The following is a 72,089-nucleotide window of genomic DNA, read 5'->3' as shown; positions in this document are numbered from 1 at the left end:
AGAGGATGTACAGAGAGCAAGAGAACAGTCACCTGAGGTGGGCTGACCATACAAGCAGGCCATGTGGCTTCAGGGGGGCAGTGGAGAGAGTGGCCCAAGATGCGGGGGGTTGGAGGCTGGCGGGGGCTACATCATACAGGGCCTCAGAGTTCTTTTAATTTTAAGGCTGCAGTCACCATCCACAGTAATTTTGGAGCCCAGGAAAATATATGTGGATTCTAAGAAAAAAAAAGAAGGTACAAATGAACTTATTTACAAAAGAGAAATAGACTCACAGACAGAAAACAAGTTTATGGTTCCCAAAGGGGAAGTGGGGGGAGGGATAAGTTAGGAGTTTGGCGTTAAAATATACACGCAACTCTATATAAAATAATCAACAAGGACCTACTGTATAGCACAGGGAACTACATTCAATATCTTACAAAAACTGATAATAGAAGAGAATGTAAAAAAAAGAATTTCTAAATGTAGTTTTATATACGTATAACTGAATCACTTTGCTGTACATATGAAATTAACACAAATAAAGTATATCAACAAAAATTGAAAACAAAAGGAGTAAATGATGTCAGCTTTACACATACAAATTTATACTGCAGTGGCACCAAGACTTGTAAAATGTAGTAATCACAGTACACCGACTCGTAAACTAATCTTCTTTTTGAGCTTGAGCATGTTTAAGTGTGAACAGAATTCTGAAAACAAAGATTCCGGTGGGTTGATTAGGGGTGAAAGTTTCATGGGGGAATGAAGTCTCTGAAGGAAGTCAAAGCTCAGAAGGATAGACGGGAAGAGCCAGAGGCCCTCCCAAGGACCAGCAACCAGAAGGCCACAGATTCTGTTTGGAGAGTTGCAATGTAGAGTGGACAGGAAGGCAGTGCAGACTCCCTGGCTGGAGGTTAGTGGAGGGGATGGGAATTATCAGCAGTATCATCAGAGCTTTGATGTTTTGCATATTACAAAGTGCTTTCTTTGATTTATTTCACTCAGTTCTCATTGTAGAATCGATAAGACAACAAACAGTATTGTTCCCTTATTTTATCAACTGAAGATGGGGGATTTAAACGGTGATGTTTATATTCTTCTCTTTTCACAATCCTGCTGAGGTAGGATTAAGATCAGTGGTTTGGGTGTATATTCTGTTTAGGGGAAAAGAGGGTCATGAATGAAAAAAGACTATAATGATTTCATTTAAAATTGATTCACTTTGCTGTAGAACAGAAACTAACACAATATTGTAAAGCGACTATACTCTGATACAAATTAATTTAAAAAATAGAATATGGGAGGGAGGGGACATATGTATACTTCTAGCTGATTCATGTTCTTATATGGCAGAAACCAACACAGCATTGTAAATCAACTATCCTCCAATGAAAAATAAATTTAAAAAGATAAGAATCATCAATCAATATTTTGTCTAAATAAAATTTTATCAATTATAGCCCTTTAAAAAATATGGCAAAAAAGATGAAAGCCATATCAGGTTGGGCTTGAGGATTTGTATCATGTTGACTTTCAGAATCCGTGGTTGGGTGTGCTCAGTGGGAGCCTGACTCATTGTGACCCCAGGGACTGTAGCCCACCAGCCTCTTCTGTCCATGGGATTTCCCAGGCCAGAATACTGGAGTGAGTTGCCATTTCCTTCTCCAGGGAATCTTCCTGACCCAGAGATTTAACCCAAGAATCCTGCATTTCCTGCATTGGCAGGCAGATTCTTTACCACTGAACCACCATGGAAGCCGGGACTTTCAGAACCTTAGGGGATATGCCATTTTCCCTCTAGCACAATTTGGTTGCATAGAAGCCAGAGGCTAGAGTTTCTAAATTAAGAAGGCTTTAACAGTTACTCCCATCCTGACCCAGTGCTTTAAGTTACTTACAAAACTACTACTGAGGAAATAAAACAAATCTTCCCATGGAGACTTGCTTCTGAATGACCTGCATGACTTGATACCATTAAAAAAGCCACTGGTTATGTTTAACTTCAGTAGACTTCACCAGAATGACTAAATGGCTCACCCATGATTTATACATGACTTCCTGATTAGCTCAATTCTCTCCTCTGAACAACATGGTAGTTTTCATACAGGTTTTGAAAGCATTTTTCAGATAGGAGTCTTTTCAAGAAGATAGTGGTTAAAAATCAAATTTTAGAAGACTGAAGATACACTTTATGTGGTAACTTCATGGTTCTGCTAGATTTGAATCTGTAATTTTTCTGTGGACTCTTAGTGTATGGATATCAATATTTGTTTATAATTCTGAATTTCTTAATTTACTATAAAACACTGTTGTGCATAACATATGTGTGCATGTGTGTATCTATGCACACAAGAATCATGCTTATTTCTTTTATTTTTAAAATTTTATGTTATTTTTAGGTTGTGCCATGGAGCATGAAGCTCCTGGAGTTGGTGATGGACAGGGAAGCCTGGCATGCTGCAGTCCATGGGGTTTTAAAGAGTTGGACATGACTGAGCGACTGAACTGAACTGAACTGATGCAGCATGCAGGATCTTAATTCCCTGACCAGGGATTGAACCTATGCCACCCTGCACTGGAAGCTCGGTTTCCTGACTATCAGACCTCCCCAATACTTGCTTCTTTTTAAATTCAACAAACATTTATTAAAGAATCACTAGGAACAAGCCCTATAAGTATGGACACAAAGTTCTTAACCTAACACAGGATGTGATGAATATATTAGACTGGCCAAAAAAATTGTTTGGGTTTTTCCATAAGCTGGTATGCTGCAGTCCATTGGGTTGCAAAGAGTTGGTTACAAATGACTGACTGACTTCCATAAGATGTAATGGAAAAACCCAAATGAACTTTTTGGCCAACCCAATAGTAAGCATATATTAATAGTAAGCACGAGAGATAGAGAGCTATGGAAAATTGAAGAGATAAGGAAACCCCTGTGGGTGAAATGAAATACTTTACACATTCAAGCAGCACCTAGAAGAACGGATAGGTTCTGCCAGGTAGAGATGGAGATAGAGCAGTGGAGACTAAGGCCCAGAAGGGAGAAAGGGATGAAAGTATTCAGAAAACCAGGAATAGTAAAAAGTTACAGATTCTTTGGGGGCAGGCTGGATGGTGAAAGGAAATATTGAAAACACGATTGTTGTTGTTTAGTCACTAAGTCATGTGTGACTCTTTGGCAACCCTATGGACTGTAGCCCATCAGGCTCCTCTGTCCATGGGATTTCCCAGGCAAGAATACTAGATCGGGTTGCCATTTCCTTCTCCAGGGCATCTTCCTGACCCAAGAATTGAACCTGCAATCTCCTGCTTGGCACGTGGATTCTTTACTACTAAGTCACCCGAGAAACCTGGAAACCTGATTAAGTCACATTAGAAAAAAAAAGTGAACTTAATTCAGCAGGTGATATGGAACCCCTGAAATATATGGAATAGTGGAGTTGACAAAAATCACAGTGGCTTTGATATACAGAAAGGACTGGAGCAGGAAAATCAATTGCCATGGGATTGACTAAGAGAGAACTCTTAAGAAGCCATGTTAGCAATAACAAGACCTGATGGAGGATAAAGGCAGCTAAGAGGGAAGGGGACTGGATGTGAGAGGTTATTTTTAATGACAGTGATGGATACCTGTGGCTCATGGTCAGCTAAGGATACTCCTGCCTCAAGCATGTTTAGTCAGGCATCTCTACCTTTCATCAGTGCAATGTGGTTTCTTCCTCAAGCGTGCTTTCCTAATCTGGCTGCCATCCTGTATGAGATCAAAGCTGTCAAGCTCTTTAAAAAGTACCTAGCATGTGCTAAGAATTTTATGCATACATTAAAAAAAATTGTTGTTGTTCAGCTGCTCAGTCATGTCCAACTCTTTGTGACCCCATGGACTGCAGCACACCAAGCTTCTTGTCTTTCACTATCTCCTGGAGTTTGCTCAAAGTCATGTCCATTAAGTCAGTGATGCCATCCAACCATCTCATCCTCTGTCGTCCCCTTCTCCTCCTGCCTTCAATCTTTCCCAGCATCAGGGTCTTTTCCAGTGAGTTGGCTCTTCACATCAGGTGGCTAAAGTATTGGAGCTTCAACTTCAACTTCAGCATCAGTCCTTCCAATGAATATTAAGGGTTGATTTCTTTTAGGATTGACTTGTTTGATCTCCTTGCAGTCCAAGGGACTCTAGAGAGTCTTTTCCAACACTGTAGTTTGAAAGCATCAATTCTTTGGTGCTCAGCCTTCTTTATGGTCCAGCTCTCACATCCATACATGACTACTGGAAAATCCATAGCTTTGATTGTATGGACTATTATGGGCAAAGGTGTCTCTGCTTTCTGATATGCTGTCTAGGTTTCTCATAGCTTATATAAATCTAATAAGTAAAATTGCCTTATTTTGTTGCCTATGACATTAAACTGTGGATTTTTGATCCTTTAAAAAATTATTTTATTGAAAGTCAAAAAGCTGTAGAGGCAAGACAACTTCAATATTTTCCTCTGCTCACTGGGCTAATTTTGTGAGCATTTGCTTCCCTTTCAACTTTTGAAGTTCTTCCGAAGATGGGGAAAGGGACAATAGTAACCAGAAATCCACCCCTTAATTATGATTATATAAATAGAGAGGATGAATTTGTATAAAAGTAAGGCCCTGAGGCCAGGGCAGAAAATTTTGATGAACATCATGAAATTATAGAGAAAGGCCCAGAAATCAATTTCAAGCATCAACCTCCCCCTCCTCTGCAAGTCTAGTGTCTCTAAACCCATCTCAAGACCCAGCACACCCTTTTTCTGATCCTCATGAGCCATTCAGACCAATCTGTGGTCCAGCATGGAGTCAACAGTCACCCAGTATGGATTCCAGCTCAGCCTGGCAACCTGCTCCCAGCTTGATGTTTATTTTCAAGGCCTTATTCTAGGAACTTTAAGTAACCCTCTTCCCTTTCCTGTGGCCCCAATCCCTGTCTTATTCTTGTCTGTTCTCTTGAGTCCCTGACTTTGAATGTGAGTCTGAGCGCCTGACACAGCACCTGATGGGTGGCCCACCTGGATAGCCAGTATCACCCATCCTGCTTTTCCTGAAACTTCTTTTGTCTCCTGCTTCTGATGCCCTGTTATTAGCCTCTCATTCTGCCTCTCCCGATGCTTGGACCATGACTAGAAGTGCCATATTCTCTAGGTCACCACGTGGGTACCTCTAGGCACACATGGTCGCTCTGTCTTCCATAGGGTGGATTTTCTCAAATCTGAGCCTCTCAAAGGACACCTCTGATCCTGTTGGCTTTGCCTGATGATTTCTTGTTTTAAGAAATTATTAATGTTTTCTTTAGTGCAGTTCAAGTTTCAGAGAAAAAACGAGGGAAAGTGAAGAGACTTCCCATATGCCTCCTCTCCCCACACAGGTAAGGTCTCCCCACTTATCTATAGCCCACACACACCAAAGGGGTACGTGTATTGTAGCTGATTAACCTGCACTGACACATCACGAACCCGAGTTCACACTTGGTGTTGTAGACTGTGTGGACTTGGAGTTTAATTTTTTAAATTAATTTTTATGGGAGTACGTTGCTTTACAATATTGGGTTAGTTTCTGTTGTATAGCACAATGATTCTGCTGTGCATATACATGTATCCCCTCTTCCTTGAATTTCCTTCCCATGTAGGTCTCCACAAAGCATTGAGTAGAGTTCCCTGAGCTCTACAGTAGGTTCTCATTAGTTATCTATTTTATACACAGTATCAGTAGCATATATACCTCAATCCCAATCTCCCACTTCATCCCACCCCATCTCCTGTTGGTGTCCACACATTTGCTCTCTACGTCTGTGTCCCTATTTCTGTTTTGCAAATAAGATCATCTGTACCACTTTTCTAGATCCCACAAACATGGGTTGATATATGCCTGATGATTCCCGAGTTGAAACAGAGAAAAGAAAATTTCAAGAAGTCAGGACAAGTGAGAAACTATGGCAGCGATGCAGTGCTATGTGAGAGAGAAGGGAACTAAGCCATCTTTGCCAGTTTTGTCATTTGTTCACTTTGCTTAACATTGGAAGCTCAACCTTCAACCAGTCCTCTAGATATGAGTGAGTTCCAAATAATTTTTGGTGTGTTTATTTTGCTTTATTAAAATAGAACAGGGGTGTATTTTCATAGTAATATAGTCTGTAGCCCAGTGTTCATTCTTAAGGGCTTCCCTGGTGGCGCAGACAGTAAAGAATCTGTGCAGTGCAGGAGACCTGGGTTCGATTCCTGGGTTGGGAAGATTAAATTCAATATATTTTCTGAACTTAGAACTGAAAAAAAAGAGATTGCTTCATTAGAATGATAGGGAGGGAGTAGTGAGTAGTGGAGGGTACCATTCATGGGGATGTGATGTGGTTATGAGTCTATGCATACCTGACTCCATTCTCCTCCAACAGACAGGTATGCAAGAGAATTCCATCACTGATACTCACTACTGTAAACTGTTTGCACTGTGTGTAAAGGTAATGGGGCTTCCCCGGTGGCTTGCTGGTAAAGAATCTACCTGCAATGCAGCAGACCCAGAGACAGGAGTGAGATCCTTGGGTTGGGAAGATTCCCTGGAGCAGGAAATGGCAACCCACTCCAGGATTCTTGCCTGAGAATCCCCTGGACAGAGGAGCCTGTTGTCCTACATTCCATGGGGTTGCAAAGAGTCGGACACGACTTGTGACTGAACCACGTAAAACTAATGACTGTGAGTGATATGTGTGTATGTGTGTGTGTGGACTACTGTTATTTTTGAGGAAAAGTATTTTAACTACTTGGGAGCAGACTGGTCGAATACTACTTGCCATCTTCTTCCTTTTCAAAGGAGGAAGAAACCATTTATTTCTAAGTATGGCACGGAATCAGATCATCTCTCAGATACTCTTCTAGTTAGATATTTTGATTTTCTCCAGAAACTGTCTAGGTGAAGATGTGTACATCTTGTCTTGTTTTTTTCTTTGAGGAATAATGTTGAAACCTAGCCATGTTTCTATTGTGGGAATCAAGAAGGACTTTTATGTGGTTGAAAAATAACTTGTTTCAAGGAAGCTAGATATCACTGAAATTCAAAGCTGCAAGTCTGAAAACACATGCAATAGTCTAGGAATTATTTATTTAGGACAGTATCTAAGAGGGAAAAAATCCTTGATCTTCAATAGGCAAAGTTATTAATATTAACAGTAGCAATGATTGTTATAACAAATATGGTAATTTCCCCCCCGGGTTATGATTTTAACAGATCTGAAAATGTTTAGAATTCTAATTAGAGATATTAATGTTAACATCACATCAACCATTATGTGAAGGACGGTGTACTACACTTAATTGTTACTCAATATTCCAAAATTGTTTATTCAGTACATGTTTATTGGGGCTTCCAATGGTGCTAGTGGTAAAGAACCCACCTGCCAATGCAGGAGATGTGGGTTCAGTCTCTGGGTTGGGAAGATCCCCTGGAGGAGGGCATGGCAACCCGCTCTAGGATTCTTGCCTGGAGAATCTCCATGGATAGAGAAGCCTGGTGGGCGACCGTCCATGGGGTTGCAAAGAGTTGGACACAACTGAAGCGACTGAGCACACACACACATTTATTGAGTATCTACTGTGTGTCAGGTATGATATTAGTTTTGGAGATGTACGTGTGTGTTCGTCGCTCAGTCGTGTCTGACTCTCTGTGGTCTCGTGGACTGTAGCCTACCAGGCTCCTCTGTCCATGGAATTTTCCAAGCAGCAATACTGGAATGGGTTGCCATTCCCTTCTCCAGGGGATCTTCCGAACCTAGGGATCGAACCTGAGTCTCCTGTGTTACAGACAGATTCTTCACTGCGTGAGTCACCAAGGGAGCCCGGCTCTGGGGACACAAGAATGAAAGACAAGTTCTCTTCTTTTGAATTTCCCTGCAATGACAGCAACCATGTAGGCACTTGTGGCTGTTAATCACCATGGAATAACCGTTGCAACAGAAATAAGCAAATGGGACCTAATTAGACTTAAAAGCTTTTGCACAGCAAAGGGAACGGTAAACAAAAGACAACTTACAGAACTGGAGAAAATATTTGCAAATAATCTGACTGACAAGGGATTAATTTGCATACAGCTCATACACCTCAATATTAAAAAAAACCCCAAACAACCCAATCAAAAAAATGGGCAGAAGATCTAAACAGACATTTCTCCAAAGAAAACATACACACATGGACAAAAGCACATGAAAAGATGCTCCATATTGCTAATTACTAGAAAAATGCAAATCAAAACTATAAAGAGGTACTACCTCATACTGCTTAGAACAGCCAAAATCAAAAAGTCTACAAATAATAAATGTTAGAGCAGGTGTGGAGAAAACACAGTCCTCCTATATTGTTGGTGGGGATGTAAATTGGTACAGTCACTATGGAGAATAGTATGAAAGTTTCTTAAAAAATAAAAATTGAGCTACCATATGATCTTGCAATCCTCCTCCTGGGCATCTATCCAGAGAAAAACAGAACTCAAAAAGATACGTACATCCCAGTGTTCACAGCAGCACTATTTACAATAGTCTATATATAGAAGCAACCTGAGTGTCTATCAACAGATGAATGGTTGTGGTATCCATATACAGTGGTATACATAGATGTGGTATACATGTACAGTGGAATATTAGCCATAAAAAACAATGAAATCATGCCATTTGCAGCAACATGAATAGACCTGGAGATTATCATACCGAGGGAAGTAAGCCAGGCAGGGAAAAACAAATATCAGTTGATATCACTTATATATGGAATCTTTAAAAATGATGCAAATGAATTTATTTATGAAACAGAAATAAGCTCACAGATGCAGAAAACAAATCTATGGTTACGAAAGGGTAAGTGTGGAGGGGATAAATTAGAAGTTTAGGATTAAAAGATATACACCACTACACATAAAGTAGATAACCAAGAAGCACCTAGTATACAGCACAGTAAATTATACTCAATGTCTTATAATAACCTATAGTGGAAGAGAATGTAAAAAAATAATATATTTATATATTCTTATATATATATATATATATGAATCACTTTGCTATACACCTGAAACTAACACACTGTAAAATTTCAATAAAAAATTTTAAAACATTAAAAAGTTTAAAAATTGAAAAAAGTCAAAAAGGAGTAATGTTACAAGAGCTTTATCTATTCATTGAGTAAACAAATGATTATTTTATTAACTCTTCTATTTTATATTGGAGCATAGCCAGCTAGCAATGTGGTGAGAGTTTCAGGAGCACAGCAGAGGGACCCAGCCATATATACCCTCATATCCACTTTCCCCCTGAGTCCCATCCAGGCTGCCACATAACATTGAGCAGAGTTCCCTGTGCTTGGCGTGTGTGCATGCTCAGTCGCTTCAGCTGTGACCCACTCTTTGCAACCCTATGGATTGTATGTAGCCCGCCAGGCTCCTCTGTTTATAGGACTCTCCAGCCAAGACTACTGGATGGGTTGCCATGCCCTCCTCCAGGGAATCTTCCCGACCCGGGGATCGAACCCTGTCTCCTGTGTCTCTTGGAGTGGCAGGCAGATTCTTTACCGCTGAGCCAACAGAGAAGCCCTGTCTGTGCTAAGTAAATGATTATCAATGGGCAGGCAGTATGCTGAGGACACAGCATGTACAGAATGAACACAGTCCCTGCCCTCGGGAAGCCCGTTCGTAGAGAGCGACGGGTGAATGGACTCAGCATGCGTTGTTGTATGTGTCACATGAGGAAGCACCTGGGGTGTGGGGGAACAGGAGGGTCCCCTAATCATGCCTTTAGGACTCCGCAAAGGTCTCCCAGAAAAAGAAAGGTTCAAGTTGAGAGCCAACTCCACCCCATCAAGTATACAGGGATTCGTCAGAGTTTGGGGTACAGAACACCTTGTGTAAAAAGGAAGGCCTGGAAACAAGATCATTGAAAGAAATGCATCACGACTAGTACAGAGAATGTTCGGGAAGCCCGCTAGGAGTGACCCGTGAGGCAGGAGTAGCTGGGCCACTGGGGCTTTGCAGGCCATTCTGAGGCACTGGACTGCATCCTACAGTATAATTGGAAACAATTGCTTTTTAAACATGGATGAGACATGATCAGAAACAGGTCTGTGTAAGGAATATACTTACATTCCCATTCTATCTCTGAAAGCTTTGTAACCCCAAAGTATGGTTTTTATGTATGTTTTAATTTGGCATGGGACTTGGGCTCAGATGTTTCAACTTATCTGAAGTCAAATGTCAATTTAAAATTACTGTTTACAGAGTAAGCTGCCTTTTTAGTTGGGATGTTTTTCCTTGCTGCCGTGCCCTAGGAAGCACCATAATCTCGGGTCTCTATTTAGACGTTCTGTAGCGGATGCCCTCCTGGTTAAGGATGTGAACACAGAGGTTCAAGTGATCCCACAAAAGGCAAATGCGCAGAATGTTTGTTCCTGTCACAAAATATATTCCAGAGATGTGCAATTTCTGTCCAAAAATGTTTCTTAATTCCTTCTGTTGACATCTGCATGAGATCCTCACAGAAATACCGTGAACTAAAATGCTGTCTGCCATATCACTAAACAAAAGAGGTTGCAGCTATGGAAGCATCACATTATAGCCACCCGGACGCTAAGCCCTGAAGGAGCTCAGGTTGGAGGCAGGATGCCCTCCACCTGGCAGTCACCCACTGTAGCCACCCCTGACGGTGCCCCTCAGGAGATGCAGCATGAAAATGCATCGCATACTGGCTCCGGAGAGCTGAGGTGCGTATCAAAGGAAAAATTTCAATGAACCCAAATTCTTGGATCTTTCCATACACGTGTGTGTGTTGGTTTATCAGTCGTGTCCTACTCTTTTGGGACCTCATGGACTGTAGCCCACCAGGCTCCTCTGTCCATGGGTTTTCCAGGGAAGAATGCTAGAGTGAGTTGCCATTTCCTTGTCCAGGGGATCTTCCTGACCCAGGGATGGAACCTGGGTCTCCTTAATTGCAGGAAGATTCTTAACCACCTGAGCCATCAGGGAAGCCATACATGGGAAATGCCCCCACATGGAAAAGTGATCAATTCCTTAACTTGAGATATCTTCTTGTCTTTTCATTAGCAGTAATCTTTTGATATTCTAAACTACCTGGTCTTTTGTTGCAAAAACTTCTGTATATCCTGGCTCCCTCTTGCCTCTTTGGAGAAGTCTCCCAGAATTATCTAAGTTGCTGTGTCCAAGTCTTAAGTCCTCAGATTTGTCCACTGAATAAAACATAACTCTCAGCTTTTAGGTGGTGCTTTTTTTTTTTCAGTTGACAATACTAACATGTCTATAACACTGCTGGTTCCCGTTTTGACAGAGAAGGTGGGCCTTAGACTCACTCTGTCTATAGGCAGCCCCTGAGGGGGAAGGGGAGCTTGGGGAGACTTCAGGAAGGGAATCCTGAACCAGCCAAACCGGGAAGTTACAAAATGAGGAACTCAGATCTTTAAAGTGATATTCACCACAAGGGAGTAAGAATCCCTTGTCTGTTCCCCTAGTGTCCTAAGGATTCAGTTCTCCCCTCTAGGTTTCTTGGTTAAAGTGATTTACGGCAGTGCCTCTGTGGGGAGAGAGAGTTTCTGGTTTTCCTGAAATACAAGATGAATATCTAGGCTCATCTACAATAAAGTCTTGTCTTGAGTGTGTTTGATGGATCCCTGGACATCCTGTATGTGATTTTGGTGTAGAATGATGTTTTATCTTCAGTGGTGTTTTATATCTGCCTTCATAAGAAATCTTTTAATGGCAGGAAAAGGTATCGTGTGTAAACCAAGACGGTACTAATGTGCCCTCCCCTGTTCCTTTTTCCTTTTCACAATGACCTAAAGACTGCTTCTCCAGGATGCAGAGCAGGGAGTCTGGGAGCTGACCCCAGGATCTGAATTGGAGGTGTTTTAAAATAGCAGTAGTCAGATTGATGCTTTTAAAGAGCAAACGTAAGTTTTTTCAGGATTATACTGCTGACATACAGCAATAATGGAAATTTTTAAAAACTGAAGCTTGAAGTACAGAACAAATGACAACAAGAGACACGTAAAGACAAAGCTGCAGTAATCTCTATCTACATCTCCAAGGCTGACAATATACTTGTGCATTGGTAAAGGTTTAGTTTCCAGAACATACTCTTTTTCTTTTAAATTTGGTCTTTTCAGAAACGTTAGATTTTAAAATTGAGTAATAAATGAACTTTTTCTTTTTTCCCCCCAAGTGACTACTCTGAGCCCAGCACGGCCATTAGAATAGGCCTTAACTGACACTTGTCTTTAGTCTAGTAAATTCCTCTGATGAGCTCACAGTTTAGGAGGGTTACAAGTTATACATACATGGAAAAGAAATACTAGGCCATAGTTGCACTATACAAATATATGAACTACCTGCCAAATATCAGGATCATTTGCAAAGGAAATTAATGTTTAAATGGCAACTATAGATTCTCTCCACTAATAGTATGAAGACGTTATTTCTTTTGTTTTTTCTTTTTTAAAATTATGACTTAATTGGAAGTTGATTACAATATTGTGTTGGCCTCTGCTATACATCAACATGAATCAGCCACAGGTCCGCCCTCTCCTGAACCCTCTTCCCAGCTCCCGCCCCATCCGACCCCTCCAGGTTGTCACAGAACACTGGTTGAGCTCTTGGTGTCACGCAGCAGATTCCCACTGGCTATCTCTTTTATGGGCTTCCCTCTGGCTCGGCTGGTAAAGAATCCTCTTGCAATGCGGGAAACCTGGGTTCAGTCCCTGGGTTGGGAAGACTCCCTGGAGAAGGGAAAGGCTGCCTACTCCAGTATTCTGGCCTGGGTATGGTAGTGTATATGTTTCCATGCAACTCTCCCAGTTCGTCCCACCGTCTCCTCCCGGCTCTGCATCCACAAGTCTGTCCTCTATGTCTGCGTCTGCCTTTCTGCCCTGCAAATAGGCTCATCAGTACCATCTTTCTAGATTCCATACACGTGCGTTAATATACAATATTTGTCTTTCTCTTTTTTACTTATTTCGCTCTGTATAATAGGCTCTAGGTTCATCCACCTCATTAGGACTGACTCGGATGTGTTCTTTTTAGAGTTGAGTAATATCCCATTGTGTATATGTACCACAATTTCTGTATCTGTTCATCTATTTATGGACATCTAGGTTGCTTCCATCTCCTAGCTATTGTAAAAAGTGCTGCCACAAACACTGGAGTCCATGTGTCTGTTTCAATTATGGTTCTCTCAGGGTATATACCCAGTAGTGGGGTTGTTGGGTCATAAATGAATATGCTGTTCCTATGTACACAGAATGCCCTCTGATTTTGGCAAAGATGCATAGATTATATGAGTTTATACAATAATTAAATATATATTTAAATCTATATATATCTTATGGATGGCTGTACATCCATCTTTGTGGATTCTAGCCAATGATGCACTGGTAAATGTAAAACACCTTGCTCTCCAAGAAAGGAAGAAAGACCGAGAAAGGGGGAGAGAGAAGGAGATGGTAAGGAGAAGAAAAAGAAGAAGAAGGAGGAGGAGGAGGAAGAGGAAGGCAGAGAGGGAAAAAGAGGGAAGAAGGAAGAGGAGGGAGGGAGGCAGGGAAAGAAGGAAGGAATAAAGGGAGGAAGGGGGAAGGAAAGGAAGAAAGAAAGAGAATGGAAGAGAACAAAGAGACGAGAAACAGAAGGTTCTGTCTTGCAATTGTTTGCCAGCTCCCATGGTATAAATGTTCCCAGTATCAGTGGTCTGTTTCAAACTATGTTTCAATGAGATATCATGGCATGCGGACCTGGGAGACAGATGTACACCACTGGCTCTTGCAAAAGTACAGTCTAGCTCCCAAATCCCACTGGCTGTAGTGATTTCTCAAGCTTCCAAATCCGGCTGGGTAGTTCAGTGTGACAGGCCTGGGTTTTGTATAAGTAAATATATTTGAAATAGTTTTAGAGAGTCTCTCTTTCTATCCCTCTCTCTCATGGAAAAATAGAAAAAGATAAAAGATTATGCTTATCTTACAGACTGGCATGCGATTAAGTGAGACAATACACATTTCATAAACAAGAGAACTAAGGCTTAGAGACATTTTTACAGATGACTGAGGTATCTCCATCTGTAGATGGTGGAGCTGGGCCTGGAATCCAGGTCTGTCTGGTTCCATAGTCCATGACATCAAGTACTTTGCCAAATTGGGAAGGAAATCTAGATAGGTAATTCTAACTCTAGGATGAAGGTATATAAAGTGAATATAGAGGACAAGGAATTTGAATGCTGTCTTGGAGGGTAATATACAGAAAACCAATAACCAAACTCTTGAAAATGACCAAAAAAATGAAATGTCCAAACATCATTTTCTTTCCTTTTATGATTGTTTTCTTTCAATTTTGAAGTATATTTATGATTAACTGGAATATAATGAATGCAGAGACTGTGTATTGAGAGGTCTGAGACCATGTCTAATTAGTTAGGTAAGTCTGTAGACAACTTTCAAAACTTGATGTTATTTTGACAGAAGAATGGATAAAGAAGAATGGAATACTGCTCAGCCATAAAAGAGAATGAAATAGTGCCATTTGCAGCAACATGGATAGATCTAAAGATTATTGTACTAAGTGAAAAATCAGAAAGAGAAAAACAAATACCATAGGATATCACTTATATGTTGAATCTAAAATATGATACAAATGAACTCATTTGCAGAACAGAAAGAGACTCACAGACATAGAAAACAAACAGGGTTATCAAAGGGCGAAGGGGTGTGGGAGGGATAAATTAGGGGTTTGGGATTAGCAGAGACAAGCTACTGTACATAAAATAGATAATCAACAAGGTCCTATTGTATAGAACAGGGAACTATATTAAATATTCTCCAATAAACCATAAATGGAAAGTATCTGAAAAAGAGTATATATATACATATGTATGTGTACGCATAAATGTATACATATATATGTGTGTATAAGAACATACATGTATTCTTATATGTGTGTATATATACAATATATATAATGGAATCACTTTGCTGTACACCAGAAACTAAAACTACATTGTCTTAATAAATAAATTATACTTCAATTAAAAAAAAACTTGATAATACTTAATCAGAAAACACACAAGGATAAGGCTTCAATACTGGGAATCTATGACTTCTTCAAAATATCCCTTGAACTGTATTTGTATAAAGTTAGTAAAACAGGTTGAAACAAATTGTCAAAGAACCATGCATTCCTTCCATCAGCTTGATACATATTGAGCATTAATTCCTAATTGTGTTGACAAGTTATTTGCCATTGCATAGAGAACTTTGGAGTGCCCAATGATTTTTGTAGAGACTTTTTTGTCCCCCTAATTAGGAAGCTTTTGATGCATAGAAGTCTGCAGAAGGAGAAAAATACACTTCTTTGGATAAAACAATATCCTGGCCTTTGGTCATTTTTCTCGGATAGTAAAGAAGAGAAGCTATTCAATTTTTTATGAGATTGTTCTGAAAATGAAAGATTGCTTATTTATGTAAAGAAAGTCTATGCTATTTAAAGATTAATACTTGGTATACAAACCATTAAACATATTGCCGAATAATCTTATATAATTAGAATCCCTATGAACACATTCAAAATGTAGAGAAAGTTTTATTTTCTTCCTGAAAGATAGTAAAAAGACAATAAAACTGCTTTGTAATTTATGGGCAGCGAAATTGGACAGTACCTTTGTGTTTTTGTTTTTAATATTTTTATTGAAGTATAATTGATTTGGCCACCTGATGAGAAGAACTGACTCATTTGAAAAGACCCTGATGCTGGGAAAGATAGAAGGAGGGAGGAGAAGGGGACAACAGAAGATGAGATGGTTGGATGGCATCACCAGCTCAATGGACATGAGTTTGAGTAAACTCTGGGAGTTGGTGATGGACAGGGAGGCCTGGCATGCTGTAGTCCATGGGGTCGCAAAGAGTTGGACACGACTGAGTGACTGAATTGAACAACTGATAGTTGATTTACAGTGTTTCAGGTATATAGCAAAATGATTCAGTTATAGCTCACCTCCTATTACAAGCACATCAAAATCACCACTATCTGCAGAACAACCATCGAAGAAAAAGACTGGAACCTACTGAATAGATCTTCTACAATAAAGACATAAAGAAGGAACCACAATGAGACAGGTGGGAGGGGTGAACTCATGATATAATCCAACCCCATATCCCCGAGTGGTGACCCACAAACTGAAAAATAATTACACTGTAGAGGTTCTCTCACGAGAATGAGAATTCTGAGCTCTATGTCAGGCTCCCCAGCCTGGGGGTGTCCATGATGAAGAGAATAAACCCCCAGAGAGTCTGGCTTTGAAGGCCAGCAGGACTTGATTGCAGGAGCCTCACAGGACTGGGGAAAATGGTGACTTCACTCTTAAAGGGCTACACAAACTTTCACACAAAAGCGGTTACTTGATAGGAGCCTGCTGGTCTTAGAAAGCCTCCCGGGGAGGCAGGGAGTGGCTGCAGCTCACCCTAGGGTCATAGACATGGGTGTCAGACATACTGGGGAACATGCAACCTCATGAACACTCCTATTGGCTGCCATCTTGATTATTAGCACTAATACCTGGCCCCATCCAAGAGTCTGCAGGCACCAGTGTTGGGACGCCACAGGCCAACAACTGACTGGGTGGGCATATAGCCTCTCAACACACCCTTTCACACGGTCCAACCCACCAGAGGGCCAAGGCCCAGCCCCACCCACCAGTGGACAGGCTCCTCCTGCCAGGAAGCCTGTACAAGTCTTTAGTCCAGTCTCTCCCATCAGGGGGTAGACACCATAAGCAAGAAAACTAAAGTCCTGCTACTCAGGCTAGACCCTAGCTTGGGACCAGCTAGACCCTGGCCCACTAGCAGGTGAACACAACCTTTGGAACACCCAGACCCCACACTCAACTGTGTCAGGATCCCCCTACCCCCACCATAAGATCTGAAATGAGCTCTGGGAATTCCGGGCTCCGCAGTCAGGCTCCAGAAACCAACTCTGCCTTCCAGCAGTCTGGCACTAACCCCAGGATATGGCCCCACCTGCCAATGCATGTGCAGTGGCCCCAGAGTCTTTGAGATCCTGACTCCATCCACCAGTGAACTTGTACTAGCCCCAGGGCCCCTTAGGATCCCACAGCCAGTCATCTCGTGACCAGACCCCACTAAACAACAGCCAGCAGCCCTTGCACACGGTAGGGCCTGGCAACCAACCAGACTAAGGGCCGAACAAGCCTCCCAGACTGCCCACATAGTCAGCCCATCCCTACAGAGGGACGACTCATGCAGCCCTCTTTGGGGGAAAGCCCTAGAGCATACGACTTGGGTGACGAGAGGGGAGTGCCCTGCTAGGACATACAGAACACCTCCTACAGAAGCCACTTCTCCGAGTTTGAGACACATAACTAATCTACCACAGATATAAAAATACAGGTGCTTTGGATTTTAAAGAAGTCTTCTAAGGTTCTGAAACCACTCGTTAGTTTGTGATCATCTTTACTAGGCTCTTCTTTCCTTTTCTCTGCATAGCATGGACGATGAAAAGGAATTTGCACTTTGCAATGAGTGCACAGAGCAAATATTACAAAAGCTTAAGATAATGCCTTTCTAGTCAGGTAAGTATAACAACTTTGGGTTGGAAGAATCATTGAAAGAAGCAAAGCACTACTGGTTACTAGAAAGACTTGAATTGTATGAAATCTATCCTTTGAGTCAATGGTTTTAAAGCTTTCTTTCATATGTTGTGGACCCATTTTGAGTTTAGATGGATGATATCTTCACATAGGTTCACAAGTTTTCATATAATTTTATAGGATATGCTAACTCTGAAATCCGTCTATGGGTCTTCTAGGGCCCAATCAGAATATGTTTACATGACATCATTTTGTAGCTAATTGATATCTATTATTTTAATATCTAATATCTATGTATATTTAATTTCTAATTTATACCAAAATAATTCAACCAGACTTCATATTAGTGCTTCAAATAAGTTTTTCTTTCTTTCACTCTAGGTTCTTGAAACACTCATTAAGAATGTTTAAAAATGTTTTCTACAGGATGAAAGTTTATAGAAACATGATTTCTTCATTGCTATTATCCCATAATTCATATTGACTGATTCTAGGCTTATTTGAAGTTTAATTTTAACTTTGAGCCATGTAAAAGTTTATAAGAGCTTCTAATTCATGGGAAAGAAATAATTGTTTTATTTTTATGTGTTTGGTTATCATGTTTCATGATCTTTCTTGTCACCTTTCCACTGGATCCTAGAAGAATGATGTGGGGCTGACGTTTGACAGAGTGTGAAACAGAAGGGAGACAAGGAAACCTTTAGAGTGGTATCCAGGTATTAAGGTTTAAAAAGCTGAACAATTAAAGGATTTTCTCCAAATGGATGTCCTAATCATAAAAGCCAATAGCTGCAAGCTCTAGGGCTTAAAACAAGCAAACAAAATCCCTTTTGATTATACTTGGCAGCCAGATTAGCTTTCGTAAAACAGCGTTACAATTGCAGCTCCTTTCGATTTACTTGTATTCATGTAATTTCAAAGGCACGGAACAAGCGTGCCTTTGATACGTGTCACCCAACGGCTACTCTGTGTGCTGTCCAAGGGTCCCGGACGTCCTGTGAATTTGTCATGTGTTCTGCTACCCAGTGTATGGGCTTCTCCATTCAATCGTCTGTAGGGACACCTGTAACTAACATAACATTGCTAATCGACTATACTTCAGTTACAAAAAAAGATCTGACCAGACACTTTCTAAGCAAAGATGTACAAATGACCACCAAGTACATCAAAAAGTGCATAACTACACAAGTCCACAGGAAAATGAGAATTTAAACCACATCAAGAGACCACTGCAAATCCATTAGCATGGCTAAAAGTTAAAAAAAAAAAAAACTACAGCAAGTAGAAATTTCAAACAATGTTGGTGGGCCAGTAAAATGGTGCAACGACTTTATATAACATTTTGGCAGATTCTCATAAAGTTAAACAAATATCTGTCATATGACCCAACCATCCCAAGAGTAATTAAATATGTTTATCCTACAAGAATACCCATAGCAGATTCATTCATAATAGCCAAAAAACATCTGAGAACAACTCAACTGTCCAGTCAATGGACTACTATTGAACATTAAAAGGAAAGAGATTATTTTACCCTTGTTATATGCAATGTCATGGACAAATTTTAAAAACATATTCCTGAGTGAAAGAAGACATACATACTGTATTACTTCATATATCATGTGTGCATGAGCACTTAGTCATGTCTGTCTCTTTGTGACCCCATGAACTGTGGCCCCCAGACTCTTCTATGGAATTTTCCAGGCAAGATTACTGGAGAGGGTTGCTATTTCCTTCTCCAGGGAACCTTCCCAACCCAGGGATCGAACCTGCATCTCTTGTGTTTCCTGCTTTGGCAGGTGGATTCTTTACCCTCTGAGCCACTGGGGAAACCCTACTCTATTTATAGAGAACTCTGAAACAAGCAAATGAATCTATGATGAAAGAGAACAGATCAGTGTTTGCCAAGGGTTGTGACTGGTAGGGGTGACTATGAAGTGGCATGAGGGAATTTTTTTGGGTGATGGAAATATTCTGTGTCTCAACTGTGATTTTGATAATATACATGTATATATTTGTCAGAAGTCATTGAACTTTATACTTAGAATGGGTGCATTTTACTATACATATATCATACCCCAATAAAGATGTGAAAAACAGAAAAAAAATCTGTAGGGATAAGTTAATTCCTGGGGGTGTGTGTGTGTGCGCGATTCACAAGCATGTGAACCGGGACCAAGAAGGTACTTACTATTAGTGTAGTTATCCTTTGCCCACTCTATTTAAACTTTTCACCAAATCTCTCTCTTTTCCTTCTCCCCTGCCCCCAGACCTGGTTGCTCACAGTTATAAGTGAGTCATTTGAAGGAAAGATGAAGGCAGTGTCTAGCACGACATTTGTCAGATGAGTCTTCCCCTCTGTCTGTCTCCTTGGCCTTTTTCTCTGGGTGTCACAATGCATCACTGCTCTCAGTGGCAACAGATAATAGATTACCGTTCTACTGGTTCACCACTTCCTTTATGCTCAAGACAATGAGGCCTGCCAAAGAAAGGACGGTTACTTGGGCAATCAGGTGGTTAGGCATAACTAACAATCATTACTTTTTAGGCTAATGACTGTACTGGCAAGTTTGTGAAAGAGAATGAGTAACTTTGGGTCTTCTCACCGTTTAACACAGCAGTTCTCTGTTTTTGACAGCAATGCAAGAGTATTTAAAGCTGTCAATGACTGTTCAGTTTTAAAGCCATGCATTTTCAGCTGTACACAGTTTCAGGTGTGTGCTTTCACTTATACTTTAATGTTGAATTGGCCCTCATCCTACTTATTTCTTGTATGTGGCCTTCTCAGGTATGTGTGCATGTTTTAACAGGACAGCAAGAGCAATTTACGGGCAGACTGATTTCATCTGCTGATAGCATACAGGGTAATTTAGTTGGTAGAGAAATGCACACACACACAGACACACACAGACACACACACAGCTTTCTTCAAGGAGACCCAGTATGCCAATCTTACTTCTACTATAACTCACTTAAGTGGCCTTGAGCACAGCTAGCAGCCACTCAGCTTCTGGTTTAGTCTTTGTGAAAAAAAAAAAAATCAAGGAAAACAAGTTGCAGGTGAAAGAGATGTTACAGAAGAGTTAGAAACTGCTCTGTAGACTATGAAAAAGAAGCGTCGTTGAGTCCACTGATGTTGCTCATTTCAGGGAACCCTTAGGGTCAATTACCAGACAACCCCAATAGTTCACTGGATCATTCAAAGAACACTCAGAATTTCTTGGAGAAATCAGATGATGGTTGAGTAACTCTGACATAGTAGACATGGTGTTAAGTGTGTGCAGGTTAAATCAATCTCACAAAAAAACCCAAACCTTCCAAATACTCTTAAAAATTTAGTATAAATAAAAGGCAGATTAAAAAAATGTATTTATAGGAGCTGACACCTAATTTATTCAAATCTTACTGTTCATGGGAATAGGTGCTTGCTAGTAAGAAGATAATGCTTTAAATATAAGATCTAATAAAAATAAACATATGGTATGGAGCTATAAGTGAAAGTGTTAGAAGCTCAGTTATGTCCAACTCTTTGTGACCCCATGAATTATAGCCTGCCAGGCTCCTTTGTCCATGGGATTTTCCAGGCAACAATATTCAAGTGGGTTGCCATTCCCTTCTCCAGGGGATCTTCCCAACCCAGGGATGGAACCTGGGTCTCCTGCATTGGCAGGCAGATTCTTTACCATCTGAGGCACCAACAGAAATCTTATTAAAATACACACTGGGATTTGTCATTATGCTCTTTTACAATTGGATTTTAAATGCTTTAAACTCAGCAAAGCTAAGTGGTTAAGGGCAAAGTTTTCCAAGTGGTACCTCCTCCACATTCATATTTCTACTCAGCAGGGCAAGCTGGGGGAAACTGTATTTGCAAAGGAAGATTCCATCAGATGGAGCAGCTGTTAATTCTTGTCTCTTTTGGGGAGGGTGTTGCTTCGGGGTATCTAAGGTGTAAATTTGGGAGCTCTTTAACCATAACTCCAGAGCTGATTTCTAAGGTAACTAGAATCCAAAACACAGATGGTTTTATAAGTCAGAATTAACACCTTGAATTGTTCCTGGAAGCCACAGAGGAGGCTCCGCCCTTCTGGAGCCCAGTGTGTGTCACTCTGTGCCCAGTTTCCCGCCCAGCTGCCACTCGAGCATAATTGCCACATTTGCACCAGTTCGTTTCCCTCTGGTGGCCTTCTGTGATTATTGAGAGTGCCCACGTGGAAGACACCAAGTTGTAATCCAACTGAGAGACTTGACTGCAAGATGTCAAGGTGGTCCTTAGAAGCCAGTTGATTTTTCTGCAGCCAGATGAGACCTGACCACCCCTGATGGCTCCGTTCTCAGGATTCTGGCTTCTTTCTGGAAAGGGGGAGCACTCACATAGCCTGTGGCACACTCACGTTCTCCTTAGAGCAAACTTAACCCAAGTTAGCTTGACTGGCTCTGATAAGGTCACTGATTGGGCTGCAGAGTAAAGGTCAGAGGCAGCAGGGCCAGGTGACAGGGAGGAGCAGAGGTTGTTTTGAAACTCCTGGGGTTGTCATCCTGACAGTTTCTTGTTCATTTTGTTCTGACCACACTGCTTAGCATACGGGATCTTCGTTTCTGACCAGGGATCAAATCTGTGCCCCCTGCAGTGGAAGCTCGGAGTCTTAGCCATTGGACCGCCTCTGAAGTCCCTTGACGTCTTTTAAGGGAAGGAAAAGGGTCACTAACAGAGTGACAGATGGATACGTTAAAGAGCCTTGGGCAAAAACAGTTTCAATATTTAGTGGGTTTTTTCCTGGGTAATTAGATACTCCCTGTGTGCATGTGTGTGAATGCTACTAATCCAAGTAGCAAAATGGGTTAACAGACACTGCACATTTATCTTCATCTCTTGCATGAGAAAATAGGAGGGGAACACAAAGGAAAGAGTTTCGAGGAAGCCAGTTTGGCAGGGCCATATTCATGCTTAAGAATTGATTAACACAAGATCCTGTTTTCAGTTTAGTCTGCAGCTACTTGGAAAACTTTCAGAATGATCAAGTGATAGAAAAGAAATACTTTGCTGTATTCTCTTGGCCACAGATCTCAAGTTCGTGTGATAGGCCAACCTTAAAAATCTTACTAATCCTTGAAGGATTTCCCAGTGTTATCTTGAAACCCAAATTTAAAGAAATCATCATTAGCACCTTAGTTTGGTGGGGTAGCTGCTGTCGACATTGTGGGCCAAGTATAATCAGTGAGTTCATTAGCTGAACCACAAATACGTGGTATTAACCATGTTCTTAAGATTCAAAAATTGTAAGTAGATAAGGGACTTATTGTAAAGCCTTGGTCATTTTCCTATGAAAGGAGAGCCAAAAGGGCACTTTTCTGGGAGGAAAAAAAGAAAAAAACTTTGGAACTTAAATGTTTTGGCAGTATTTAGTCTTTCTCTGATTTCCTTCATTAAAGAAACTCTGTCACATGGCACTTTCTGTATGTTGCTATGTTGTTTCTTGGGCATTTGCACACACTCAGCTTTCAATGGGCTTTACTAAATAATTAGGTCTTTGGGGATAGCCAGACAGGAAGAGGGATAATCATGAAGAAAGTCCTGTACACAAAATTGCTAAGATAATTTCACTTCTGACATGACCAAACCCACATAAGATGAAGTCATTTGCATGCTTCCCAGGACATGTATTTTCCATGATCCTTACCACTGACTCATTGTGTTTAGTCACAAACATTCTTTGAACCTCAATGTCCCCACCTGTAAAATAGGGATGAAGTATTGGTCACGTGGACAATGAGGAGCTGATTTGAAAAGACTTTGCTCTTGTAGGAGCAAAGTCACACACTTGTGTTGTTTTATTAACACAGGGTGCTGTTATAAAGGAACTTAGTCAATCTAACTCTCTCTGGAATGTTTTCAGAGCTACTCTGGTGTGACAAGCATAGTATATATTTTATTTCTGTTTGAGGAAAATTGTGCATCTCTTCTTTTTTAATATGTCATAAAATTCTTCTCCTTGTGTCAAGTTACAAACTGGTGTCTTTTTACTTTTGTAATTCTGCCATTTTCTAGTGGAATAATTGCTATTTTAGTAATCCTTGTGTTAAAACTACCTCATTGAAATGAAAACTTCCATTTGGCACTCTGGCATTTAGACTTCTTTTTACTCTGATTTCTTCCTTCCTCCATAGTCCTCCTTTCTCTCTTTCAATGTGCTTTATAATTGATTTATGGTTACATTAATTGTTCTTTGGATCTTGTGACTGTGTGCATGCTCAGTCATGTCTGACTTTGCGACTCCATGGACTGTGCCCTGCCAGGCTCCTCTGTCTATGGAACTTTTCAGGCAAGAATACTGGAGTGGGTTGCCATTTCCTACTCCAGGGGATCTTCCCAACCCAGGGATTGAATCCATGTCTCCTGCGTCTCCTGCATTGGCAGGTGGATTCTTTACCACTGAGCCACCTGGGAAGCCTCTTCTTGGATCTTACCCCACCAGAATAAAATCTCTGAGTTCACACATTTCTATCTTGTTCAGTGAAATATCTTCAGTGTCTAAAACATCCCCATCACAGAGTATTTGTGAAAAAATTCCATTGGATAAGTGAAGTTTCTATATGGATTTCAACTTCCACTCTGTTTCCATAGCTTAGAGTTGAAATCTGACTCAGACTTTCAAACTAGTCTGGCCCTGAATCCACCTACCAACCTATACTTCCTTCCTTCTTCTCTTCCTTCCATCTGTCAGCTCTCAGCTTCCAGTCTGCTTAGGCTTTAATTCTTCCCATTGCCACCTGAAACTTGGTTTTTTACACTTTCTTCCTGCTATTAGCTATGATTCTTTGACTTAATACTGCCATAATGTGGGGAAGCATTAATCTGTAGGATAGAGGTACACCAGTAAGTATTCCTTGGAGAAGGGAATGGCGACCCGCTCCAGGATTCCTGCCTGGAGAATCCCATGGACAGAGGAGCACAGTCAGACACAACTGAGGGAGTGAGCACACACACCAGTAAGCACAAGGTGGCTGCCGAGGTTTCACACAAGGAACGCAGGCGTGAGTGTTGGAACTGATGGTTCCCCGGTCAGTGCATCACAAAAGGCCCTTCTGGCTTCTCACCATCTTTCAGCAAGAATAGCACACTCTCTGATACATGTTATGTGGACTTTTCAGCCTTCAGTTCATTTCAGATGTGGCTTAAAGTAACATGTCATTCAGAGTTTGTTTGCCTGTAGGGTGATTCATTCATTGATCTCCTAAACAAACATATAGTAGGGTAGGGGAGAAGATAGGAGAAAAAGGGAGGGAAGGAAGAAATGACAGAGGAAACAATTTTTACCCTAGGGCATCCATGTTGTGCTTACCTCTTAAAAACTAGAAACAAGCATTTTGGTTCCCTGTGTGAAAATTCAAACTGGTAAAACCATCAACTTGAGGTGAGTTCTGTGGCTTCTCTAAAGTATCTGGGGTTCTGTAGCTTGGTTGGTTGGTTGTTGCTTTTTTTTTAAAAGAAGATGATATTTAGAAATGAGAGAGCGATTAGAACATGAATAACACAATGAAGCTGATGATTCCTCAGTTGAAAATATTTAAAATTGGGGGTAAAAAAAGAATCACATCATGAATGATTCTTTTCTTCATACCTGTAAGAACCAGGCTGTAAATTTATTGCATGTTGTATAGAGAGCCAAAAATAGTATGTGTGTGTATGTTTAAGACACTTCTTTGTGACTCATTCAACAAACATGATTATCTTCCAAGTGCAAGGCCCTGGGTCCAGTGCTACAGGAGGAACAGCAGGAGACAGAGGCAGAACAATGAAAGCTAATGGGACTTCCCTGGTGGCCCAGTGGCTAAGGCTCCACACTCCCTATGCAGGTTCAATCCCTGGTCGGGGAACTAGATCCCACATGCCTCAAGTAAGAGTTCACATGCCACAACTAAGATCCGGCCAAGACAGATAAATAAAAATAAATATAAAAAGAACAATGGGAGTTACTATTTATATGAGCATATATGCTGTGCCTGTTTCTTTCAAAAGTTATACTTAAGTCTCACAAAAATCTGCAATGTAGATATTATAATGTTCACTTTCCTTCCGAGTACAAGAAAACTGAAGATAAGAAAAGTTCAGTAATATTCCAAGTCAAACAACTTACATATAGTCGATTCAACGTTTTGACAGCACCACATCCATGCTATTTTGACTAAGCCACCTTCGAGGTATTCACAACCTAGAAGACATGATCTCTCTCATTTGCTCAACTTCTTTCTTTCTCTCTCTCTCTCTCACACACACACACACACACACTCATCTAGGCTATGAGAGAGAATGTGACCTATATAAATAACTAAAAGAGAGACAGATATGCTCATTTGAGCACCTAGATGCTGAGGGCTCTGGTGGCCGCCTGGTCATATGTCGGCAGCTCATGCTCGAGTCTATGCACTCAGTGGCATGGATGTACTGACAACTGTCCATGCACCCACTCCATGTGCACCTGCTAAGTGCAAGGGATACACACACACCTCAAACCTAGTCCTATCTTCAAGGAGATTGGTTGCGTATAAGAAATTTATATGTCAAGAAAGCGTTGTCGTATTGGCCAATTTTCCAGTTCTTTTTAAAATGTACCAGGTAGGAAAACAATATGCCACTTGCAACAGAATAAAGAAAGCACAGATATTGATCAAAATGCTATAAATCTGGGCTGAAAGGAAAGTGGGGCTTAAGTAGTGCAAAGAGGCTCATTTGAGAACTATAGACCATTTTCTTTTCCTCTTCTCTTTCAAAACATTTCTTTCAGGCTCTTTCTTCCTCATAAAATTCATATTTTGCATCCCCTAGGGGAAAAAAATTTTTTTTCAGAGCTTACAGGTGGCAGTTGAATGAAGGGTTATAGAAAATAGCTAGTTTGAACTGCACATGGGACTTCCCTGGTTGTCCAGTGGTGAAAAATCTACCTTTCAATGCAAAGGATGTGAGTTTGACTCCTTCTTGGGGAACTGGGATCCTACATGCTGCAACCAAGCCTGCACATTGCAACTGCTGAGCCCATGCACCACAAGACCATGCACCATGACTGGAGAGAAACCCTCACACTGCAATGAAGACCTGGCACAGCCAAACAAATAAATACATGCTTTTTTGAAAAAGAAAAAAAAACTGCACAGAGTTCATGGATCTTTGGAGAGAGTTCACTGCATGGTGACCCAAATCACAGATGGTGGTTATACTACAATCAGGTGGCTCCTTATAGCAAACTATTGGCTGCATGTTCTAAATTTAATGTAGCTGGGAGAATGTTCGGTACTCTGTTAAATAGTAAGAACAATCACATTTCATTTAAAAGAAAGCCAATTTAAGATATTTTATGATTTCAGGGATGTTAAAATGTGAAAAAATGTACATCTTAGAATTGGTAAAATAGGAATATATATTAGTCAAGGCTCTCCAGAGAAACAGAAAATCCAACAGGATATGTTTGTATCATTTATTTCGATCTATCTTTCTATCTATCTATCTAATTTAGGTTTTAAGAAATTGGCTCATACAATTGTAGAGACTTAGAAAGTCCAAAATCTCAAGTAGGCTGGCAGACTGAAGACCCAGGGTAGTTACAGAAGTTACAGTCCAATTTCAAAAGCATTTTTCTGGCAGAATCCCTTCTCCTTCCAGCTAGGTCAGTCTTTTTTTAGTAAGGCCTTTGACTGAATGAGGCCCCCCACTGCCCACATTATGAAGAGCAATCTGCTTTACTCAAAGTCTACTGAATTTACTGTTAATTTCATCTAAAAATTACCTTCACGGAAACAATCTAGGCTAAACGTTTGGCCAAATATATGGGCCCGGTAGTCTAGCCAAGATGTCACATAAGAGTCACTATGGCAGAGGGACACTAGGAGGAAGATTCTCTTTGTTGTGGGAAATGTTAGCACTGGAACTCACCCTCTCACGGCATGAAGACATGAGCAGAGTAGTGCTGGTTCTTCTCTCAAGGTTTTTTTGTGGGTTGGGGTTCACCCTCTCTGATCTCTTCTGGGCCTTCCCTTCAAAAGGGAATCATCCATAATGCAATCAATCAAACCCATCCCATAGAGCAAACTTTTGGTGAGCTGCAAAGGGAAGAGGCTCTGTCCTTTTCGTATGTTACTAATGTTTACATTTCTGTTTTTCTAACTTGGACAGAAACCAGACCCCTGGGACTTGGGGGTGAGGGGAATATGGGGGGAAAATCAAATGTGCTGCCAATATATGAAATACAATATTTTTTTTTTCTAAATTTTAGTTTAGCTCTTCTTTGTGGGAACTTGTGCCAGTGGTCAGAAAGAGGAGGAAGACAGAAAAAGTATGGTCTCAACACTGCCCCCATCCACCACAATCAGACCACATTCCACCCCTACCCACCTTTACTCTTCTCACCACCAGCTTCCTGTCCAAACTCCCCAGAACCCACTTCTCTTATACTCTCTAGAATGTTCCCAGGCCTGTCTCCGCCAGCAGTTATCCCCTGTTAAATATTACCCACGATGAGTTTCTTCCCTCCACCCGCTTGCACAATCCTGGAACCAGTGACTCACTCTCGCTTTATTGTAAGTATTTACATTTTGGTTAAAATCATGGACCTTGGAGCCGTGGAATCTCCCCTTCGCCTCTTGTGTGACACTCGCCTCTGTTCCCTCACCTGTAAAACTGGGATAATGACAGTATTTACGTCACAGGTGAGTTGGGAAGAGCAAATGACAGCAGCAGACGGAAAGCTCTCAGGACAGTGCCTAGCAAGGCATGAGCCCTACGCAGTCGTTAAACATTATCATGCCATTTGTCTGACGTGGTTTCTCCATGCAATCGTGATGCGTCGTGTTTGCAGATGGGCTGGGTATACAGAATACAAAGATAAAGGAGGAGGATTCTTGCCTTTGACCCACTCTTGGGATAACTGGAGGGATTCTATGATATGCTTCTGTGGATTTCCATTTGAGTCAAACCATCTTCAGATGGTTTATCTCAGCTCTGTGGGATTGAAATCAACTCTCCATGTGGTGAGGATTAGAGAAATGAGTGAAGTGATGATCCTGGTGGCTTCTTGTTTAGTGTGGCCCAAAGATGGGATTTGTCTGCCCCAGGGATTTGGGTTTCAGTTTTGTTTTTAGTGAAGGTAGCGTGCCTTCTCCACTCACTCCCTATTGTTTTATAGCCATCATGTCACACGTTCACACATGCTTACCTGTTTGATCACCCCATTGTCCTTGAAGTTGTGATCCCTGCTATCTGTTATAAGAAGATGGAAAGCAGAGATTGGTCAAATGTTCCTCACTCTTAAAAACATCAAAGACACGGTTAGAAATAACTATCATAGTTTTTTGTTTTTTTTTAAAATCTTGTCTAGGAAATGAGGTAAGAAGTGAAAATCTGATTCTCTGATTACCCTAAAGAAACATTCTCAAATTTGCATTCATGGTTGCTAATTGAAGGGGCTGTGGAAAGTCCAAGGAAATCTAGGGTAAAAGTAATGGGAGTCCTTTGAGAGCAGGAGTCAGAGTTTCATCTCACCCTCAATGAGGAGGGTCCATCAGGGTGCTGTGGGGAGACCCCTGGAGTGTCTCCCAGGTGCTCAGGCACAGAATCTACCAGATACACCATAGCTTGTGCCATTTCCTACTCCCTAACCCTGATTCCCCTAAGCAAAGCCCCGTGACTAGCAAAGCTGCTTGAAGCTACCTCCCCAGGGCCTTCCCACTGCCCTTTCAACACTGTACTGAGAGTTACAATCAGCTGTTGTTGTTTTGGTTCAGTCAGTAAGTCATGTCTGACTCTTTGTGACCCCACGGACTGCAGCATGCCAGGCTGCCTTGTCCTTCACTATCTCCTGGAGTTTACTCAAATTCATGTCCATTGAGTCAGTGAGGCCATCCAACCCTCTAATCCTCTGTCGCCCCCTTCTCCTCTTGCTGTCAATCTTCGCTAGCATCAGGGTCTTTAATTTTGCTAAATGCAGCTTCTGCTTCATTAGGGCCAGGGAAGATCCTCAGACTCTGCATTTCTAACAAACTCCTAGCTGGGAATTCCAGTCTGAGGACCACCCTCTGGGCAACAAGGCCCTCAATCATGTTCCCTTTGGTTTGGCTTAGGTACCTTTTTCTCCCTCTAGAATGCAAGATACCTGGAGGGCAGAAACCAGGACTCATAACTATGTATCTCTTTTGGCATCCAGCATAATACCTTGTGCAAATATAGAATCCCAAGAATACTGGGTACAGTGATTAAATTAAAATAACAAAAAAGTAAACCCTAAATACAGAAAGAAAAGGGGAAGAAAATATTTATTAGAAAGTAAAAATGGAAAACTTGTGAATAGACTCTGACATTCCAAATGAATCAATTTTGCTAAGTAAAAGAAATGACTTTACAACATTTTAAGGCACTACCTTGATAATATGATATTGGGTTGGCCAAAAAGTTCATTCCGGTTTCTTCCTGGTAGATGGAAAAACTCGAACGAACTGTTTGGCCAACCCAATTCAACACACAGGGAAATATTTAGGGAAAAGCAGAGATGACGATTTCTTATGAGACTGACAAGTGACACCTCTTGAAGGAATTTCATCTTTCAAATTTCAAAGAGGTATACTTTACTGCACATATGAAAATGGCTATATTCATTTCTAAGGACTGTGTATGGGTAGGCATCATTTAATAACTTCACACTTTATTTAGCATAGTGCTTTGTCTTTAAGCGAGCATGAATAATTCCTCAGCATTGCTGTCCTTCTTAAGCATATATCTATAAAGTAGGCCTCCATGAAAAGCATCTTGGAGCACAAGAAAATAATACAGTAAAAAAGACAGTCATACATAGAGTTGATACTTGTTGATATGTGAAATAAATATCTTGCCAAACAGTAATAAGGTTTCCAGTGAAAAATACTATGTTGAAATGGTTGTGAATTTTAAGCTTGTACAAATCCTGGTTTTTAAGCATAAAACCACACATTCCATCCCGTGGACTTCTAGAGATAAACGCTTCTGAGGTCACCACTTTTATTCAGTGGGCAGGGCTATTTCTCAACATGTGCTAGTCTAGATTTGAGTTGTTTACATTTTCTCCTACACTGCTTTCTTCCATTTTCCGTAGTGTAGGAAATGAAGTATAATATTCATTTGTTTTTACTACAGCAAACATGTCCTTCCAATCGAGCTCTCTCCATCGGCACCGCTGACAAAGAGAAGCAAAATCAAGGCCTTCCTTTACCTTATGCTCCCATATGGAGACTGTTCCGTCTAACTCATCAACTCAAAGCATATCTGATGAGTAGTCAACCTCCCTCCTTGACAGTTTATTACTGGTCTCTGTGAATTGGAGGCTATAAATCTGACAGCAGCACTACAACCTCTGAATTGAATGTATAATTTAATTTGTAAACTCATGTTCTCCATTTCGAGAATTGTAATAAAACCGAGTGTGTGCTGATTTTCTAACATGGATTTGTTTTTCCGTTAGTTTGAGAGTTGACATGGCTTGCCTCTTTGACATGTGAATTCTTAAACCCTGGTTTCTTTAATGTAGTAGCTCTTGTCTCTTTCTCCTATTCTTTTTAGTGAGGAATGGCTGTGAAGTTTCTTATTTCAAATTACATGAAACGCTGATTAATCTCATAGATTCATTTAAGTACTTTTGTTATTAGATGTTTTTAAAAGACTGCGAGCGGCAGAAGGGCAGAATTCTGTAATTAATCAGGATTGCCTAGCTCTGTTGCTCCAGTGGCAGTGAATTGGTTCTCAGTAGGAGAGTTAATAGAAAAACATTCAATTTCAAAATGGCCTGGATGCATCAAAGGGATTAAGCTGTAATGCTTTTAATCCCTGTAACTCAAACAAAGAGAAAATTTTCCTGAGCAATGAACTGCATAATGTATTTGTGGGCCAGAGAATGATCAGAGTGGAACATCGGCTAAACAGTCAGCCCTATAGCCCAGGATCTCACTGGGCACAGCTAGAGTTACAACCCAGGGGATTTAGACGCTTGCTTTTAAACCTAGGGTACTGTTACTTTAAAAGCAAAATGTTTTGCTTTTAAACTTTTAAAATGGATACCATTTTGGAAAGTTCTAGTCTCTGGAGCTCCCAAGCTCTCAAAGACTCTATCAATAAACCTTTAGGTTACACCTCCAAGTCAGGGATGGCAATTACTTGGCACACCTGCCGCACTTCCCTCACCTCCAAGGCCCATGATGACAGGCCTGGCTTTTTCACTTCCTGTCAAGACTACCTCTGAATTGCTTTCTATCTCTATCCCTCTTCCAGGTCTTTTAATTTCCTTGATCAGATTTCTCATAGTTTCCAAACATCTGCTGGACTATGTCAAAGAGCATATAAGTACAACTCAAAAAAATATATTTTCTTCAAATAGCCTGTGTTTATTTGGAGTCTTCTGGGTAGTGTTATTTTATGAAGGTTTTTATCTTGAGAAAATCGTAGATTCACATGCAGTTGTGAGAAATAATATTATTACGTAGACATCCATGTGCCCATTTCCTAGTTTCTCCCAAAGGCAGCCTCTTGCAGAACTAGAGTACAATATCACAACCAGGAAGTTGACAGTGACACAGTCAAGATACAGAATCTGCCCATCAACACAAGGATCTCTCCCATTGCCCTTGAGAGTCCCACCCACTTCTCACCTGTCCCCATCCTTTCTTTAAATCTCTGGGAACCACAGACCAGTGCTCTATTTCTATAATTCTGTCACTTCAAGAATATTATACAAATGGAATCATGCAATATGCAACTTTTTTTTTTTTTTTCCTGACTGACTTTTTCCACGAGCATAATTCTCTGGAGATTCATCCAAGTTGTTTTGCAGAGCAATAGCTTGTTTTTTATTGCTTCATGGTATGGATATACTTTTGTTTCTTTAATCATTCATCTGCTGAAGGACTTCTGGGTTGTTTCCTGTTTGGAGTTTTCACAAACAAAGCTGCTATAAAAATTTGTGTATAGGTTTTTGCAAACATGCTTTTTTTCTCTGTGAAAAAAAATGTACCCAGAGTACAACATGGTAGCAAGGCTTAATTTTTTTTTTTAAAGAAAACTCCAAGCTTTTGCAGAGTGTTTGTAAGATTTTACATTCACAGCAGCCATGAAAGAGACCCAGTTTCTCTGAATTCTCGCCAGCATTTGATATTGTCACTATTTTTTATTTTTGTTATTCCCATAGCTGTGAAGTGATAGCTTATTGTGGTTTTTAGTTTGTATTTCCCTAATGGCAGATGACATTAAAAAGCTTTTTTCATGTACTTATTTGCCATCTGTATATTCTCCTTGATAAAATATCTTTTCATGTTTTCTGCCCATTTTTTAATAGGATCATTTGGATTTTTGTGGCTGAATTTTAAGACTTGTTTTTTTTTTTTTCCCATTTATTTTTATTAGTTGGAGGCTAATTACTTTACATCATTACAGTAGTTTTTGTCATACATTGAAATGAATTAGCCATGGATTTACATGTATTCCCCATCCCAGTCCCCCCTCCCACCTCCCTCTCCACCCGATCCCTCTGGGTCTTCCCAGTGCACCAGGCCCGAGCACTTGTCTCATGTACCCAACCTGGGCTGGTGATCTGTTTCACCCTAGATAATATACATGTTTCAATGCTGTTCTCTTGAAACATCCCACCCTCGCCTTCTCCCAGAGTCCACAAGTCTGTTCTATACATCTGAGTCTCTTTTTCTGTTTTGCATATAGGGTTATCGTTACCATCTTTCTAAAGTCCATATATATGTGTTAGTATACTGTAATGGTCTTTATCTTTCTGGCTTACTTCGCTCTGTATAATGGGCTTCAGTTTCATCCATCTCAATAGAACTGATTCAAATGAATTCTTTTTAACGGCTGAGTAATATTCCATGGTGTATATATACCACAGCTTCCTCATCCATTCATCTGCTGATGGGCATCTGGGTTGCTTCCATGTCCTGGCTATTATAAACAGTGCTGCGATGAACATTGGGGTGCACGTGTCTCTTTCAGATCTGGTTTCCTTGGTGTGTATGCCCAGAAGTGGGATTGCTGGGTCATATGGCAGTTCTATTTCCAGCTTTTTAAGAAATCTCCACACTGTTCTCCATAGTGGCTGTACTAATTTGCATTCCCACCAACAGTGTAAGAGGGTTCCCTTTTCTCCACACCCTCTCCAGCATTTATTGCTTGTAGACTTTTGGATAGCAGCCATCCTGACTGGCGTATAATGGTACCTCATTGTGGTTTTGATTTGCATTTCTCTGATAATGAGTGATGTTGAGCATCTTTTCATGTGTTTGTTAGCCATCTGTATGTCTTCTTTGGAGAAATGTCTGTTGAGTTCTTTGGCCCATTTTTTGATTGGGTCATTTATTTTTCTGGAGTTGAGCTGGAGGAGTTGCTTGTATATTTTTGAGATTAATCCTTTGTCTGTTGCTTTGTTTGCTATTATTTTCTCCCAATCTGAGGGCTGTCTTTTCACCTTGCTTATAGTTTCCTTTGTTGTGCAAAAGCTTTTAAGTTTCATTAGGTCCCATTTGTTTATTTTTGCTTTTATTTCTGAAATTCTGGGATGTGGGTCATAGAGGATCCTGCTGTGATTTATGTCAGAGAGTGTTTTGCCTATGTTCTCCTCTAGGAGTTTGATAGTTTCTGGTCTTACATTTAGATCTTTAATCCATTTTGAGTTTATTTTTGTGTATGGTGTTAGAAAGTGTTCTAGTTTCATTCTTTTACAGGTGGTTGACCAGTTTTCCCAGCACCACTTGTTAAAGAGGTCATCTTTTTTCCATTGTATATCCTTGCCTCCTTTGTCAAAGATAAGGTGACCATAGGCTCATGGATTTATCTCTGGGCTTTCTATTCTGTTCCATTGATCTATATTTCTGTCTTTGTGCCAGTACCATACTGTCTTGATGACTGTGGCTTTGTAGTAGAGTCTGAAGTCAGGCAGATTGATTCCTCCAGTTCCATTCTTCTTTCTCAGGATTACTTTGGCTATTCGAGGTTTTTTGTATTTCCATACAAATTGTGAAATTATTTGTTCTAGTTCTGTGAAAAATACCATTGGTAGTTTGGTAGGGATTGCATTGAATCCATAGATTACTTTGGGTAGTATAGCCATTTTGACAATATTGATTCTTCCAATCCATGAACATGGTATATTTCTCCATCTGTTTGTGTCCTCTTTGATTTCTTTCATCAGTGTTTTATAGTTTTCTATGTATAGGTCTTTTGTTTCTTTAGGTAGATATACTCCTAAGTATTTTATTCTTTTTGTTGCAATGGTGAATGGTATTGTTTCCTTAATTTCTCTTTCTGTTTTCTCATTGTTAGTGTATAGGAATGCAAGAGATTTCTGTGTGTTAATTTTATATCCTGCAACTTTACTGTATTCATTGATTAGCTCTAGTAATTTTCTGGTAGAGTCTTTAGGGTTTTCTATGTAGAGGATCATGTCATCTGCAAACAGAGAGAGTTTCACTTCTTCTTTTCCTATCTGGATTCCTTTTACTTCTTTTTCTGCCCTGATTGCTGTGGCCAAAACTTCCAAAACTATGTTGAATAGTAGTGGTGAGAGTGGGCACCCTTGTCTTGTTCCTGATTTCAGGGGAAATGCTTTCAATTTTTCACCATTGAGGGTGATGCTTGCTGTGGGTTTGTCATATATAGCTTTTATTATGTTGAGGTATGTTCCTTCTATTCCTGCTTTCTGGAGAGTTTTAATCATAAATGGATGTTGAATTTTGTCAAAGGCTTTTTCTGCATCTATTGAGATAATCATATGGTTTTTATCTTTCAATTTGTTAATGTGGTGTATTACATTGATTGACTTGTGGATATTAAAGAATCCTTGCATTCCTGGGATAAAGCCCACTTGGTCATGATGAATGATTTTTTTAATATGTTGTTGGATTCTGTTTGCTAGAATTTTGTTAAGGATTTTTGCATCTATGTTCATCAGTGATATTGGCCTGTAGTTTTCTTTTTTTGTGGCATCTTTGTCTGGTTTTGGAATTAGGGTGATGGTGGCCTCATAGAATGAGGTTGGAAGTTTACCTTCTTCTGCAATTTTCTGGAAGAGTTTGAGTAAGATAGGTGTTAGCTCTTCTCTAAATTTTTGGTAGAATTCAGCTGTGAAGCCATCTGGTCCTGGGCTTTTGTTTGCTGGAAGATTTCTGATTATAGTTTCGATTTCCTTGCTTGTGATCGTTTTGTTAAGATCTTCTATTTCTTCCTGGTTCAGTTTTGGAAAGTTATACTTCTCTAAGAACATGTCCATTTCTTCCAAGTTGTCCATTTTATTGGCATAGAGCTGCTGGTAGTAGTCTCTTATGATCCTTTGTATTTCAGTGTTGTCTGTTGTGATCTCTCCATTTTCATTTCTAATTTTGTTAAGAAATCAAAAATGAAATCAAAATATGCATAGAAATGAATGAAAATGAAAACACAACAACCCAAAACCTATGGGACACTGTAAAAGCAGTGCTAAGGGGAAGATTCATAGCATTACAGGCCTACCTCAAGAAACAAGAAAAAAGTCAAATAAATAACCTAACTCTACACCTAAAGCAACTAGAGGAGGAAGAAATGAAGAACCCCAGGGTTAGTAGAAGGAAAGAAATCTTAAAAATTAGGGTAGAAATAAATGCAAAAGAAACTAAAGAGATCATAGCAAAAATTAACAAAGCTAAAAGCTGGTTTTTTGAAAAAATAAACAAAATCGACAAACCATTAGCAAGACTCATTAAGAAACAAAGGGAGAAGAACCAAATTAACAAAATTAGAAGACTTGTTATATATTTTAGATACTGGTCCTGTGTCAGATAGATACGTGGTTTGCAAGTAGTTCCTCCCAGTCTGTAGTCTGTCTTTTCATCCTTTTCACAGAGTCTTGTGTGGAGCAAACGTTTTTAATTTTGAGAAGTACACATTAGCAATTTAAAAAAATAGATTGCTTGGTGTCAAATCTAAGAACTCTTTCCCTAGCCCTAAATCCTGAAGACTTTCTCATCTTTTTCCTGGTATTTTGTGTTTTTTTTATTTTCTAAAATTTTTATAGTTCCATGTTTATGTTTAAGGGTGTGATCTCATTTTGTTTGATTTTTTATAAGGTGTAAGACTTAGGACTAAGTCCGCCCTCCTCTGCTTTCTTCCTCCCTCCCCTCCCCCCCAACCATCTCTTTTTCTTTCTCTCTTTCTTTCCACCTGTGCTGTGCGCTATGCCCAGTTGTTCAGTTGTGTCTGACTCTTTGAGACACCATGGACTGTAGCCACCAGGCTCCTCTCTCTATGGAGTTTTCCAGACAAGAATACTGGAGTGGGTTGCCATGTCCTTCTCCAGGGGATCTTTCTGACCCGGGGTCAAACTCGCGTCTCTTGCGTCTCCTGCATTGGCAGGAGGGTTCTTTACCAATGAGTCACCTGGAAAGCCCTTCTTTCTGCCTATGGATTCCCAATTACTTCAATTGGAAAAACTATTATTCATCTATTGATTGATTTTGTGTCTGTCAAAAATCAATTTGGTGTATTTGTGAGGGTCTATTCCTGGGTTCTGTTCTAATGATCTATGTATCTGTCTCCGTACAAATACCACAGGATTGATTACTCTGGTTATGTAATTAAGTCTTGAAAATGGCTAGATTGGTTCCTCCTACTTTATTCTTCTCTTTCAAAATCATTCCAGTTCCTTTGCCTGTCCACATAAATTTTAAAATTCTTCTGTCTAAATTTACAAAAGAATATTGCTAGAATTTTGTTAGGGATGACATTAAACTTATATATCAATTTTGGAGAGCATTAACATCTTAATTATATTTAGTTTTCTAATCCATCAACATGGTATGTCACCTCATTTATTTAAAGTTTTGATTTCTTTCATCAGCATTGTGTAGCTTTCAGTATACAAATCCTATATATGGATTGCTGGATTTATGCCTGAGTATTTCATTTTTCAAGCAATTATAAATCGTACTGTGTTTTTAACTTAGGGGTCCATGTGTTCTTTGTGAGTGCTAAGTCACTTCAGTTGTGTCTGATTCTTTGTGACCCTGTAGCCACATGAACTGTGGCCTGCCAAGCTCCTCTGTCCATGGGATTCTCCAAGCAATACTGGAGTGGGTTGCCATGCCCTCTTTCAGGAGATCTTCTCAACCCAGAGATCGAACTCGTGTCTCCTGCAGCTCCTGCATTGCAGCCAGATTCTTTACTGTGGAGCCACTGGGGAAGCCCATGTGTTCTTTACTGGTAGACAGAAATAAAATTGATCTTTGTATGTTTGCCTTGTATCTTGTGACCTTGCTAGATTCAGTAGTTCTTGTAGTGTTTTAGATAGATTTTACTTCTTATTCTTGATATATTTACATTTCATTTCTTCCTCTTGCCTTATTGCATTGACTAGAACTTCCAGCACTATGTTGAATAAGAGTAGGGAGAGTGGATGTTCTGGCCTTGTTACTTATATTAGAGGAAAAGCATTCAGTCTTTTGCCATTAGCTATAGGTTTTTTGTGGGTGCTTTTATCACTCTGCTTCCCCTGTGGTCCAGCAATAAAGCATTTGCCTACAATGCAGGATACACAGGAGACTCGGGTCTGATCCCTGGGTTGGGAGGATCCCCTGGAGGAAGAAATGGCAACCTACTCCAGTATTCTTGCCTGGAGAATTCCATGGACAGAGAAGCCTGGTGGGCTACAGTCTATGGAGTCGAAAAGAGTCAGCCACAACTGAACACTCATGCAGGGTCTTATCAAACTGAGGAAGCTCTCTTCTACTTCTGTTTTTATGAGTTTTTTAAAAAATTAGGAATAGGTGTTATATTTTGCTTTTTTATGCATCAGTTGATATGATTATATGATCTTTCTTCTTTGGCCTCTTAATATGGAAAAGTACAGTGATAGATTTTTGAATATTAATAAGACTTGCATCCATGGAATGTATCTGAATTATAGAGTGTAATTCTTTTTGTATGTTGTTGAATTCTATTTGCTAATATTTTGTTAAGTATTTTTGCAACTATGTTTACTAGCAACATTGGTCTGTAGGGCTTTTTTTTTTTGGTACTGTTTTTGTATGGTTTTTGGTATCAAGGTTACAATAGTTTCATAAATTGAATTGGGAAGTATTTCCTTCTCTTTCATTTTCTGCAAGAGATTGTGTAGAATTTCATTTTGATTCACATATAAAATATATATATATATATATATATATGTATATATATATATATACACACACATATTCTTGGAGGAATTCTCCAATGAACACACCTACATCTAGGCATGGGGATTTCCTTTTTAGGTAGTTTTAAAGTTATGAATCCAGTTTCCTCTGTCTTTTAATTGGTGTATTTGTATTATATTTAATATAATTATTAATTAATATATTTAATATAATTATTGATATGTTAGAACTCAAGTCTGCCATCTCACTTTTTTTTGTTTTCTGTATGTTCTCTCAATTTTTCATTTCTCTGTCTTTTTCTTGGATTTTTGTATATTAGAACTTTTTTTAGAATTCCATTTTTATTCTAAATAAAATGGAACTTATTTTACTTAATTAAAAAAAAACCCATTTCATAGAACTTAAAAAAAAACTTTTCATATAATTCTAGGTGTTCTATTAGATATGTATAACATTATAGCCTACTAATATTGTCATTTTACCAGTTTGGGTAAAATATAAAACCCTTTCCTCTATAATTGTCTTAAATATTTTCTTTACATTCATTTAGAAGTATATCATACAGTGTTAAAACTTATGCATTGGCCATAGAACTAATGTAGAAAATTCAAAAAGAAAAAGTCTATATTTTTAATACATATTTCTGCTCATTGTACTCTTCCCCTCCTTTCTGATGTTCTTTCTAAGGTCTAAACTTCTTTATTTTATTATTTCCTTTCTTCTTAGACAAATTTACTTAGCTATACATTTAGGATAGGTCTTCTGGTAACAAACTCTGTTTTCCTTTATCTGAGGATGTCTATTTCTTCTTTATTCCTGAAGGTTATTTTTTCCTGGGCATAGGATTCAAGGTTGACAATTATTTTCATTCAGCACTTCAAAAATACTGTGTCACTTAAAGTTTAATTATGATGTGTTTTAGGGTGGATTCTTTCACTTTATTCTGTTTATGGTTTGTTAAGCTTCTTGAATCTGATAGTTTATGTCCCTTGTCAAATTTGGGAACTTGTCACCCACTTGGAGTGCTTTTGCAGCACCACCCTCTTCCTTCTCCCATTCCAGGGTTCTAATTTCATAAATGTTGGATATTTTTTTATAGTTTCATTGGCCCCTGAATCTCTTTTGTGGTTTATTTTTTGTTGGGGGGGTTGTTTGGTTTTTTGTTTGTTTATTTTTGTTTTTTTTAAAGGATATTTTCTCTTGGTTGGTCATACTGGGTGATTTTTACTGTTCTATCTTCTTGTTCATTGGTTCTTTCCTCTGTCCCCTCCATTTTTCTGTTGAGCACATCTACTGAACTTTTAAATGTCAATTATTATATTTTTTCATTTCTAAAATTTACATTTGGTTCTTTTTTCTATCTCATATTACTTTGCTGAGACTTTCTGTGTCTTTGCTGAGGTTTTCTACTTTTTCATTTGTTTCAAGCATATTTGTAATTGCTAATTGCATTTTTATCACAGTTGCTTTAAAATCTTTGTCAGGTACTTCTAACATCTCTGTGTTCTTGGTGTTGGCATTCACTAATTTTTCAAAATTTAGTTTGAGATCTCTTTGGTTATTGATATGTTGAGTAGTTTTTGTTTGAGCTTCCCAGTTGGCTCAGTGATAAAGAATCTGCCTTCAATGTAGGAGACTCAGGTTCGATACCTGGATTGGGGAGATCCCCTGGAGAAGGAAATGGCAACCCACTCCAGTATTCTCGCCTGGGAAATCCCATGGACAGAGGAGCCTGGCAGGCTATAGTCAATGGGGTCACAAGAGTCAAATATGACTTAGCAACTAAACTACTACCTACTACATGTTGAGTAGTTTTTTACTGGAACTTGGACATTTTTGGAGTTATGTTGTGAGACTCTGGATCTTACATAGTCATTTAATTTTAGGTGGTTTTGTTTAAGTGTTTCTTTGCTTTTGTGACACTGCTCCAGCAGGGAATTTTACTTTGTTGCCATTATGTGAAGGTAGAAGTCCAGATTTCCCACTCATCCTTTCTTGAACTTGGGAAGAAGGAGGCTCCTTGTTACTTCTGGATGGAGACCGGAGTTTTAGCTTTCCATGTGGTTTCCAGTGACAACTCCGTGTATTGTTAACCCCTGGTGGCTTATTACCCCTGGAAAGATCTGAGTCTCCATGAAGGCTCCTCTGATACTACCCCACTGGAATGGGAGTCCTTCATTCTTCCAGGTGAAAGTGACAGCCCACATTTCCCACATGGTCTCCATGGACACTGTATGGGCTGAATGGCTTATTACTGCCAGGTGAGGATGAAAACTCCAATTCCACACTGAGCCTTCTCTGACAACATCCTGGTGAGGGTGTTGAGGTGCCTTGTTACACCTTCTTGAGATTGGAAACCTAGGCTCCACTTAGCTTTTACTGGCATGTGTAGGTGGTACTACAGGTTTTTTCTGATGTTTGACTGGAAAACAGCAGATGTGTAAATGTTTTCTTTCTTTATAGCTTCTTTCCTTCCTCCCTTCTCTTTTATGATCCTTTGACTAGAGAGAGAGAGAAAACTCAGGGGGCTATTTTATCTGAACCCACATGTACTTCGGAATTGTTGAGTTTTCCAGCTTTCAGTCTGGGATATAGGAAGCAGAAAGAAAATCCAGAGAACTCACTGCTGTGTTAATCCTTGTGTCCTAATTTCCACTGCCAATCTGCCATCCTCTCTTCACCTTTCACAGATTTCTTATGGTTGTTTTATATGTAATGTCCATGGTTTTTAGTTGTTCTCAATGGGAGGAATGGGAGAAAGACATGTATACTCCATCTTCCCAGAAGTGGACATCCAGGTCTATCTTTTTATTCACTAGAAAAGTTTAGAAAATATCCTGGGGTGTTTTCAAGCAAAGTAATTATTAGGCGTAGAATCTGAGGATGTTTCAAATGCCTAGAGGCCACAGACAACATTTGAAAATAATCCAGTTTTCACAATTGCATCAAGAAAGTTACTGCTATGTTAGAAAACAGGAACATTTAGCTTCCCCCTGGAAACAAAAGTTGTACCATCACTCCTTGCATGCTGGTCATCTGCACATTTGTTCACTGGTTCTGAGACACATCCTAGATACTGACTACAATTTTTGCCCTGGTTTTTGCTGAGACGCACTGTGCATTGAGACACTCCAATGCCTTCTCTGGTTCATAACACTGAGGGTTATAATAAAACTATTTACACAAATTTGTTTATGACTTCTAATATTACTCTTCTGTAATATTTGCATTTTGAAAGAGAGACACCACAAAAGAGCAATCTTCAGCAAAAGAGTGGACCTTATTCAATAATATTCTTTCCAACAGCAGTATGTCAAATTTTATGAGAAGGCAGAGAAAAAATTTACTAGAATTCTTCAGATTGAAAGCAATTGGTAACCACTTTATGACTTTATGTTAAGACTAGCTCTGTATAGTGACGTGTGTATTTCCTACAGAGGTGAATATTAGTGAATATCTTTACTTTCTATATACATTCATGAGGACTTTCTACAGGAAAAGTGTATATGTAAGGGTGTAAGTATGCTATACTCTGCTTGATCAAAAATATCTGGTTTACAGCATAAGAAGAGATTAGTCTTTTAGGGGATCATATTGGCTATGCTCTCCCGGTTCTAAAGAGTTGCCTCTCCCCATGGAAGCTCAGCACAGCCATCAAGAGTGTGGTTCTAGGTTCGGGGAGGCCTGGTCACTGCCTTTTACTGGAGGAATTGTCTCAATGACTTTCTGAACCCCAGTTTTCTCATCTGTAAAGTAGACATAATAATATTATCTATCTCGTATAAGATAATTCATGTAAAGCACATCACAAATGTAGGTCCAGACACATGTCACAGACTCAGTGTGTGTTAGGCGCACGCGTACTCATGTGTGCTCAATCACTTCAGGTGTGTCTGACCCTTTGTGACATGGGCTCCTTTGTCCATGGGATTCTCCAGGCAAGAATACTGGAGTGGGTTGCCATGCCCTCCTCCAGGGAATCTTACCGACCCAGGAATTAAACTTGCGTCTCCTGTGTCTCCTGCATTGCATGCAGATTCTTCACTCACTGAACCACCTGGGAAGTGTTAGGTATTAGGAATTAAAATCTTTGAATTAATAAGGTAGCCTCCCTTTAACAGGCACAATGTAGTTCTGGGGACCTGCATCAGTGTTGTATTTTCTTTTTGAAAAACTCTCTGTAGAAATGAGAGGCTAGGAATCTTAGATGATGTCAAAGAAGCTTGTGATCCCATGAGGGCCAAGTCTGCCTGCCTGTGTACCATTACATCTTCTCTGTAGATTGGACTAGAATATACACACCCTTTATATCTTTGAAAACTCTGAAACTCCCACAGATAAAATGTCTTGCATCCCTCTTCTAATCACATCGTCATTGCTTCAAGCCATTTCAAAATGAGAGATGTGTACTGAGCATGAATCAAAACACATTGTGGGTTGACTTCCCTGGTGTTCCAGTGGTTAGGACTCCGCCTTTCAAGGCAGCGGCTACAAGTTTGGTCCCTGGTCAGAGAACTAAGACCTCACATTCCAAGGAGCAGCTAAGCCCACACAACAATTCTGAGCCTTCATGTCACAACTAGAGAGTCTGTGCATTGCAACAAAAGATCCTGCAGGACACAAAGAAGAGCTTGCATGCCTCAACTAAGACCTGATACAGCAAAATAAGCAAATAAATAAATACATAAAACAAAGAGATTACTGCTACTATCTTCAAAAAAAAAAAAAAAAAACAAACCACCACACAACCAAACCCACAACACATGGAAGGTGGGCAGTGGAAAAGATGCCTGGATGGCAAGAATTTTCCTTGAATTGGTTATTTTATAAACACGAGCCAGTTTGCTAAAATGCTAGTCGTGTTTGGAAGTAAAGCAAGTTTATTGCTTTGGCTACACCCTATGATTACAGGAAAAGGCATGCCTACCTTTTAATGTCTCCATTGCCAAATCCTTGATAGCAGATAAATTTTGTCATGGTCTCAGCAACCCGAGTTAATCCAGGCTTCCACAGCAATAACATGGCTGTTTCATTCAACTCTAGAACTGTGATAAAACCAAGAAAGAATCGAGCGTGTGCAGGGCTCTGTAAGGACTAAGAGTGAAGGCTGACTTACTGCATCACCTCTGGACCTCGGGTTAATAGTGAAGAGTGCAGTGAGACCCATCTGTGAGAAGCCCTCCAATCACACTTAACCTGGCCTGAGTCTCTAGGTGCCCAGGAATTTCCTCATGTGCATTTTGTGACCTCAGATAGCTGAGTTCAGCAAAGCACACACTATTTCAAAGACACTAAAGAGCTGTTAAGTTGAATTTAATGTAGTTGAGTTAAGCGGAAGAGAAACCAAGGTTTAAAAGTTTACTTCCTCTGGAAGAAGGAAAAACAAAGGGAATCAGCACTTTGAGGGAACTTAGCATTTACCAAGAGGAAGGAGCAGTATTTTGTTGGCAGGATAATATTTCAGCAAAGAACAGAGACAGACAAGGAATTTGTACTTGTCATCACCCCAAACCTGGACCACTTAGTGAAAGAATTAACATGACTCCAGCAAGGTGATTCTTTTAGCCTTTGAGTATTAGGTACTCAGTCGTGTCTGACTCTTTGTGACCCCTTGGAATATAGCCTGCCAGGCTCCTCTGTCTATGGAATTCTCCAGGTAAAAATACTGGAGTGGGTTGCCATTCCCTTTTGTAGGGAATCTTCCCGACCCAGGGATCTAACCCAGGTCTTATGCATTGCACGTAGACTCCTTATTGTCCGAATCACATCTTTACCCTTTGAGGGGAGAAGCAAGATACAGGAGGCAGAGCTGCAGAAGAAGGAAATGAGCCTTCATTGCGCACCTACTGTATGGCCAACACAATGCTCATCAGTTTACACAGATTCTCACTGCATTTCTTCAGCACCTCTCAAGTCAAGATTTGAAGTGCTATGATGTCTCATAGTACCCGCAGCCCTGGAAAGCATCAATGTCTACTAGATGCTATTTTCCCAAAGAACATGTATTTTAATAGTGATCAAAGAGGTGGAGTAAAGGTGTGAGGCCACAAACTCTTACTGAGCAATGTCTCACCTATCTGTCTGTCTGTCTGTATATCTATCCATCTGTCATCTATCTGTTCTTCTATCCATCCATCTATCTGTCATCTATCTAGAGAGAAGCAGAGATAGAAGAGAGACAGAACTCAGGGTGTCAATGTCCTCAGTCAGTGGGGTTTAAAGCCATTCCCTCATACTGGTGATCTTACCATCTTCCCCTGAGGGTACTATCTGATGGAAAACGGTATGTGATGAAAAACAATTGTGAAATATTGTACTGACTGGAAGTAGATGCTAATTATATGTACTTAACTTTATCTTCCTTTGTCCGCCTTTTTTCCTTTTCTTTATCACATGCCCACAGTTATTTTTACAAAGTTGATGTGAGTACAGTCTAGCCTCCTTAGGCTATTCAAATGTCAAAAATATTGAGGCCTTGTTTTCCCTGCAGTCATCTTGCAGATGCTATTATTGGGATGGTGGCCAGGTAGTTTGGTGAGTATAAACCATATGAGCATCTAGCAGAAATTACATTTACGTACATTACATTTATGGCAGTGTATATCATTTTCAACTTTTAAGGCCATCGGCCCTAAAATGACTGAGTTGGTTATCTATATGTTGATAATCCTGGGGCTCAGCGGAAGCCCTTTGTTAAGGTTCCAGGCCTACAACTTCACAACATTCAGAAATACCCTGCTGGGGATTTCTCTGGTGGTCCAGCGGTTAAGACTTCGCCTTTCAAGCCAGGGGGGTTTGGGTTTGATCCCTGTTTGGGGAGCTGAGATTCCACACGCCTCACAGCCAAAAACCAAAAGCATGAAGCAGAAGCCATATTGTCACAAATTCAGTAAAGACTTAAAAAAAAGAAAAAAAGAAGTGCCCTCCTGGACCTGGGAAGCTCTCTCTCCACAGACATTGCTGTGTGGTAGCTACATGGCAGAGGGAGGTTCTGAGGCCTGTTGTATCTTTTCTTATACCTTTTCTCCTAGAATTACCTAAGCCAAACCCTGCCATTATCTGCAGGTTCTACTTCTGTTGGCTTCCTTCCTATCACCCTTTTTGTATAGTAGCAGGATCCTCCAGAGGATGAGAGCTCCTTGTTTGCCAGACCATGTTTTATTCTTCTTGGTCTCCCCAGCACCTAGCATAGGTCTGGCTCACTCTAGATGCCTTATAAAATGAGCACATGAATGAATGAGAGACAGGATGACATAAATCTTTTATGAATTATAAGATAATCTTTTATCTTAGATAGAGCCCTTAGTTCCATGAGGGAATGCTTTCATTTTAGAATTGTTATAATGTTCCTAATTTGGAGGCATATTTGGCCCTACAGTTTAGACCATTTCCTGCCTTGTTTTACTCTTTTGAACCGATAGAGACATGGAAGCCTTTTCACATGCTTATGATGTCACCTGACTCATTCACCTTTTTGTAGGTGTAACGGTTAACCTTTCCTAATCCCCAGTCTTCCTTTTCTGTAAGTTCTCTGATTTATCACCTTCTTTATTTAAAATGTATAGGCTTTGCTGGTGGCTCAGACAGTAAAGAAACTGCCTGAAATGTAGAAGACCTGGGTTTGATCCCTGGGTTGGAAGATCCCCTGGAGAAGGAAATGGCAACCCACTCCAGTATTCTTGCCTAGAGAATCCCATGGACAAAGGAGCCTGGCAGGCTACAATCCATGGGGTCTCAAAGAGTTGGACACAACTGAGCAACTAATACTTTCTACTCAAAATGTGGCTTTTAACCCTGAATACGTTCCTTTGATCTGGCCTGACCAATGACTTTATATTCCTATTTTCTGCATTTGTCTGCCATTCTGCTACCTACTGAGCTCAAGGTGCCCAGAAAATGCAGCCGGAGGTTATCTCAGCCACATGCACTTTCTTCCTTCTGTGATCATGCTTCTGTCCTGAAGCCCTTCTTCATCGTCCTGCAGGTTAAGAGGAAACTTGAGCATGTCCTTTCCTTCTCACTCTCAGAAACAGGTCCAAGGGATTTCACACAGAACCAGCGAGCATTCTCTCCTGGGTCTCAACCCTCTTCTCTACCTAAAGTCAACAACACTTTCCAATAAAAAGGAATCCCCCAACTCCAAATGTGCATTCCTACACAATCACCTTCCCTGGTGGCTCAGATGGTAAAGAATCCACCTGCCATGCGGGAGACCCGGGTTTGATCCCAGGGCTCGGAAGATCCCTTGGAAAAGAAAATAGCAACCCATTCCAGTATTCTTGCCTGGAGAATTCCATGGACAGAAGAGCTCGGCGGGCTATAATCCATGGGGTCGCAAAGTGTCAGACAAGACCGAGAGACTAACACTTTCACTTTTCACACCACCCCTGGGAGAAATGAAACTAAGAGTTGACCAAAGTATTGATCATGTCTTTATTCCTTTTGACAAGATAGCCATCATCTTTCCTTAATCCCACCATATTTTATGCCATCTTGATCCCAGAACTGGGGCAGAGAAAAGAGAATGAGAGATTGTTTTAATTGTTCCAGTATTTTTAGTATTTCTTCCTTATTTCTCCTTCCATTGAGCCATATGATGCTTTATATCCCTAGAGTGGGATGTACATAGTAGAATGGGGGTCATCTCTGGCATTTATTTGGTGATTTAATGCCTATTAACATAACCTAAGACTGAATTGGTTTCCTCGACCACTTTGAGACAGTGCAGGTTCTCATTGAACTTCTGCTCACGAAATATTCCTCTTCTTATGCCTGTGCAATTACCATTTGAAGCACACATTAAGGATTCAAATTTATCCTTTTACTTAATACAGCTTGCTAATAATTAAAGTCTTGGATTTGACTCTGTCAACAGTTTGGATTTAATTGGTAAGCAAAGTTTAAATTTTTATTTGACACAAGTTATTGAGAAGCTTTTATGGAAAAAAAAATCCTTTCAGCCCATTTTATTCTATTTGTTTATACTTTGTTAGTAATGGCTAATGTTATTGCTTTGGATCAGATTGTATACAATATAACTACTTTATTGAAGTTATGTTTTCTTTGTGAGTACAATGAAGTTTTTATAAGTTTTAAGTCAGTGTTTAAAAAAAAAACGAGGTACAGATCTTCCTCGACTTAGATGGGGTTGTTGTTTAGTCACTAAGTCATGTCTGACTTTTTTACGACCCCATGAACTGTAGCCTGCCAGGCTCCTCTGTCCATGGAATTTCCCAGGCAAGAATACTTGAGTAGATTGCCGTTTCTTTCTCCAGGGGATCTTCCTGACCCAGGGATAGAACCTAATCTCCTGCATTGCAGGGAGGTTCTTTACTGCTGAACCACCAGGGAAGTCCCTTAGATGGGGTTATGTCCTGATAAATCCATTGTAATTTGAAAATATCATAAGTTGAAAATGTATTCAATACATTTACCTTATGGAACATCAGTGCTTAGCCTAGCCTACCTTAAATATGCTGAGAACACTTACATTAGGCTATAATTGGGCAGAATCATCTAACACAAAGCCTATTTTATAATAAAATGTGATTATCTCCTGTAATTTATTGAACACTGTAATAACATGAAAAACAGAATACATTATGGGTACAGAATGGCTGTGAGTGCATTAGTTACTTACCCTGGTGAAACCCTAGTTGACTGGGAGCTGTGGCTCTCCGCCCAGCATCAGGAGAAAGGATCATATTGCATATTGAAAACCTGGGAAAAAAATAAAAATTCAAACCATTGTTTCTACTGAAAGCATATTGCTTTTACACCATCGTAGTTGAAAAATCATTAAGTTAAATCACCATAAGTTGGGGACCATGTGAGCTTTATTTTGACCAAAGAGTTTGATATATATCTACTTTCTAATCCTTTTGAATAAGTTCGCCTAGATCATTTTTATCTTTGATGTTTTATTTTTATTGTTTGCTTACTTAAACTGTCAAAAACTGAGTGGTGAGTTCTATTATTACAGTAAAATCATATTTCTATTGACTGGAATTTCTAATAGTTTTTGATTTATGTATTTGAGTCTTAACTATTAAACTCATAAAGTTTTGTGACTAGCATATATTTCATATAAATTGTTCCTTTATTGGTAAAATGTGCTACTTTGCCCTCTCAATGTTTTTTTTTTACCTTGAATTCTAATTTTTCTTACAGCAGTATTGTAAGCATTATTTGTTTGTTATTTGCCCTTAACTGATGCATTTTTAAACTATCCTTTTACCTTAAATAGTTAGCACTTTTGATGACTATCTCCTATAAATTTGAATTTAGATTTTTTACTCACTTTGAGATTATTTTTTAATAAGAAGTTTAAACAATTAACATTTTTTGTCATAACCAAAGTACATTTGTTTTATTTCTGCCACACTTTTAGGTTCTCTATTTTATATGGGTCTTATTTTCTCTTTTCTTTTGAAAACATTTGTAGATTTGACTCACAAAAAATGTCCCACTACAGATGTCAAAAATCAAAACATGTTAAGTCAAAATAAAACATACATGATCAACTAAGAAAAATATTTACAGTAGGTCATACTACTCAAAGATTTATACCCTTCATCTTTCAGGAGCTCTTATACATCATTTGAAATTATAATGAAGATCAGTTGAATTATGAGACAAGTTTGTGAACAGACAATTCTTTAAAAAGGAAAATCAAATAATCAATAAGTATATGAAAAGTGCTCCAACTTCCAACCCAGTAAGGGAATATAAATTAAAATAATAATTTGGTAGCATTTTATATCCTAATACCCAGAGTTTATATATTTGAATAAAATGGGTAGTTTGATAAGCAAAATTGAATCATCAAGGGAAAATACTTAAATACATATCAAAAGCCACAAAAATGTTCATTCTGTTTATCCCAGCAAATTTATGAATGTGTCACAGAAAATGAAATTATTTTAAAAATAATAAGAATATGCAAAAGCACTATCTACAATTATATTCATCACTGATACTTAAAATGATAAAGTATTAAAAAACAAGATTAAAATTCCAGTTGAGAATTGATTAAATAAAATACAATAAATTTATAAGATGCAATATGAGGCAGCTACTAGAAATCAAATTTTAGAAGAATATTTAATAGTCATAAAATATTTCATGTGAACAGTCAGTTATACAAACTTGGGTATAATGCATGACTAGTTTGTGGGTGTACACATATGTGCACACTTGAATTTGGAGACTGAAAAAATAAAGAGGATGGATGGATATAAAATTAAAGTTAATATTGGGATTTGGGATGATTTTCATTTTTTCCTTATAATGTTTATAATTCTCAAAATCTCAAAAATGAACATGTATTATTTGCAGTCATTAAAAAAATACATTTCTAACAATGGAGCAAAGCACTAGATATTTACCGCAAGACTGATATATAATAATCTTCAGTAAGGTGTTTGAACAGTCGTGAGCCCCTAGCTGTACAAACCCTATTGTCTTCATGCCCATGGGGCAATTTTATAGACTGTAAAATTCCTCACAGGATCCAACTACATTTTGATCACCAGAAAATAATTGAGGCTATTTTAATATGAATTCCTTTTAGTAAGTCTTGGGCTGGTTGTCAGTATTCATGATTTCATTTAAAATAATAACAACCTCTTTTTAACATATAGGAGCCTCTATTATAATAAAAGCTATCATTCATTGACTTCTACTATATATTTTATGTACATTATTTCATAGAAGTCTCCCAAGCATCTTAAAAACTAAGTGTGATCATCACAATCTTATTGCTGAGAAAACTGAGGTTCAGCATAATTGGGGAGTGATCCAAGATTTCAGAGTTGGTGTTTTGGAGATAAGACTTGGGTCTTTCTTCCATCCTTCAGGCTTTCATTCTTTCCAGTATCCATTTAATCAGCCAATGATTGTTTTGAATTTTTGCTTTTATATTGTGACTTTTAGATAGAATTGAAATATCTTGAGGGTTTATGAAATGAACTTCTCATTAAATGGGATTTTTCCTGAGATTGTGCTGAAGAAATCCTCTAGGTCCTCAATGGGCAGGGCCTCTTGGGGACGTGTGGCTGGTGTAGATTCCCAAATAGTCCTGTGGTCACCACAGGCAAGAGCTTCTGTGGCAAGAGAAGGGGTCTGCTTAGTGGGAAATCAGGTGGGGTCCTTGTCAAGGCATTGGCAGTTGCGCCCCAGATGGGTTTTGTTTCTCCTCCACCCCAAGATTTCTCTTCCTGGTCATATAACTAGTGGTCTAACCATTTTAGTCCTCATCCTATGTGCGTGCTCAGTCACTTCGGTCGTGTCCAATTTTTTCAACCCTTTGGACTGTAGCCCACCAGGCTCCTCTGTCTGTGGGATTCTCCAGGCAAGAATACTGGAGTGGGTGGCCATGCCCCACTCCAGGGGATCTTCCCAAACCAGGGATCAAACCCATGTCTCTTGTGTCTCCTGAGTTGGCAGGTGGATTTTTTACTCACTGAACCACCTGGAAAGCCCCCTCTTACCCTATACTTCTTGCATTAGATTAAGTCTTCAGTCTTCTGGCTGCTGCTTGGATAATAACTTTGAGGAGCAGGGGATTCAGGCATAGTGACAAAAATTAAAAATGAGAGACAGCTGCCACCAGGCAGGTCTGAATCCTGTCTCTACCAGTTATTCCATATCTGATCTTGGCAAAATTGATAACTTCTCTAGCCCTGATTTTTTTTTATACAGTTGCAATGGTACTGGCCTCAAAGAATGTTGTGAGGATTCAATGAGATAATATGTATGGCAAATGTGTAGTATGAGCATTCACTCCACTCTCTGCCTGCTGTTCTTGTTAACCAGACCACCCTTGGCAGTAGTGTATGGGTCTTGACCCTAGACATGGTGACTGTTCCATATTCAATCTTACGGAAATACAGCCCTTTCAAATATCCTGTGCCAAAGTGCTCGTCTAAAGTGCATGCGTGCTAAGTTGCTTCAGTCCTGTCTGACCTTTTGTGACCCTATGGACTGTAGTCCGCCAGGCTCCTGCTACGATTCTCCGTGGGACTCTCCAGGCAAGAACACTGGAGTGGGTTGCCATGCCCTCCTCCAGGGGATTTCCTGACCCAGGGATCAAACCCCCATCTCTTATGTCTTCTGCATTGGCAGGCAGGTTCATTACCACTAGCACCACCCGGGAAGCCCTTTCAAATAACATGTGCAAAAGTCCTCAAATTTAAAGTAACCAATGGATATACTACACAGACTGAATATTGAGTCTTCAAACATACACCCACGCACACACACACACACACACACACACACTACTGATAGCCTCTGAGAGGGTCAAGCAGTGAGTCAATCCTTAATAAGTTAAAAGCACATATTATTGCTTGTCACTAAGAAGCAGAAACTGTAGGATACAAATACCAGACTAGAATATTTTGATTAGTGTTGGGAGGGAGGCCCAGCTCCTAATTCATATTTCTTTTTTGCTACAAATATTCACTGAATCCCTACTCAGGGGTAAGTACCCTAGAGAAACAGGGAGAGGAAATGCTCTATATCCTTCAGGAGTTGACCATTGAATGGAGAGTCAGGTGAGGCAGGCACTCAGGCGGCTGTAACACAAGGCCCTCTGTGGTCTGCAGGAGAAGGCAAGAAGGTAGGAGCCAAGCATCTGCAAAGCATCAAGGAGTCTCCAGCGAAAGTAGGGTGGAGGTGGTAAAGATCATGGCTGCCAGCTTCACAGTTTTGTCTTTGACTGGCTTTATTATTCACATATGCAAAGCTGAGCCTCACAGTCTGGATGCAAACTCAACTAAGCTCTTCTGCTGTAGGCCAGGACTGCTAACAGTCTTCAGGGTCTCCAGGGAGGACTCAGAAATACAGTGGGACCTTAAAACAGAGACCAGGGTGAGGCTGCCCAGTACAATTAATATCACACATACCTGAAGGCCATGCTGATCATTCACCCGTGGACTTCCGGCAAATTATTTGTTACTTATGTCTTTGAGCTTTGTTTTTCTCCTACTTTGCATGGGAATCATAATCTGTGGGTTTCCCTCATAGCTCAGAGGTAAAGAATCTGCCTGCCAGCGCAGGAGACACAGGTTCGATCCCTGGGTCCGGAAGATCCCTGGAGAGGAAATGGCAACCCACTTCAAGTATTCTCACCTGGAAATCCCATGGACAGAGGAGCTGGGTGGGCTACAGTCCATGGGGTCACAAAGGGTTGGACAAGACTTAGCGGCTAAACAGCAAAAACAGCAAATAAGCTCTATTTTAAAGTTTTTTTTGTGTGTGAAGATTGAGTGAGATAGATTTTGAGAGTGTTCTTAATTCATATTAAGCCTCCACAACTGATCACTTTCTCCTTGCTTTTCCAGCCACCAACATATGGCCTGCCTTAACCTGGGTGAAAGTTCCACAGGATTCACTGTGGCTAATGGAATTAGACTCCTTCATTCCTAGAAACCACAGAGGAGATGAGGATGTTGCTATGAACCACATGTGGCCATTGACAAGCTTGGATTAGTAACTGAATGTCATGATTTTTTTAGAATTTTAAAAATTCAGTGGGATTATCTTTAATGAGGAAATAGAAACCTACATTGTTTTAAATTGTTGTCTCTTTTGTTGAAAAGTATACCGCTTATATATAATTACTTTTTCTGGAATTTTTCAAAGGACAATTTTGCATGTACTTTATTCCATCTACCAATGATAATAAAGTGTTTTAATAATTAAAATCATAAATTTTAATCTTCAAGGAACTAAACAAAAGATTATTTTTTTTAAGGAACAAGAGGTGAGATTTTCCAGGCTGCCTAAATCAGAGAACTAATTTTTTTTTAATAGAAAATGGCATTTCCATATTCTTTCTCAGACTGAATGGTTAAGATGCCAAAAAAAGAAGTCAGTTTATCTGTTTTCTAAAAACAGTTTTTTTAGTTATATTGTTCAGAGTATGTTATGTCTACTTGTAAAAAAATGTCTAATGACTTAAGGGAAGTTTTATCTGTGGATTAGAGTATTTCATTACTTTCAAGATCTCTTTCCTTTTCAAATTATAGTGCCTGAAAGGAGATAAAATTTGGTTTCAAGTTATTGTACTAAAGATTACTTTTTGCCTTGTAATTTTAGCTCTTGGGATTTAGGGATTCCTGAATATGCTATAGTACAAGGTAGTCATTAAATTTCTAGATTTAAAAGGTTTATCTAGTGTTGAATAGGGGGATTGTGATTGGGTGAAGTTATTGAAACCAAGCAGGACCCTGCATGGTTTTCCCAGGACCAGACTCCCCCATGTTCCCTGTCTTTTGTTTGTAGAAAAGTTTTATCCTCCTAGGGCTTCCTTAAGTTCCAAAGAGCAAACTTAATCAGAGAAGTGAGAAAATGTAGAAACAAAGGAAAGCAGTCAGGCAAGACAAAGGAATAACAGTTTAGCCATAGACAAAGTCAAGTACCTGTAATTTTTCCTAAAGGGCAATAGATAATATCCTGAGCCATATCCTTGAGTTGTTTTACAGATGCCTAGGGCTTCCCTGGTGGCTCAGATGGTAAAGCATCTGCCTGCTATGAAGGAGACCTAGGTTCAATCCCTGGGTTGGGAAGATCTCCGGGAGAAGGAAATGGCAAACCATTCCAGTATTCTTGCCTGGAAAATCCCATGCATGGAGGAGCCTGGAGGGCTACAGTCCATGTGGTCGCAAAGAGTCGGATACGACTGAGCAGTTTCACTTTCCCTTTCAAACCCCTATCAGGTGGAAGAAGTAAACTGCAAGCTGACCAACAGACCCAGACTGGTTAGAACCAGAGGCTGATGATTGGGACCCTGACACATCACTTTGTTACTTCACTGTCAATCAGATCAGTTTACAAACTGATCACATATCTGTGACCTTATCCCTCATACTCATTAAAAATCCTTCTCTGAAACTGTTCAGGAGTTTGGGTCATTTGAGCTTGCTTGGCCTTACAATAAACTGTACTTTCCTTCACCATAATCAGCATTTTCCCAATTAGTGCTGTGGTAAAGAATCCACCTGCCAATGCAGGAGATGCAAAGAGACATAGGTTTGACCCCTGGATCAGCAAGATACACTGGAGTAGGAAATGGTAACCTACTTCAGTATTTTTGCCTGGAAAATTCCATAGAGGGGAGCCTGGCAGACTACAGTCCATGGGATTGCAAAGAGTCAGACACAAATAAGCAACTGCACACATATACAACCTGGTGTCAAGTAGACTGACTTTGCTTGGGACAGCAGACCCAAATCTGGTTTGGTAACACTATCACATCATTCTGTTGGGCTCTACTTTCTTGAATACTAGCTTCTCCGCCTGAGGGACAGCCTTTGATGGGCATTTCTGGGTTAATGCAGGAACTAGGAAAAGCGCCATTGGATCACTAGTGTTAATATGAAGTAGTCAAATGTATGTCACAAAATCAAACTGTGATATTAAGCTAAAACATTCTGTCATTCTGTTGGTAAATGGAGTAACGCAGTTTTCCCTGGTTAGCTGCTGTTGTTGTTCAGTCATATAGTCTTGTCCAACTCCATGCACTGAAGCACTCCAGGCTGCGCTGTCTCCCGTAATGTGCTCAAATTCATGTCCATTGAGTCAATGGTGCTATCTAGTTGTCTTATCCTCTGTTGTCTCCTTTTTCTCCTGTCCTCAATTTTTTCCAGCATCAGGGTCTTTTCCAAAGACTTGGCTCTTCACATCAGGTGGCCAAAGTATTGGAGCTTCAGCTTCAGCATCAGTCCTCCCAATGATATTCAGGGCTGATTTCCTTTAGGATTGCCTGGTGTGACCTCCCTTGGTTAGACTATAAGACATTACAGACCTTTGTATTTCCTATGTCATTTCCTTCTATTTAGATTCGAATTGCAGGGCTGGTGTGTATCTGCAAAAACCCTCCTAGGTAAAAGTAGTCTGTGTTTCTGTTTTCAGAGAACATCAAGGTTGTAGAATGCTGGTTTTCCTAAAGGTGGTTTGGAAGGTAGGATGCTGATGGTCCTAATGATGATGTATTTATTCTGTTTCCATTTGCCTTGGCAAAAACTGCCTTAAATTTAGAATAGCAGTCTGAGTTTATAGAAGGTGATTTTAGTCCCCAAATTCAAAACAAGTCATGGAATAAACAAGTTGCGTAATGATTTGGAAGGCTTCAGTGGTCACAGTAGTACTTAGCAAGCAGTTGTAAGCTGGCCTCTGCTGGTTACCAGTCATTGGAATTTGGAGGGCTAGGCCAGGACACTTGGTCCTGGAAGAGTAAAATCAAAAAATATCTCCCCTGATTTAATAGCCCAGAGTGCTGAACAGTGCCTGCTTCCTTCTAATATTACAGTGTGGAACTACCCTCTTTCAACACGTCTGCTGAGCTGTAACTTCTCTAATAAAATGCTCACATTTTCCAGAGTTTCCTACAGACTTCATATGGTAGCTGCCCCACCCTTTTTATTTATTTATTTTTTTAATGGCCCGAGATTCTTAGCTGCTGGGGAAAATGTTAGAAGACAACAATGTCAACATGAGTTTCCAATATATCAATAAAGTCTGGTTCTAAATGAGAAAATGAGTTTGGGACATCCAAGTTATTTGCTGGTTCTAGTTCCGTTTCTATTCTCTTGCTTTTACTGAAATAGAACTACTGATTGAGGGGCTGGCTGGAAATAGTCAGAGACAGGAGACTCCATAAACAGTGTCTCAGTCTGTTCAGACTGTCATAACGAAGTCCCATAGACTGGCTGGCTTATAAACAACAGAAATTTATTTCTCTGTTCTAGAGGCTGACATCTGAGATCAGAGTGCCCCACGGACAGGACCTGGCAAGAGCCCTATTCCAAGATGCAGACTGCTAACTCCTTGTCACCTCCTGTGGTAGAAAGAGAGCCAGCCAGTTCTCTGACCTTCTCTTGTAAGGACACCAGTCCCATTCATGAGGACTCCACTCTCATAGCCCAATCACCTCCCCAAAGCATCACTTCTAAAACCACCACATTGGTGATGAGATTTCAACATAAGAATCAGAGGCGGTGGGGGGAGAACATTCAGTCCAAAACAAGCAGCTTTCTGCTTTTTGTGCCTTAAGGATGTTTGAAGAACGAGGATGGAACACAGTACCTTGAAAATGTTAATGTGTATTTTTATCAAAGAGCTAAGAGGAGAAGGAAATGAAAACCCATTCCAGTATTCTTCCCTGGAGAATTCCATGGACAGAGGAACCTGGCAGACTGCAGTCCTTGGGGTTGCAAAGAGTCAGAGACAACTGAGCAACTAACACACACACATGACAAATGTGTTTCAATTACTGAAAACATGTGAAACTCTACATGTCTGTATTTCTTAAATGCCTGCTCTATGCAAGGCATGCATGATGTTTGCTCTCATGGAGCTTTGATTTCAGTGGCATCTTCACTGTAAATAAAAGGACAGTTGCCTTTTCAATTATTCCTTCTGTGAAGTTTGGTAGTGGAGGCCACTCGCAGGACTAAAACATATCAGACTGTATCAGTACATCAATATCAGAATGGGGAAACATTGAGAAAATAAGAATAATAAGAGGAGGTGTGAGTGGAGGGGACAAAAATAATAACAAAGAACATGTGCTTAGTGAGTAGAGATGGTGGTGGGGAGGGAGGCACCTGTGATCATGCTAGGAAGTGATCAGTGGTCCAGACCACCCAGCCCTCAAGTACATGCTGTCCATTTTCATAACACTGCACTGCTTGAAAGTGAAGATCCTGTCCCCACATAAACAGTCTGGGAACTGATATTATCAGTTTGGGCCAGTTATCCAGATCAGACCCGGTTGAGCTGCTGAGAGAAAGCAGCAGGATTTCTGACTGCCAGTCTAGACTATATTTTCCCCTTTTTATGGCTCATTATAAAAATATTTGTGCTGACCTGTAAGCTGATCAGTGCCAACTGGAGTCAGCCCACTTGAGAGGAAAATTATTTATGATTACAATTTGGCTGCAAGGCTTCTTGAGTATTTCTGCTACCCTGAGTTGAGAACTGAAATTATCAAGACCCCAAACTACATTTTCTCACTTCTGTGGGAAGGATATCTAGTAGCTTCCTTGGATCACAATAGTTACTAGTCCTTAGGAAACGTCCAAAGAGCTGTTGTGTAGCTTTTCCCTAATCATACACGGTCTTTGCCACCTCATTCATCCTCCCATTAAACTCACTTCTCAACAAAATTTCCCTTTTCTTTAAAAGCCTCTCCTGGTCTGTCTGGGTTATGTATTGACCTATTTATTTTGTGTGTGGGTGGTTTCTGTGACTCCTCCTGGCTGAAAAATTTCATGACTGAATCCACATTTTCAGCTTTGAGCATCATGGAAATCCTCACCCCAATGCCTGTGCACCTGTTTCACTTCCAAAGTCCTCCTGAGTTTGCCTATCTGTGGCTGTTGAACTCAATACCTTGAGTCATGCTAATGAGGCCAAGATTGTGGTTTTGATGCATGAAAGTGAAAAGTGAAAGTGTTAGTCCCTCAGTCCTGTCCGACTCTTTGAGACCCCGTGGACTGTAGCCCACCAGGCTCCTCTGTCCATGGGGAAAGAATACTGGAGTGGGTTGCCATGCCCTCTTCCAGGGGCTCTTCCTGACCCAGGGATTGAACCCATGTCTCCTGTGGCTCCTGCACTGCAGGTGGATTCCTTATCGCTGAGCCACTGGGGAAGCCCATATTCCGTTTGCAGTTATTAAAAAATATTGGCTATATTCTCTGTGTTGCACAATGCATCCTTATAGTTTATTTATTTTCTACACAGTAGTTTGAATCTTCATTCCCCTACCCCTGTCTTGCCTCTCCTTTTCCTCTCCTTACTGGTAACCACTAGTTTGCTCTCTGCACCTGCAAGTTTGTTTCACTTTTGTTATACTCACTGGTTTTTATTTTTAGATTCCACATATAAGTGATATCATATGGTATTTGTCTTTCTCTGTCTGACTTGTTTTACTTAGCAGTAATGCCTGGAGAAATATAAATAACCTCAGATATGCAGATGATACCACCCTTATGGCAGAAGGTGAAGAGGAACTAAAAAGTCTCTTGATGAAAGTGAAGAGGAGACTGACAAGTTGGCTTAAAGCTCAACATTCAGAAAACTAAGATCATGGCACCTGGTCCCATCACTTCATGGGACATAAATGGGGAGACAGTGGAAACAGTGTCAGACTTTATTTTTTTGGGCTCCAAAATCATTGCAGATGGTGATTATAGCCATGAAATTAAAAGACGCTTACGCCTTGGAAGGAAAGTTATGACCAACCTAGAGAGCATATTAAAAAGCAGAGACATTACTTTGCCAACAAAGGTCCATCTAGTCAAGGCTATGGTTTTTCCAGTGGTCATGTATGGATGTGAGAGTTGAACTGTGAAGAAAGCTGAGCACCGAAGAATTGATGCTTTTGAACTGTGGTGTTGGAGAAGACTCTTGAGAGTCCCTTGGACTGCAAGGAGATCCAACCAATCCATCCTAAAGGAGATCAGTCCTGGGTGTTCATTGGAAGGACTGATGCTGAAGCTGAAACTCCAGTACTTTGGCCACCTCATGCGAAGAGCTGACTCATTGGAAAAGGCTCTGATGCTGGGAGGGATTGGGGGCAGGAGAAGAAGGTGACGACAGAGGATGAGATGGCTGGTTGGCATCACTGACTCAATGGACATGAGTTTGAGTAATCTCCGGGAGTTGGTGATGGACAGGGAGGCCTGGCATGCTGCGATTCTTGGGGTTGCAAAGAGTCAGACATGACTGAGCAACTGGACTGAATTGAACAGAACTGAATGCCCTCCATGGCCATCCATGTTGTTGCAAATGGCAACATTTTATTCTTTTTAATGGCAGAATAGTATTCCATTGTAATACTAAGTTTCTTAGTGGTGTTATCTTCCTCATCAGTTCAGTTCAGATAACTCTTTGCAAATGTCAACATCAGTAATAATCTGTTTCAGAAGCATATTATCCCTTTCTAGCTGAGTAATCAAGTTGGAAACTATCTTAAAGATTTTAACCATGGGAGTACAGATTGGCAGTCCAAGTATAGATTTAGCTCTCAGGCTTGTTTTATTTAACCTTCATCATGTTATAAAAATGTATAAATTCAAATGTCTTCAGGCACATTCTGTAGTCCTTATATATTGAATCTAGAAAGACGGTACTGATGAATCCACTCACAGAGCAGCAGTGGAGATACAGACATAGGGAACAGACTTATGGACAGGGACAGGAGAGGGGAAGGAGAGGGTGAGATGGATGGAGAGTAGCATGGAAGCATATACACTACCACACGTAAAACAGATGGCCAATGGGAATTCGCGGTATGACTCAGGGAACTCAAACCAGGGCATAAATACGTGGTGAATGCATTCATAACTTTTTAAAGTGAGAACTTGACAAGTTTGGGCTAATCCCAGAAAGCAGACTAGGCAAAATTATGATGGTGCCAGTACACGGGGTGGAGTTTCCATAAGAGTCAGGACACCGCTGCTCTGTTTCCTGCTTCTTCAGCCATGGAAAAAACCAGCTGTCGTTCGCTTCATAAACCATTGTATAAATGACTCTATGTGCTCCAGGGTGATTGGGTCCAAAGGACTTTGGTTAAACTTCTTCTCTGGTCAAGGAGAAACCAATTGTTTAGCTAACATCATTGGTTGATATTGGATCTTGTGGCCAGTTGCCCCAACAAAAGAAAGGAACCAAAAGTGAACATTCTATCTTTTTGAATTAGGGGAAAGAACTGCAAAACAGGTGAAAAAGATACAAAGAACGCAATAGTGGAAACATAAGAAAATACACCTACGTCAATGAAAGTGAAAGTCGCTGAGTCCTATCCAACTCTTTGTGACCCCATGGACTTAGTCTAAGGAATTCTCCAGGCCAGAATACTGTAGTGGGTAGCTTTTCCCTTCTCCAGGGGATCTTCCCAACCCAGGGATCGAACCCAGGTCTCCCACACTGCAGGCAGATTCTTTACCAGCTGAGCCCTAAGGGAAGCCCACCAAAATGAACTGGGACATTATCAGTAATAATGTGATATCAGTGATATATATCAAGCTTTTCAATAGACAGCTTCATGAATGAAGTGATGAGTAGAGTTTCGAAGATGTACAGCATAGTAGAAAGGATATTCCTTTAGAGAGTTTAGACATGAATGGTGTTTACCATTGGGCTGCACATGAGAGCACAAAGTGTGAGCTGTGGACACATATTTCACTAGTACCACTGTCTGTCCCATCTTAAAAAGCAACCAGACAAAAATCTCTCCTGTAATGTAACAGCCCTTTGTAGCTAGTGGTACCCTAATCCCCTCATGGAGACCATCCACAGACAACCCAGTTCTCTTTCCGGACACGTGGCAGCATTGCATTCCTCTGCCTCATGTGGCCATGTGCTCTGCTTTGGAAATTTAGAACAATTAATGTGGACTCTGGGAGAAGGAGAGGGTGGGATGTTTCAGGAGAACAGCATTGAAACATGTATATTATCGAGGGTGAAACGGATAACCAGCTCAGGTTGGGTACATGAGACAAGTGCTCGGGCCTGGTGCACTGGGAAGACCCAGAGGGATCGGGTGGAGAGGGAGGTGGGAGGGGGGACTGGGATGGGGAATACATGTAAATCCAGGGCTAATTCATATCAATGTATAACAAAAACTACTGTAATGATGTAAAGTAATTAGCCTCCAACTAATAAAAATTAAAAAAAAAAAAAATGTGTCAGGTGTTGCTTTCAGGAGAAAGTTTTGCACTCCGTCGCCATTATGGGACTCAGCAGTTTTCTTTTTCTTGGGGTATAAGTTATAAATGCCTGTGTTGAGGGGAGTCTCTCCTGTGCTGAGCAGAATCCCCTGATGACCTGCCCGGGATGCAGAGCACAGTGAGAAGTAAACTTTTGTTGTGTTAAGCCACTGAAATTTGAATTGGTTGTTGCTGCAGTGTAATCTAGTCTCGGGCTTCCCCGGTGATGCTAGTGGTAAAGGACCTGCCTGCAGTACCGGAGACGTAAGAGACATGAGTTCGATCCCTGGGTTGGGATCCCCTGCAGAAGGAAATGGAAACCCACTCCAGTATTCTTGCCTGGAGAATCCCAAGGACAGAAGAGTCTGGTGGGCTACAGTCCATGGGGTTGCAAAGAGTCAGACACAACTGAAACGACTTAGCATGCAACCAAGTCCTTCCCGGATGATTCAATTATACGTCTCTTTTCTCTGTGTCCGGCTTTTCTTTCACTCCTCAACTTTCTACACTCTGATTTCTATCCCTACTATTTGAATGAAACTGCTGTGGACAGGTCATGGAATTACTATATACAATAGTTTGGGGTTCTATCTTATTGGACACCTTTGGTGTATTTAATACTGTGGACCACTTCTTTCTTAAAATTCTTTTTTCCTTTGACTTCTATGATGTAACTCTTTCAACTCAACATTCAGATCACTGATTGTTTTTCATGTATAAAACCCAAATAAATTTCATCTATTCTCCCAGTTTTTAACTAATATGTATATAACTAATATGCTGATAACTCTTAAATATGTACTTCCTATTCCAGTACTTAGCCTACAGCATAGATTTGTACATACAAAGGTCTTTCAAAAACATGTCTACAACTGAGTCTATCTCTCCTCCCAGATCTGGCTATTCTTCAAAGGCATAAATTGGTTAACTGGATTTCTGTCTCTCCTTTAAAAATAGCTTCCCAATACAATCTGTGACCAGATATTATCAGTTCTGTTTCTAAATTCATCTCCCCATATTTTCTTTCTATACTCTACTCTCTATCATCAATGCTATAATCTGAATCCTTATTATTTATCTATTAGCTTTTCCCCCTTTTCTGGCCACACGGCATGATATGTGGAACTTCTCCAACAAGGGATAGAACCCCTGCAATGACTGTGGAGTCCTAACACCTGAACCACCATGGAAGTCCTCTACTAACTTCTTTAACTGCTTCTGGATTGGTCTTCCTGATACAATCCACTCTCCATGGAACTTTTGGAGGAATCTTTCTAAGATGCGAATGGTCATGCTTATGTCCTCTTGCTTAAAATGTCTGATGTCAGCTCATGACATTGTAGTTGAAATCCGAACTCTTTACAGGGCTCTGAGTGGGCTAAGAGCAGGCTGGTTTCATCTCCATTCTCTCCCCTCCTGCCACTCTGCTCCTCGTTCCATTCTCTGAGCCATGTGCCTTCCTACTGTGGTGCCCTTACATATGCTGTCTCTTGGACACAGACTTTATTCATCTGGGTAATGTCTAATTTTTATTCTAAAAGCAACCCAAACATCATCTCTCCCAGAAAGCCTCCCATGTTTTGCAGCTTTGGGTTTTAGAGGTCTTGTCTCCATGTCCCATTGCACTCATATACTGATTGATGGAAGGCCGTTGACATCTCAATTTCTCCTCCAAAACTGTTGCTCAACACTGTAAACCCATCTTTCAGTGTCTATTCCCCACATCTCTCAAATGCCTGATGTCCATTAGGTATGCAATAAATGTTTGATGGATGAATTATTAGCTGATGGATCTGGCAGGCCATGATTATGAGCTTTGCTTTTAACTGAAGAACTTTTGGGAGCCATTACAGACTTTTAAGAAGGCAATGATATCCAAATGACACTTGCAGAGAGTAATTAGAATGGAAGGGAGTGGGCATCTGAAGTCTTTCAGAGATGGTGTGAAGTCAGTCACTGATGGTAAGAATGGGGAGGAAATGAGAAGCTGTGGGACTCTTGATTCTCCAGAATTTCATTTTTTACAATTCTTATGCCTGCCATGTTTAATGCTAGTATAAAGTGTTGAAGGAAGAACTATTAACTACTTTGTAAATTCAACAGAAGGGAAACCAACTTCTTTGAAAAGGTAAACATTTAAGCCTTAAATTTTATTCTTCACAAAGTCTTCCACGGTTTTAATAATAGTTGCTTAACTTTTTTTTTTAAGTTTTGTTTGTTTGTTTGTTTGTTTTTGATACGGTGGTGGTTTAGTCACTAAGTTGTGTCTGACTCTTTGCAATCCCATGGACTATAACTCTCCAGGTTTCTCTGTCCATGGGATTTTCCAGGCAAGAATATTGGAGTGGGTTGCCATTTCCTTCTCCAGGGGACCTTTCCAACCCAGGGATCAAACCCAGGTCTTCTGCCTTGCAGGTAGACTCTATACCAAATGAGCTATATGGGCCATTTTAAAAGTCATTATTGAATTTGTTACAATATTGTTTCTGTTTTCTGTTTTGGTTTATGAATCATGAGGCATGTAGGATCTTAGCTCCCCAACCAGGGACTGAGCACCCCGCATTGGGAGGCTAAGTCTTAACTGCTGAATTGCCAAGGAAGTCCCCAATATGTGCAAGTCCCCTTAATTTTGACATACATGAATGATCTAGATACTTAGCCTATATTTGATATGTCTTTCTATGGCTTTCTTTCTTACTCTTTACTGCAAAGTCTAACTTCTTCTCTTACTCTATCAACAACCCTAAGCTATTTTATTTCACTTATGCCTTCCCCCACTCCCCCACCCCTCACTGGAAGGTCCAGAGGTCGTGGAGATGGAGCAATAGTGATTGAAATGGTCAGCTCCTCCTACAACTATACAAGTGATGAAAAATAAGCCTTCCAACACTTCTTGGGCTCTGGTATCCTGTGTCCTCCCACTTCCTTCAGGCCGGCAGCTTGCTTATCTTTAGCAAAAGCTAGGCATCATTTCAAATGTCATATTGCAGAGAAATTGCTTTCCCTGTCACCAGGAAAAGAGGGAGACAGAAAGATACCTTCTTATATCTGAAACCTGGCACTGTCAGCCACTTGGAACTCACCTCCCAGACTCTGTCTGGCCTTGGCTTGGAGGAGGCAGGGTTGCTGTGTAGCACAAGGAGGTGCAAAAACAAACATGGGCGCAAAATCAAATACTTGACTGCAAGAAATATTCTGAAAGTTATAAAAGTGAAATACTACTTCCAGCTGTCACTTTATGCAAAGATTATGTTGAGCTCAAGGACTGCAGAAACTAAATAAGGAAAGTGAATTATTCATTACAGTGCCTATTCAAGCTGCAGGAGATGCCCGGGTTTTCTACTGATGGATTACTCGTGATCCCTTTGTCTATTTATCTACCCAGTCACCCTCTCTTGTCTTCATGCATATATTTGAAGATCTTGTTGCTGCTGCTGAGGCATATTCTTTTTTCCTGTATCCAAAAGCCTCGACCCCTTTGGTCACTCATCCTGTAGGACATCTCACCCCTTGCAGTGGCTTCCTCTTAAAGCCTCACAGTCTGCACAAAGCATTGATGTTGAAATGAACATTATCATCCAACAATCAGATGATAAGCGCATTGAACAAAACCAAGTACGTACTAAGACTTTCTGATTGATAGGCTGAGCCTAGATGTGTTCCCATCATTGTTTTCTAGCCATATATCTCCATGGTGTATAACTTATCTTCATATTGCTGTATCAAAGATCTTCCTCATTGGATCAATATCCAGGAAGTGATTAGGTAACACGTCCATGGTCATACATGACCACGACCACTCAGCCTCTGGGGCTAGTTGTGGCTTCCATTGGCTAAATTTTTCCCCTGAAGCTAGTAGCAGCTCAGAAACACATAGCTGAAACATAAAAGGAGAGGCGGCCTCCTTCGGCACTGTCCCAATCCTATATCTACCTTTCATTTTTAATATGTTAGCTGCTGCCTAAAAGTCATGTAGATGTTTTATTGGTTTTCATGGGAGTAGGGTAGGGAGGATTTAGTTTTGAATATTGTATGGAAAAATCCCATGGACAGAGGAGCCTGATGGGCTACAGTCCTTGGAGTTGCAAAAGGGTTGGATATGACTGAGCACACATGCAAGACACAAGATTGTTTAAGTGTAAGACCCCAAGCCTTTCTCCTACCATCTAACTGAAATAAGATCCCATGTGAAATCAAGTATCTCTCAGGCTGGCTGCCTTGCCTAGACTGATGTTTCATGACTACAGGAACTCCTGAAGCACAGGCTTAACTTATTACTGCTCTCGGAGAAACACTTCCACGTGTGGACTCGGGAGCCCTGAAGTAGGAAGAAAATAGGCTAATCTGATCATAAACCATGGAGCCCTCCTAAAACTGTGTAAACACTGACAGAGGTATTTCTCAAAGTCTGTGCCAGCAGCAAGGCAGCATTTTTGTGAAGTATGTGAACCTTCATTCAAATTCAAAGCCTTCATTCAGCCTGAGGAATTTGTCCTGAGCAAACGTATGTCTCATCCTTTGCCAGACGGCACCCAAGGTAATATTCTGCAAAATTAAATATTTTGGCTAATGGTGTTGTTCCTTAGCTATTGAAAAAATATTTTCTAATAAAGGAAAACGTCAAGTCGTGTCAAGAGTAATATTTTATGCCATTCAGCTGTTAAATCTGGAGCCGTAGAATGAAACTTCCAACCTCCTTCACCATAACTTGCATTATTCTGAGTGAAGCATCTGACTGTGCAAGGGCTGAGGGTTACTCTTTGTCCTTTGCTTATAAGATAAAATAGGGTAGGTATGAATTGTTTTGGCTCTTCACATTTTGTTTCAAATGTTGCCTTAGCAGTATTCAGTTTATTTTTAACCATCTTTCAGGAAAAAGCTATCAAAGAGCATTGCAATGTGAGGACAGTGTAAGGAAGAGAAGCATGGTTATATTTTTATCACAGAAAAGTATTGTAAATAACTTCACCCTCATGAGTCAGACTTCCCTGCTGGCTCAGATGGTAAAGCGTCTGCCTAAAGTGCGGGAGACACAGGTTCAATCCCTGGCTGGGGAAGATCCTCTGGAGAAGGCAATGGCAACCCACTCCAGTACTCTTGCCTGGGAAATCCCATGGACAGAGGAGCCTGGTAGGCTACAGTCCATGGGGTTGCAGAGTTGGACACGACTGAGCGACTTCACTTCATGAGTCAAAGATGTCCTCAATGAAGAGCTTGTGATTGTGAAAGTAAGAAATGTCTGTAATGCCTACAGAGAAATCTATTTCAAGCAACAGTGAGAGAAATTAGGCTAATGAAGGATTATAGGACTAGGACTTCCCAGGTGGCACTAATGGTAAGGAACCTGCCTGCCAATGCAGGAGGCATAAGAGATGTGGGTTCAGTCCCTGGATTGGGAAGATCCTCTGCAGAAAGAAATGGCTATCCACTTCCAGTATTCTTGCCTGGAGAATCCCATGGACAAAGGAGCCTGATGGGCTATAGTCCATGGGGTGGCAGAGTCGGACATGAGCGACTTCACACACATACAGGATTATAGGAAAAATAGCCTGTCACATTTATTGTGCACTGACTATGTGCCAAGCCCTGTGTTAAGTACTCTTTTGACTTGAGACTGTCTCATCTTCCTAACGATACTCTGGGATAAGTGCTATTATTACTTCCATTTTACAGTTGTGAGATCTGAGGCACAGATAAATTTCAGTAATCAAGAGTTATGGGCAAAAATTGTGGGGTAAGAAGAAGAATAGGTTTTGTTTTGAGAATGGAACATTCTCGTATCCTGAGATGCACATTAGTTTTATTAGAAAGCACAAATGAAGACACTTAAATGATTGCTGTCCATTTGGATATTCTTCCTTTCAAGTTAATGATATTGGTTTGCAAAATTTGCTGAAGTTCTCTGTGACGGAATTCTCAAACTTTGTTCCTTGGCCCTCTGAGGGTCCTCAATATCCTTTTAGGGCGGTGGTCCCCAACCTTTTTGGCACGAAGGACCATGGCAGACAATTTTTCCACAGACTGGTGGGGCAGTGCAGAATGGTTTCAGGATGATTCAAGCACATTACATTTATTATGCACTTCATTTTTATCATTATTACATCATCTCCACCTCAGATCATCAGGTATTAGATCTCAGGGGTTGGAGATCCCTGTTTTAGGGTGTCTGCTGGGTTAAAATTCTTTTTCATAACAACACTAAGATTATTACTTGCAATTATTTTCAATATGTTACCTTAACACTGATGGGGCAAATACAATGATGAATAAAACCATTGGTGTCTTAGAATGAATTAAGGTAGTGGCTCCAAGGGGTACTATGACAAGGCATAGTCTGTGCCAAGGGGTACCTGGCACATGCCAAGTCATTTCAGTCATGTCCAACTCTTTGTGACCCAATGGACTGTAGCCTGCCAGGCTTATCTGTCAATGGGATTCTCCAGGCAAGAATACTGGAGTGGGTTACCATTTCCTACTCCAGGGGATCTTCCCAAACCAGGTACTGAACCCCCATCTCTTATGTCTCCCGCATTGCAGGTGGGTTCTTTACTACTAGTGCTGTCTGGGGGGCTAGTGGTCATTATATTCGTCACCACAAAAGAGTCACAATAAAAAAGTAAATAAATTTTTAAAAGTAGCTTCACTTTAATTGTCCTTGCTGAAGCAGAAAGTCACTAAACTTGTTCTGACCTTTGAGTACACACATTTTTCACATTCTGCAAGAAGTACACGTAAATCGCTTTTGCTACATGTCAAAGTATGATGGTTCTTTGAAGGAAAGTACTTGTATGATTATTTTGTTGGGGGCTGACCTAGCCATGTTTTCCATGCAATACCACTTTTATCTGAAAGAATGCTTGGTAGACAATCCATGGTTATTCAGACTTGGGTGTACATTTTCTCAAAAATTAACAAAGTGAGCCTGTCTCTTCAAGGAAAATCACTGATGTTATTTGTTGACAATGATAAAATGCAATTTTTAAAGCAAAACCCAGAATTTTGGAAAACGTATCCATCAACATGAACTTGAAAGCTAAGACTTTAAGATTTTTCTGTGAGACTGTGATCTCAATTGAAGTATATGAGCTTTAGGTATTCTATAATGAGAACTATAAATGACCAATGCATGATTTTGTAAAACCATGCACGAGTAAAAGATCCATTCAAAATACAAGACATACCAATGGATTTTAGTGTAACATAATATGAAAAGTTTGTTGATAATATTTTAGATTCCACATTACAAATAATCTTTAAGGAATAACTACTAGCTGAGTTTGAGTAGAATGGTAGGAGATAATTCTTTAAAAAGACTACTGGAATGCTCTTCCCTTTTCAATCTACATATCTTTATGAGGCTGGATTTTCTTATACATATGAAATGTCAGCTAAAAAACACATCACTGGAAACTTAACATAGATGTACATATGAGAATCCAGCTTGCTTCTGTGAATCCAGATATTAAAGAGATTTGCAAAAACGCAAAACAATGTCAACCCTTCTCACTAATTTTTTTTGTTGTGAGTTAATTTTACAAAAATGTTTAATTTTCAATATGTTAAACATTGATCAATATAACACAAATGACAAAGATCTTTGTTGTTGTTGTTGTTTAGTTGCTAATTTGAGTCCAAGTCTTCGTGACCCAATGGACTGTAGCCCCCAGGGTCCTTCTGCTTGTGGAATTTTCCAGGCAAGAACACTGGAGTGGGTTGCCATTTCCTTCTCCAGGGGATCTTCCAAGCCCAGAGATGGAACCCATGTCTCCTGCACTGGCAGTCAGACTCTTACCTCTGAGCCATGAGGGAAGTCCAACAAAGATCTTTAGGGTCTCCTTAATTTATAAGGGTGTACAGGAGTCCAGAACCAAACATTTGCAAACCCCTGCTCTTGGGGAACAAAACCTCCCAAGAGAGAGGAGTTAATCTGCTCCCAGAGACTGTCAGAGGGAAGATATTGGAGTGGGACGTCAATGAGATGAAGGTAATAACATGGCACAATAGGGCGGAACAGGGCCAGCCAGCGAAATGGATGAGATTGTCTACGTTTTATTTTAGTTTAGTAAGGAAACTTTTCCTAAAGTGATTTTTAAAGCAATAGTACTAGCTTGTTCTCTCTCTAAAGACATTTTGTTTTTATAAAATTACAGCCTGGAAAACACACTATGTGTTTAGTCTGAGTAGGTAGCCTGAGTTGTTTGTTAAATACCAGATCTCAGATTTGTGGCTGTTGCTCAAAAATAACTACATGACACTGGCAATTAAATTTATGTATCACTTTGATTATTTATACTTCAGCAAATCAAAGGAGATAAATAATGGTGTGCAGCCCAGCACTCCCGTCAGCATCTCCAGCACCCCCTTCGATTCCTTCCATTTCGAAACTGGATACAGCACATAATCTTCCCATTAAACAGTCTGGAGGGACCCGTCATCCACGCCTGCTCCCAATCTGGCATCTTCCCATTTCTGGAGCTGGGTGTTCCTGCGTTGCAAATATGCCCTTTGAACCATGTGGGGCAGGCATGTTTAGACTCAACTATTTTCACATTTCTCCTTCCTTTTACTTAGGACACTGTTGATCACTCAGAATTAGAGCTTCTTCTGTCCTGCCTCTCAGAGCACCACAGTATTTTTTTAAATTACTTTTTAAAACTTCTTCTTGTGTTGGAATATAGCTGAGTAACGATGCTGTGATAGTTTCAGGTGGCACAGCAGAACAACTCAGTCTTACATATACATGTGTCCACTCTCCCCCAAACTCCCCTCCCATCCAGGCTGCCACGTAACATTGAGCAGAGTCCCCTGAGAGCACCACAGTCCTGGACCCACACAAGAATGCACTGCGCTGGGCAGCCAGCCGACAGCCTCGCTAAGGGAGGTTACTGATTAGGTGGGGTCTCTCTCTTTCACAAGTGCCCTTGCTCCAGCTCCTTGGACTTTTGTTCATGCAATGAATGTATCTTTAAATCATTCTTGTGGAGTAAACAGGATGGTCCTCTTGCCTCCAAAGAGAATCTTCAATGACAGGCATCTGTGTATCAGCTGAGAGAGTGAATTAAACCCTTCTGAGGCCCCTTCCTACTTGTAACACTGGGTGACTCCTAGTTGGACTCGGCCTACTCAATGCAAAGTGACTCGGCGGCGGTGCCTGGGAGCATCCAAAGGAGCTGGGGGTGACAGTGGGAACTGGCCTCAGTCTCCTCCTCTGAAAAGCGGAAGTGGGGGAGCTTGACTTTCCTCAGTACAAGAGAACAAATGACCCCTACCCCAAACCCCATGACATGCTATACAATCAACTTTCACCCCATCACTGCTTGTCACTCCTGAAAATGAAAAAGTGTCTTTTAAAGCAGACTCTATGGGAACAATCAGATGTTTTGGTGAATCTCTAAGCAGTTGGTTTGAACTAATGGATATAATCTAGTGGTGCTTAGAAACTGCAAATCAAACCAAGAAATAATGGAGGATCAATAAAGAAGTTAGACTACAAACTTAAAGAAAAAGTGGTTTTATCTGTCTGTAGATATTTATCATCGAGCAGTAAAAAACCTCACTGAGATAGTAGATACCCAATGAGGATATATTGTATTTAAATACACCAACCTAAAATTTACTGATTCAATGTTTGAAAATAATTATGGCTCTCAAGGTGTTGCCTTGGTTGGTCAATCATCTATTTGTCTGAACATACTTAATCTTGTCAAATATGTGTCTGGTATTTGTGAATAGTGTGGCTGGGATGACTAAATGGGATAATAAAGTATCTGTTATTGTTATTGTTTAGTCACTAAGTCATGATTGACTCTTTTGTGGCCCCATGGACTAGCCTTCTAGGCTCCTCTGTCCATGGGATTCTCCAGGCAAGAATACTGGAGTGGGTTGCCATTTCCTTCTCCAGGGGATCTTCCCAGCTAGGGATCGAACCTGGGTCTCCTGCATTAGCAGGAGGAATTTCTACTGCTGAGCCACTGGGAAAGCCCAGTAAAGTTTTACATAAGATATAAATGATTATAAAATGAAAAAAGAACACATCACTTATATATTGAAAAAAGTGCTTACTATCACGGGAAATTATTCAACTAGGAATGGCTGACTGCCTGGGGCTCTGTTTTGGGAATTCTGAGGCTGAGTCTGGATTAGAGAGAAAGAATATCATGGCTGAATAATAATTATAATAATCACAACGATTTTATGCTAGGTACTATTACCTCTTTTATTCATGAACTGTGTGCAGATAGGTTAAAGGACTTTTCCAGAAATACGTGGGAGATCTGAGATTCAAATACTAAATTCCTCTATAAGACTACTAGCTACAGTGGATGAACTATGATTTATTGTCTCATTTCTGAAGAGCTTTGACCTGCATTGCTTTCTAAACTCCCTTTCAACTCAGATGGACTTTAGTCTCTGCACGATCCGTTTAAATACCTCACCCCCCAGCAATCTTGCCTCCCCTGGAATATTTATCATAATTTGACCATTGACCACTGCTGGTTATCCTTTTACGTTTTAGATCCGGTTTCTCTAAATGCATGAGAAGTGCTATAGAAGAGGGACACTTCCCTGCA

The 72,089-nt window shown here is 40.2% G+C and overlaps 1 long non-coding RNA gene across 2 annotated transcripts; it reads left to right on the top strand.

The window, feature by feature from the left end:
• Positions 1 to 28,163: 28,163 nt before the first annotated feature.
• Positions 28,164 to 59,899, top strand: LOC139029685 (uncharacterized). 2 transcript variants are annotated; one of them, XR_011481879.1, is made up of 3 exons: positions 28,164 to 28,324; positions 56,554 to 56,684; positions 58,746 to 59,899. It is a non-coding gene; the product is annotated as an uncharacterized lncRNA (long non-coding RNA). The 2 variants fall into 2 exon arrangements; XR_011481880.1 differs by having other exon boundaries at positions 58,743 to 59,899.
• Positions 59,900 to 72,089: the final 12,190 nt, after the last annotated feature.

Source organism: Odocoileus virginianus, chromosome 19 (genome assembly GCF_023699985.2).
Source record: "Odocoileus virginianus isolate 20LAN1187 ecotype Illinois chromosome 19, Ovbor_1.2, whole genome shotgun sequence".
Taxonomy (NCBI): domain Eukaryota; kingdom Metazoa; phylum Chordata; class Mammalia; order Artiodactyla; family Cervidae; genus Odocoileus; species Odocoileus virginianus.
The sequence above is the reverse complement of the archived record's forward strand: the minus strand, read 5'-3'. Positions and strand labels throughout refer to the sequence as shown.